General features: G+C 47.9%; 1 non-coding gene across 1 annotated transcript; it reads right to left on the reverse strand.

Annotated features, from left to right (window-relative positions):
* Positions 1 to 47,758: 47,758 nt before the first annotated feature.
* On the reverse strand, positions 47,759 to 47,830 carry trnac-gca (transfer RNA cysteine (anticodon GCA)). The gene has a single exon. It is a non-coding gene; the product is annotated as a tRNA-Cys (tRNA).
* Between the last annotated feature and the right edge of the window lie 24,259 nt (positions 47,831 to 72,089).

Raw genomic sequence — 72,089 nt, forward strand, 5'->3', positions numbered from 1 at the left:
AATCTCTCTCCACACCGTCCCATCACAAAAGCCCGGGGTCAGATAGAGATTGAAACTCCATCCAACCCGTCCCGTCACACGTTCCCGGGGTCTGACACAGACTGAATCTCCCTCCTCACCGTCCCATCACAAAAGCCCGGGGTCAGACACTGAGTGAATCTCCCTCTTCACCGTCCCATCACACACTTCCGGGGTCAGACTCTGAGTCAACATCCATACAAACCGTCCCATTACACGTGCCCGGGGTCAGACACAGAGTGAATCTCCCTCCTCACCGTCCCATCACAAAAGCCCGGGGACAGTCACAGAGTGAATCTCCATCCAAACCGTCCCATCACATACTCCCGGGGTCAGAAACAGAGTGAATCTCCCTCTTCAACGTCCCATCACACACTTCCGGGGTCAGACTCTGAGTCAACCTCCATCCAAACCGTCCCTTCACACGTTCCCGGGGTAAGACACAGAGTGAATCTCCATCCACACCGACCCATCATAAACTCCCGGGGTCAGACACTGAGTGAAACTCCATCCAAACCGTCCCATCACACATTGCCGGGGTCAGACACATATTGAAACTCCCTCCACACCGTCCCATCAAAAATTCCGGGGTCAGACATAGAGTGAATCTGCATCCACACATTTCCATCACAAACTCTCGGTGTCAGAAACAGAGTGAATCTCCCTCCTCACCGTCCCATCACATATTCCCGGGGTCAGACACAGAGTGAATCTCCATCCACACCGACCCATCACAAACTTCCGGGGTCAGACACAGAGTGAATCTCCCTCCACAAGTCCCATCTCAAAAGACCGGGGTCAGACACAAAGTGAATCTCCATACACAGCGGCCCATCACAGACTCACGGGGTCTGACACAGAGTGAATCTCCCTCCACACCGTCGCATCACAAAAGCCCGGGGTCAGATAGAGATTGAAACTCCATTCAACACGTCCCATCACACGTTCCCGGGGTCTGACACAGAGTGAATCTCCCTCCTCACCGTCCCAACACAAAAGCCCGGGGTCAGACACTGAGTGAATTTCCCTCTTCACCGTCCCATCACACACTTCCGGGGTCAGACTCTGAGTGAACCTCCATCCAAACCGTCCCATCACACGGTCCCGGGATCAGTCACAGAGTGAAAGTCCCTCCTCACCGTCCCAACACACACTCCCGGGGTCAGACACAGAGTGTATCCCCCTATGCACCGTCCCAACTCACACTTCCTGGGTCAGACACAGAGTGAATCTCCCTCCACACCGTCCCATCACAAAAGCCCGGGGTCAGACACAGAGTGAATCTCCCTCCACACTGTCCCATCACAAAAGCCCGGGGTCAGACACACAGTGAACCTCCATCCAAACCGTCCCGTATACTTTCCCGGGGTCAGACACAGAGTGAATCTCCATCCACACCGTCCCATCACAAAAGCCCGTGGTCAGACACAGAGTGAATCTCCATCCAAACCGTCCCATCTCACTTTCCCGGGGTCAGACACAGAGTGAATCTCCATCCAAACCGTCCCGTCACAAACTCCCGGGGTCAGACACAGAGTGAATCTCCCTCCACACCGTCCCATCACAAAAGCCCGGGGTCAGACACTGAGTGAACCACCATCCAAACCGTCCCATCACAAATTCCGGGGTCAGACATAGAGTGAATCTGCATCCACACATTTCCATCACAAACTCTCGGGGTCAGAAACAGAATGAATCTCCATCCACACCGACCCATCACAAACTTCCGGGGTCAGACACAGAGTGAATCTCTCTCCACACCGTCGCATCACAAAAGCCCGGGGTCAGATAGAGATTGAAACTCCATCCAACCCGTCCCATCACACGTTCCCGGGGTCTGACACAGAGTGAATCTCCCTCTTCACCGTCCCATCACAAAAGCCCGGGGTCAGACACTGAGTGAATCACCCTCTTCACCGTCCCATCACACACTTCCGGGGTCAGACACAGAGTGAATCTCCCTCCTCACCGTCCCATCACAAAAGCCCGGGGACAGTCACAGAGTGTATCTCCATCCAAACCGTCCCATCACATACTCCCGGGGTCAGACACAGAGTGAATCTCCATCCAAACCGTCCCATCACAAATTCCCGGGGTCAGACACAGAGTGAATCTCCCTCCACACCGTCCCATCACAAAAGCCCGGGGTCAGACACTGAGTGAACCACCATCCAAACCGTCCCATCACACATTCCCGGGGTCAGACACAGAGTGAATCTCCTTCAACACCATCCCATCACAAACTCCCGGGGTCAAGCAAAGAGTAAATCTCCCTCCTCACCGTCCCAACACAAAAGCCCGGTGTCAGACACTGAGTGAATCTCCCTCTTCACCGTCCCATCACACACTTCCGGGGTCAGACTCTGAGTGAACCTCCATCCAAACCGTCCCATCACACGTTCCCGGGGTAAGACACGGAGTGAATCTCCATCCACACCGACCCATCATAAACTCCCGGGGTCAGACACTGAGTGAAACTCCATCCTAACCGTCCCATCACACATTGCCGGGGTCAGACACAGAGTGAATCTCCCTCCTCACCGTCCCATCACAAAAAACCGGGGTCAGACACAGAGTGGATCTCCATCCAAACCGTCCCATCACACACTCCCGGGGTCAGACACAGAGTGAATCTGCATCCAACCGTCGCATCACACGTTCCCGGGGTGAGACACAGAGTGAATCTCCCTCCTCACCGTCCCATCACATACTCCCGGGGTCAGACACAGAGTGAATCTCCATCCACACCGACCCATCACAAACTTCCGGGGTCAGACACAGAGTGAATCTCCCTCCACACCGTCCCATCACAAAAGACCGGGGTCAGACACAAAGTGAATCTCCATACACATCGGCCCATCACAAACTCACGGGGTTTGACATAGAGTGAATCTCCCTCCACACCGTCCAATCACAAAAGCCCGGGGTCAGATAGAGATTGAAACTCCAACCAACCCGTCCCATCACACGTTCCCGGGGTCTGACACACAGTGAATCTCCCTCCTCACCGTCCCATCACAAAAGCCCGGGGTCAGACACAGAGTGAATCTCCCTCTTCACCGTCCTATCACACACTTCCGGGGTCAGACTCTGAGTGAACCTCCATCTAAACCGTCCCATCACACGTTCCCGGGGTAAGACACAGAGTGAATCTCCATCCACACCGACCCATCATAAACTCCCGGGGTCAGACACTGAGTGAAACTCCATCCAAACCGTCCCATCACACATTGCCGGGGTCAGACACAGATTGAAACTCCCTCCACACCGTCCCATCACAAATTCCGGGGTCAGACACAGAGTGAATCTCCATCCACACCGTCCCATCACAAAAGCCCATGGTCAGACACAGAGTGAATCTCCATCCAAACCGTCCCATCTCACTTTCCCGGGGTCAGACACAGAGTGAATCTCCATCCAAACCGTCCCATCACAAACTCCCGGGGTCAGACACAGAGTGAATCTCCCTCCACACCGTCCCATCACAAAAGCCCGGGGTCAGACACTGAGAGAACCACCATCCAAACCGTCCCATCACACATTCCCGGGGTCAGACACAGAGTGAATCTCCTTCAACACCATCCCATCACAAACTCCCGGGGTCAAGCAAAGAGTAAATCTCCCTCCTCACCGTCCCAACACAAAAGCCCGGGGTCAGACACTGAGTGAATCTCCCTCTTCACCGTCCCATCACACACTTCCGGGGTCAGACTCTGAGTGAACCTCCATCCAAACCGTCCCATCACACGTTCCCGGGGTAAGACACGGAGTGAATCTCCATCCACACTGACCCATCATAAACTCCCGGGGTCAGACACAGAGTGAATCTCCATCCACACCGACCCATCATAAACTCCCGGGGTCAGACACAGAGTGAAACTCCATCCAAACCGTCCCATCACACATTGCCGGGGTCAGACACAGAGTGAATCTCCCTCCTCACCGTCCCATCACAAAAAACCGGGGTCAGACACAGAGTGGATCTCCATCCAAACCGTCCCATCACACACTCCCGGGGTCAGACACAGAGTGAATCTGCATCCAACCGTCGCATCACACGTTCCCGGGGTGAGACCCAGAGTGAATCTCCCTCCTCACCGTCCCATCACAAAAGCCCGGGGTCAGACACAGAGTGAATCTCCATCCACACCGACCCATCACAAAAGACCGGGGTCAGACACAAAGTGAATCTCCATACACACCGGCCCATCACAAACTCACGGGGTTTGACATAGAGTGAATCTCCCTCCACACCGTCCAATCACAAAAGCCCGGGGTCAGATAGAGATTGAAACTCCATCCAACCCGTCCCATCACACGTTCCCGGTGTCTGACACAGAGTGAATCTCCCTCCTCACCGTCCCATCACAAAAGCCCGGGGTCAGACACAGAGTGAATCTCCCTCTTCACCGTCCCATCACACACTTCCGGGGTCAGACTCTGAGTGAACCTCCATCCAAACTGTCCCATCACACGTTCCCGGGGTAAGACACAGAGTGAATCTCCATCCACACCGACCCATCATAAACTCCCGGGGTCAGACACTGAGTGAAACTCCATCCAAACCGTCCCATCACACATTGCCGGGGTCAGACACAGAGTGAATCTCCCTCCTCACCGTCCCATCACAAAAACCCGGGGTCAGACACAGAGTGGATCTCCATCCAAACCGTCCCATCACACATTGCCGGGGTCAGACACAGATTGAAATTCCCTCCACACCGTCCCATCACAAATTCCGGGGTCAGACATAGAGTGAATCTGCATCCACACATTTCCATCACAAACTCTCGGGGTCAGAAACAGAATGAATCTCCATCCACACCGACCCATCACAAACTTCCGGGGTCAGACACAGAGTGAATCTCTCTCCACACCGTCGCATCACAAAAGCCCGGGGTCAGATAGAGATTGAAACTCCATCCAACCCGTCCCATCACACGTTCCCGGGGTCTGACACAGAGTGAATCTCCCTCTTCACCGTCCCATCACAAAAGCCCGGGGTCAGACACTGAGTGAATCACCCTCTTCACCGTCCCATCACACACTTCCGGGGTCAGACACAGAGTGAATCTCCCTCCTCACCGTCCCATCACAAAAGCCCGGGGACAGTCACAGAGTGAATCTCCATCCAAACCGTCCCATCACATACTCCCGGGGTCAGACACAGAGTGAATCTCCATCCAAACCGTCCCATCACAAATTCCCGGGGTCAGACACAGAGTGAATCTCCCTCCACACCGTCCCATCACAAAAGCCCGGGGTCTGACACTGAGTGAACCACCATCCAAACCGTCCCATCACACATTCCCGGGGTCAGACACAGAGTGAATCTCCTTCAACACCATCCCATCACAAACTCCCGGGGTCAAGCAAAGAGTAAATCTCCCTCCTCACCGTCCCAACACAAAAGCCCGGGGTCAGACACTGAATGAATCTCCCTCTTCACCGTCCCATCACACACTTCCGGGGTCAGACTCTGAGTGAACCTCCATCCAAACCGTCCCATCACACGTTCCCGGGGTAAGACACGGAGTGAATCTCCATCCACACTGACCCATCATAAACTCCCGGGGTCAGACACAGAGTGAATCTCCATCCACACCGACCCATCATAAACTCCCGGGGTCAGACACAGAGTGAAACTCCATCCAAACCGTCCCATCACACATTGCCGGGGTCAGACACAGAGTGAATCTCCCTCCTCACCGTCCCATCACAAAAAACCGGGGTCAGACACAGAGTGGATCTCCATCCAAACCGTCCCATCACACACTCCCGGGGTCAGACACAGAGTGAATCTGCATCCAACCGTCGCATCACACGTTCCCGGGGTGAGACCCAGAGTGAATCTCCCTCCTCACCGTCCCATCACAAAAGCCCGGGGTCAGACACAGAGTGAATCTCCATCCACACCGACCCATCACAAAAGACCGGGGTCAGACACAAAGTGAATCTCCATACACACCGGCCCATCACAAACTCACGGGGTTTGACATAGAGTGAATCTCCCTCCACACCGTCCAATCACAAAAGCCCGGGGTCAGATAGAGATTGAAACTCCATCCAACCCGTCCCATCACACGTTCCCGGTGTCTGACACAGAGTGAATCTCCCTCCTCACCGTCCCATCACAAAAGCCCGGGGTCAGACACAGAGTGAATCTCCCTCTTCACCGTCCCATCACACACTTCCGGGGTCAGACTCTGAGTGAACCTCCATCCAAACCGTCCCATCACACGTTCCCGGGGTAAGACACAGAGTGAATCTCCATCCAGACCGACCCATCATAAACTCCCGGGGTCAGACACTGAGTGAAACTCCATCCAAACCGTCCCATCACACATTGCCGGGGTCAGACACAGAGTGAATCTCCCTCCTCACCGTCCCATCACAAAAACCCGGGGTCAGACACAGAGTGGATCTCCATCCAAACCGTCCCATCACACATTGCCGGGGTCAGACACAGATTGAAATTCCCTCCACACCGTCCCATCACAAATTCCGGGGTCAGACATAGAGTGAATCTGCATCCACACATTTCCATCACAAACTCTCGGGGTCAGAAACAGAATGAATCTCCATCCACACCGACCCATCACAAACTTCCGGGGTCAGACACAGAGTGAATCTCTCTCCACACCGTCGCATCACAAAAGCCCGGGGTCAGATAGAGATTGAAACTCCATCCAACCCGTCCCATCACACGTTCCCGGGGTCTGACACAGAGTGAATCTCCCTCTTCACCGTCCCATCACAAAAGCCCGGGGTCAGACACTGAGTGAATCACCCTCTTCACCGTCCCATCACACACTTCCGGGGTCAGACACAGAGTGAATCTCCCTCCTCACCGTCCCATCACAAAAGCCCGGGGACAGTCACAGAGTGAATCTCCATCCAAACAGTCCCATCACATACTCCCGGGGTCAGACACAGAGTGAATCTCCATCCAAACCGTCCCATCACAAATTCCCGGGGTCAGACACAGAGTGAATCTCCCTCCACACCGTCCCATCACAAAAGCCCGGGGTCAGACACTGAGTGAACCACCATCCAAACCGTCCCATCACACCTTCCCGGGGTCAGACACAGAGTGAATCTCCTTCAACACCATCCCATCACAAACTCCCGGGGTCAAGCAAAGAGTAAATCTCCCTCCTCACCGTCCCAACACAAAAGCCCGGGGTCAGACACTGAATGAATCTCCCTCTTCACCGTCCCATCACACACTTCCGGGGTCAGACTCTGAGTGAACCTCCATCCAAACCGTCCCATCACACGTTCCCGGGATAAGACACGGAGTGAATCTCCATCCACACCGACCCATCATAAACTCCCGGGGTCAGACACTGAGTGAAACTCCATCCAAACCGTCCCATCACACATTGCCGGGGTCAGACACAGAGTGAATCTCCCTCCTCACCGTCCCATCACAAAAAACCGGGGTCAGACACAGAGTGGATCTCCATCCAAACCGTCCCATCACACACTCCCGGGGTCAGACACAGAGTGAATCTGCATCCAACCGTCGCATCACACGTTCCCGGGGTGAGACACAGAGTGAATCTCCCTCCTCACCGTCCCATCACATACTCCCGGGGTCAGACACAGAGTGAATCTCCATCCACACCGACCCATCACAAACTTCCGGGGTCAGACACAGAGTGAATCTCCCTCCACACCGTCCCATCACAAAAGACCGGGGTCAGACACAAAGTGAATCTCCATACACATCGGCCCATCACAAACTCACGGGGTTTGACATAGAGTGAATCTCCCTCCACACCGTCCAGTCACAAAAGCCCGGGGTCAGATAGAGATTGAAACTCCAACCAACCCGTCCCATCACACGTTCCCGGGGTCAGACACAGAGTGAATCTCCCTCTTCACCGTCCTATCACACACTTCCGGGGTCAGACTCTGAGTGAACCTCCATCTAAACCGTCCCATCACACGTTCCCGGGGTAAGACACAGAGTGAATCTCCATCCACACCGACCCATCATAAACTCCCGGGGTCAGACACTGAGTGAAACTCCATCCAAACCGTCCCATCACACATTGCCGGGGTCAGACACAGATTGAAACTCCCTCCACACCGTCCCATCACAAATTCCGGGGTCAGACATAGAGTGAATCTGCATCCACACATTTCCATCACAAACTCTCGGTGTCAGAAACAGAGTGAATCTCCCTCCTCACCGTCCCATCACATATTCCCGGGGTCAGACACAGAGTGAATCTCCATCCACACCGACCCATCACAAACTTCCGGGGTCAGACACAGAGTGAATCTCCCTCCACAAGTCCCATCACAAAAGACCGGGGTCAGACACAAAGTGAATCTCCATACACACCGGCCCATCACAGACTCACGGGGTCTGACACAGAGTGAATCTCCCTCCACACCGTCGCATCACAAAAGCCCGGGGTCAGATAGAGATTGAAACTCCATCCAACCCGTCCCATCACACGTTCCCGGGGTCTGACACAGAGTGAATCTCCCTCCTCACCGTCCCAACACAAAAGCCCGGGGTCAGACACTGAGTGAATCTCCCTCTTCACCGTCCCATCACACACTTCCGGGGTCAGACTCTGAGTGAACCTCCATCCAAACCGTCCCATCACACGTTCCCGGGGTAAGACACGGAGTGAATCTCCATCCACACTGACCCATCATAAACTCCCGGGGTCAGACACAGAGTGAATCTCCATCCACACCGACCCATCATAAACTCCCGGGGTCAGACACAGAGTGAAACTCCATCCAAACCGTCCCATCACACATTGCCGGGGTCAGACACAGAGTGAATCTCCCTCCTCACCGTCCCATCACAAAAAACCGGGGTCAGACACAGAGTGGATCTCCATCCAAACCGTCCCATCACACACTCCCGGGGTCAGACACAGAGTGAATCTGCATCCAACCGTCGCATCACACGTTCCCGGGGTGAGACCCAGAGTGAATCTCCCTCCTCACCGTCCCATCACAAAAGCCCGGGGTCAGACACAGAGTGACTCTCCATCCACACCGACCCATCACAAAAGACCGGGGTCAGACACAAAGTGAATCTCCATACACACCGGCCCATCACAAACTCACGGGGTTTGACATAGAGTGAATCTCCCTCCACACCGTCCAATCACAAAAGCCCGGGGTCAGATAGAGATTGAAACTCCATCCAACCCGTCCCATCACACGTTCCCGGGGTCTGACACAGAGTGAATCTCCCTCCTCACCGTCCCAACACAAAAGCCCGGGGTCAGACACTGAGTGAATCTCCCTCTTCACCGTCCCATCACACACTTCCGGGGTCAGACTCTGAGTGAACCTCCATCCAAACTGTCCCATCACACGTTCCCGGGGTAAGACACAGAGTGAATCTCCATCCACACCGACCCATCATAAACTCCCGGGGTCAGACACTGAGTGAAACTCCATCCAAACCGTCCCATCACACATTGCCGGGGTCAGACACAGAGTGAATCTCCCTCCTCACCGTCCCATCACAAAAACCCGGGGTCAGACACAGAGTGGATCTCCATCCAAACCGTCCCATCACACATTGCCGGGGTCAGACACAGATTGAAATTCCCTCCACACCGTCCCATCACAAATTCCGGGGTCAGACATAGAGTGAATCTGCATCCACACATTTCCATCACAAACTCTCGGGGTCAGAAACAGAATGAATCTCCATCCACACCGACCCATCACAAACTTCCGGGGTCAGACACAGAGTGAATCTCTCTCCACACCGTCGCATCACAAAAGCCCGGGGTCAGATAGAGATTGAAACTCCATCCAACCCGTCCCATCACACGTTCCCGGGGTCTGACACAGAGTGAATCTCCCTCTTCACCGTCCCATCACAAAAGCCCGGGGTCAGACACTGAGTGAATCACCCTCTTCACCGTCCCATCACACACTTCCGGGGTCAGACACAGAGTGAATCTCCCTCCTCACCGTCCCATCACAAAAGCCCGGGGACAGTCACAGAGTGAATCTCCATCCAAACCGTCCCATCACATACTCCCGGGGTCAGACACAGAGTGAATCTCCATCCAAACCGTCCCATCACAAATTCCCGGGGTCAGACACAGAGTGAATCTCCCTCCACACCGTCCCATCACAAAAGCCCGGGGTCTGACACTGAGTGAACCACCATCCAAACCGTCCCATCACACATTCCCGGGGTCAGACACAGAGTGAATCTCCTTCAACACCATCCCATCACAAACTCCCGGGGTCAAGCAAAGAGTAAATCTCCCTCCTCACCGTCCCAACACAAAAGCCCGGGGTCAGACACTGAATGAATCTCCCTCTTCACCGTCCCATCACACACTTCCGGGGTCAGACTCTGAGTGAACCTCCATCCAAACCGTCCCATCACACGTTCCCGGGGTAAGACACGGAGTGAATCTCCATCCACACTGACCCATCATAAACTCCCGGGGTCAGACACAGAGTGAATCTCCATCCACACCGACCCATCATAAACTCCCGGGGTCAGACACAGAGTGAAACTCCATCCAAACCGTCCCATCACACATTGCCGGGGTCAGACACAGAGTGAATCTCCCTCCTCACCGTCCCATCACAAAAAACCGGGGTCAGACACAGAGTGGATCTCCATCCAAACCGTCCCATCACACACTCCCGGGGTCAGACACAGAGTGAATCTGCATCCAACCGTCGCATCACACGTTCCCGGGGTGAGACCCAGAGTGAATCTCCCTCCTCACCGTCCCATCACAAAAGCCCGGGGTCAGACACAGAGTGAATCTCCATCCACACCGACCCATCACAAAAGACCGGGGTCAGACACAAAGTGAATCTCCATACACACCGGCCCATCACAAACTCACGGGGTTTGACATAGAGTGAATCTCCCTCCACACCGTCCAATCACAAAAGCCCGGGGTCAGATAGAGATTGAAACTCCATCCAACCCGTCCCATCACACGTTCCCGGTGTCTGACACAGAGTGAATCTCCCTCCTCACCGTCCCATCACAAAAGCCCGGGGTCAGACACAGAGTGAATCTCCCTCTTCACCGTCCCATCACACACTTCCGGGGTCAGACTCTGAGTGAACCTCCATCCAAACCGTCCCATCACACGTTCCCGGGGTAAGACACAGAGTGAATCTCCATCCAGACCGACCCATCATAAACTCCCGGGGTCAGACACTGAGTGAAACTCCATCCAAACCGTCCCATCACACATTGCCGGGGTCAGACACAGAGTGAATCTCCCTCCTCACCGTCCCATCACAAAAACCCGGGGTCAGACACAGAGTGGATCTCCATCCAAACCGTCCCATCACACATTGCCGGGGTCAGACACAGATTGAAATTCCCTCCACACCGTCCCATCACAAATTCCGGGGTCAGACATAGAGTGAATCTGCATCCACACATTTCCATCACAAACTCTCGGGGTCAGAAACAGAATGAATCTCCATCCACACCGACCCATCACAAACTTCCGGGGTCAGACACAGAGTGAATCTCTCTCCACACCGTCGCATCACAAAAGCCCGGGGTCAGATAGAGATTGAAACTCCATCCAACCCGTCCCATCACACGTTCCCGGGGTCTGACACAGAGTGAATCTCCCTCTTCACCGTCCCATCACAAAAGCCCGGGGTCAGACACTGAGTGAATCACCCTCTTCACCGTCCCATCACACACTTCCGGGGTCAGACACAGAGTGAATCTCCCTCCTCACCGTCCCATCACAAAAGCCCGGGGACAGTCACAGAGTGAATCTCCATCCAAACCGTCCCATCACATACTCCCGGGGTCAGACACAGAGTGAATCTCCATCCAAACCGTCCCATCACAAATTCCCGGGGTCAGACACAGAGTGAATCTCCCTCCACACCGTCCCATCACAAAAGCCCGGGGTCAGACACTGAGTGAACCACCATCCAAACCGTCCCATCACACATTCCCGGGGTCAGACACAGAGTGAATCTCCTTCAACACCATCCCATCACAAACTCCCGGGGTCAAGCAAAGAGTAAATCTCCCTCCTCACCGTCCCAACACAAAAGCCCGGGGTCAGACACTGAATGAATCTCCCTCTTCACCGTCCCATCACACACTTCCGGGGTCAGACTCTGAGTGAACCTCCATCCAAACCGTCCCATCACACGTTCCCGGGATAAGACACGGAGTGAATCTCCATCCACACCGACCCATCATAAACTCCCGGGGTCAGACACTGAGTGAAACTCCATCCAAACCGTCCCATCACACATTGCCGGGGTCAGACACAGAGTGAATCTCCCTCCTCACCGTCCCATCACAAAAAACCGGGGTCAGACACAGAGTGGATCTCCATCCAAACCGTCCCATCACACACTCCCGGGGTCAGACACAGAGTGAATCTGCATCCAACCGTCGCATCACACGTTCCCGGGGTGAGACACAGAGTGAATCTCCCTCCTCACCGTCCCATCACATACTCCCGGGGTCAGACACAGAGTGAATCTCCATCCACACCGACCCATCACAAACTTCCGGGGTCAGACACAGAGTGAATCTCCCTCCACACCGTCCCATCACAAAAGACCGGGGTCAGACACAAAGTGAATCTCCATACACATCGGCCCATCACAAACTCACGGGGTTTGACATAGAGTGAATCTCCCTCCACACCGTCCAGTCACAAAAGCCCGGGGTCAGATAGAGATTGAAACTCCAACCAACCCGTCCCATCACACGTTCCCGGGGTCAGACACAGAGTGAATCTCCCTCTTCACCGTCCTATCACACACTTCCGGGGTCAGACTCTGAGTGAACCTCCATCTAAACCGTCCCATCACACGTTCCCGGGGTAAGACACAGAGTGAATCTCCATCCACACCGACCCATCATAAACTCCCGGGGTCAGACACTGAGTGAAACTCCATCCAAACCGTCCCATCACACATTGCCGGGGTCAGACACAGATTGAAACTCCCTCCACACCGTCCCATCACAAATTCCGGGGTCAGACATAGAGTGAATCTGCATCCACACATTTCCATCACAAACTCTCGGTGTCAGAAACAGAGTGAATCTCCCTCCTCACCGTCCCATCACATATTCCCGGGGTCAGACACAGAGTGAATCTCCATCCACACCGACCCATCACAAACTTCCGGGGTCAGACACAGAGTGAATCTCCCTCCACAAGTCCCATCACAAAAGACCGGGGTCAGACACAAAGTGAATCTCCATACACACCGGCCCATCACAGACTCACGGGGTCTGACACAGAGTGAATCTCCCTCCACACCGTCGCATCACAAAAGCCCGGGGTCAGATAGAGATTGAAACTCCATCCAACCCGTCCCATCACACGTTCCCGGGGTCTGACACAGAGTGAATCTCCCTCCTCACCGTCCCAACACAAAAGCCCGGGGTCAGACACTGAGTGAATCTCCCTCTTCACCGTCCCATCACACACTTCCGGGGTCAGACTCTGAGTGAACCTCCATCCAAACCGTCCCATCACACGTTCCCGGGGTAAGACACGGAGTGAATCTCCATCCACACTGACCCATCATAAACTCCCGGGGTCAGACACAGAGTGAATCTCCATCCACACCGACCCATCATAAACTCCCGGGGTCAGACACAGAGTGAAACTCCATCCAAACCGTCCCATCACACATTGCCGGGGTCAGACACAGAGTGAATCTCCCTCCTCACCGTCCCATCACAAAAAACCGGGGTCAGACACAGAGTGGATCTCCATCCAAACCGTCCCATCACACACTCCCGGGGTCAGACACAGAGTGAATCTGCATCCAACCGTCGCATCACACGTTCCCGGGGTGAGACCCAGAGTGAATCTCCCTCCTCACCGTCCCATCACAAAAGCCCGGGGTCAGACACAGAGTGACTCTCCATCCACACCGACCCATCACAAAAGACCGGGGTCAGACACAAAGTGAATCTCCATACACACCGGCACATCACAAACTCACGGGGTTTGACATAGAGTGAATCTCCCTCCACACCGTCCAATCACAAAAGCCCGGGGTCAGATAGAGATTGAAACTCCATCCAACCCGTCCCATCACACGTTCCCGGTGTCTGACACAGAGTGAATCTCCCTCCTCACCGTCCCATCACAAAAGCCCGGGGTCAGACACAGAGTGAATCTCCCTCTTCACCGTCCCATCACACACTTCCGGGGTCAGACTCTGAGTGAACCTCCATCCAAACCGTCCCATCACACGTTCCCGGGGTAAGACACAAAGTGAATCTCCATCCAGACCGACCCATCATAAACTCCCGGGGTCAGACACTGAGTGAAACTCCATCCAAACCGTCCCATCACACATTGCCGGGGTCAGACACAGAGTGAATCTCCCTCCTCACCGTCCCATCACAAAAACCCGGGGTCAGACACAGAGTGGATCTCCATCCAAACCGTCCCATCACACATTGCCGGGGTCAGACACAGATTGAAATTCCCTCCACACCGTCCCATCACAAATTCCGGGGTCAGACATAGAGTGAATCTGCATCCACACATTTCCATCACAAACTCTCGGGGTCAGAAACAGAATGAATCTCCATCCACACCGACCCATCACAAACTTCCGGGGTCAGACACAGAGTGAATCTCTCTCCACACCGTCGCATCACAAAAGCCCGGGGTCAGATAGAGATTGAAACTCCATCCAACCCGTCCCATCACACGTTCCCGGGGTCTGACACAGAGTGAATCTCCCTCTTCACCGTCCCATCACAAAAGCCCGGGGTCAGACACTGAGTGAATCACCCTCTTCACCGTCCCATCACACACTTCCGGGGTCAGACACAGAGTGAATCTCCCTCCTCACCGTCCCATCACAAAAGCCCGGGGACAGTCACAGAGTGAATCTCCATCCAAACCGTCCCATCACATACTCCCGGGGTCAGACACAGAGTGAATCTCCATCCAAACCGTCCCATCACAAATTCCCGGGGTCAGACACAGAGTGAATCTCCCTCCACACCGTCCCATCACAAAAGCCCGGGGTCAGACACTGAGTGAACCACCATCCAAACCGTCCCATCACACATTCCCGGGGTCAGACACAGAGTGAATCTCCTTCAACACCATCCCATCACAAACTCCCGGGGTCAAGCAAAGAGTAAATCTCCCTCCTCACCGTCCCAACACAAAAGCCCGGGGTCAGACACTGAATGAATCTCCCTCTTCACCGTCCCATCACACACTTCCGGGGTCAGACTCTGAGTGAACCTCCATCCAAACCGTCCCATCACACGTTCCCGGGGTAAGACACGGAGTGAATCTCCATCCACACCGACCCATCATAAACTCCCGGGGTCAGACACTGAGTGAAACTCCATCCAAACCGTCCCATCACACATTGCCGGGGTCAGACACAGAGTGAATCTCCCTCCTCACCGTCCCATCACAAAAAACCGGGGTCAGACACAGAGTGGATCTCCATCCAAACCGTCCCATCACACACTCCCGGGGTCAGACACAGAGTGAATCTGCATCCAACCGTCGCATCACACGTTCCCGGGGTGAGACACAGAGTGAATCTCCCTCCTCACCGTCCCATCACATACTCCCGGGGTCAGACACAGAGTGAATCTCCATCCACACCGACCCATCACAAACTTCCGGGGTCAGACACAGAGTGAATCTCCCTCCACACCGTCCCATCACAAAAGACCGGGGTCAGACACAAAGTGAATCTCCATACACATCGGCCCATCACAAACTCACGGGGTTTGACATAGAGTGAATCTCCCTCCACACCGTCCAGTCACAAAAGCCCGGGGTCAGATAGAGATTGAAACTCCAACCAACCCGTCCCATCACACGTTCCCGGGGTCAGACACAGAGTGAATCTCCCTCTTCACCGTCCTATCACACACTTCCGGGGTCAGACTCTGAGTGAACCTCCATCTAAACCGTCCCATCACACGTTCCCGGGGTAAGACACAGAGTGAATCTCCATCCACACCGACCCATCATAAACTCCCGGGGTCAGACACTGAGTGAAACTCCATCCAAACCGTCCCATCACACATTGCCGGGGTCAGACACAGATTGAAACTCCCTCCACACCGTCCCATCACAAATTCCGGGGTCAGACATAGAGTGAATCTGCATCCACACATTTCCATCACAAACTCTCGGTGTCAGAAACAGAGTGAATCTCCCTCCTCACCGTCCCATCACATATTCCCGGGGTCAGACACAGAGTGAATCTCCATCCACACCGACCCATCACAAACTTCCGGGGTCAGACACAGAGTGAATCTCCCTCCACAAGTCCCATCACAAAAGACCGGGGTCAGACACAAAGTGAATCTCCATACACACCGGCCCATCACAGACTCACGGGGTCTGACACAGAGTGAATCTCCCTCCACACCGTCGCATCACAAAAGCCCGGGGTCAGATAGAGATTGAAACTCCATCCAACCCGTCCCATCACACGTTCCCGGGGTCTGACACAGAGTGAATCTCCCTCCTCACCGTCCCAACACAAAAGCCCGGGGTCAGACACTGAGTGAATCTCCCTCTTCACCGTCCCATCACACACTTCCGGGGTCAGACTCTGAGTGAACCTCCATCCAAACCGTCCCATCACACGGTCCCGGGATCAGACACAGAGTGAAAGTCCCTCCTCACCGTCCCAACACACACTCCCGGGGTCAGACACAGAGTGTATCCCCCTATGCACCGTCCCAACTCACACTTCCTGGGTCAGACACAGAGTGAATCTCCCTCCACACCGTCCCATCACAAAAGCCAGGGGTCAGACACAGAGAGAACCACCATCCAAACCGTCCCATCACACATTCCCGGGGTCAGACACAGAGTGAATCTCCTTCAACACCATCCCATCACAAACTCCCGGGGTCAAGCAAAGAGTAAATCTCCCTCCTCACCGTCCCAACACAAAAGCCCGGGGTCAGACACTGAGTGAATCTCCCTCCTCACCGTCCCATCACAAAAAACCGGCGTCAGACACAGAGTGGATCTCCATCCAAACCGTCCCATCACACATTGCCGGGGTCAGACACAGAGTGAATCTCCCTCCTCACCGTCCCATCACAAAAAACCGGCGTCAGACACAGAGTGGATCTCCATCCAAACCGTCCCATCACACACTCCCGGGGTCAGACACAGAGTGAATCTGCATCCAACCGTCGCATCACACGTTCCCGGGGTGAGACCCAGAGTGAATCTCCCTCCTCACCGTCCCATCACATACTCCCGGGGTCAGACACAGAGTTAATCTCCATACACACCGGCCCATCACAAACTCACGGGGTTTGACATAGAGTGAATCTCCCTCCACAACGTCCAATCACAAAAGCCCGGGGTCAGATAGAGATTGAAACTCCATCCAACCCGTCCCATCACACGTTCCCGGGGTCTGACACAGAGTGAATCTCCCTCCTCACCGTCCCATCACAAAAGCCCGGGGTCAGTCACAGAGTGAATCTCCCTCTTCACCGTCCCATCACACACTTCCGGGGTCAGACTCTGAGTGAACCTCCATCCAAACCGTCCCATCACACGTTCCCGGGGTAAGACACAGAGTGAATCTCCATCCACACCGACCCATCATAAACTCCCGGGTTCAGACACTGAGTGAAACTCCATCCAAACTGTCCCATCACACATTGCCAGGGTCAGACACAGAGTGAATCTCCCTCCTCACCGTCCCATCACAAAAACCCGGGGTCAGATACAGAGTGGATCTCCATCCAAACCGTCCCATCACACATTGCCGGGGTCAGACACAGATTGAAATTCCCTCCACACCGTCCCATCACAAATTCCGGGGTCAGACATAGAGTGAATCTGCATCCACACATTTCCATCACAAACTCTCGGGGTCAGAAACAGAATGAATCTCCATCCACACCGACCCATCACAAACTTCCGGGGTCAGACACAGAGTGAATCTCTCTCCACACCGTCGCATCACAAAAGCCCGGGGTCAGATAGAGATTGAATCTCCATCCAACCCGTCCCATCACACGTTCCCGGGGTCTGACACAGAGTGAATCTCCCTCCTCACCGTCCCATCACAAAAGCCCGGGGTCAGACACTGAGTGAATCACCCTCTTCACCGTCCCATCACAAAAGCCCGGGGACAGTCACAGAGTGAATCTCCATCCAAACCGTCCCATCACATACTCCCGGGGTCAGACACAGAGTGAATTTCCCTCTTCACCGTCCCATCACACACTTCCGGGGTCAGACTCTGAGTGAACCTCCATCCAAACCGTCCCATCACACGTTCCCGGGGTAAGACACAGAGTGAATCTCCATCCACACCGACCCATCATAAACTCCCGGGGTCAGACACTGAGTGAAACTCCATCCAAACCGTCCCATCACACATTGCCGGGGTCAGACACAGAGTGAATCTCCCTCCTCACCGTCCCATCACACACTCCCGGGGTCTGACACAGAGTGAATCTCCATAAAAAACGTCCCATCACACGGTCCCGGGATCAGACACAGAGTGAAAGTCCCTCCTCACCGTCCCAACACACACTCCCGGGGTCAGACACAGAGTGTATCCCCCTATGCACCGTCCCAACACACACTTCCTGGGTCAGACACAGAGTGAATCTCCCTCCACACCGACCCATCACAAAAGCCCGGGGTCAGACACAGAGTGAATCTCCATCCACACCGTCCCATCACAAAAGCCCGGGGTCAGACACAGAGTGGATCTCCATCCAAACCGTCCCATCACAAACTCCCGGGTTCAGACACAGAGTGAATCTCCCTCCACACCGTCCCATCACAAAAGCACGGGGTCAGACACTGAGTGAACCACCATCCAAACCGTCCCATCACACATTCCCGGGGTCAGACACAGAGTGAATCTCCTTCCACACCATCCCATCACAAACTCCCGGGGTCAGACTCTGAGTGAACCTCCATCCAAACCGTCCCATCACACGTTCCCGGGGTAAGACACGGAGTGAATCTCCATCCACACTGACCCATCATAAACTCCCGGGGTCAGACACAGAGTGAATCTCCATCCACACCGACCCATCATAAACTCCCGGGGTCAGACACAGAGTGAAACTCCATCCAAACCGTCCCATCACACATTGCCGGGGTCAGACACAGAGTGCATCTCCCTCCTCACCGTCCCATCACAAAAAACCGGCGTCAGACACAGAGTGGATCTCCATCCAAACCGTCCCATCACACACTCCCGGGGTCAGACACAGAGTGAATCTGCATCCAACCGTCGCATCACACGTTCCCGGGGTGAGACCCAGAGTGAATCTCCCTCCTCACCGTCCCATCACATACTCCCGGGGTCAGACACAGAGTGAATCTCCATACACACCGGCCCATCACAAACTCACGGGGTTTGACATAGAGTGAATCTCCCTCCACAACGTCCAATCACAAAAGCCCGGGGTCAGATAGAGATTGAAACTCCATCCAACCCGTCCCATCACACGTTCCCGGGGTCTGACACAGAGTGAATCTCCCTCCTCACCGTCCCATCACAAAAGCCCGGGGTCAGTCACAGAGTGAATCTCCCTCTTCACCGTCCCATCACACACTTCCGGGGTCAGACTCTGAGTGAACCTCCATCCAAACCGTCCCATCACACGTTCCCGGGGTAAGACACAGAGTGAATCTCCATCCACACCGACCCATCATAAACTCCCGGGTTCAGACACTGAGTGAAACTCCATCCAAACTGTCCCATCACACATTGCCGGGGTCAGACACAGAGTGAATCTCTCTCCTCTCCGTCCCATCACACACTCCCGGTTTCAGACACAGAGTGAGTCTCCATCCACACCGTCCCATCACAAATTCCCGGGGTCGGACATAGAGTGAATCTCCATCCAAACCGTCCCATCACAAACTCCCGGGGTCAGGCAAAGAGTAAATCTCCCTCCTCACCGTCGCATCACACACTCCCGGGGTCAGACACAGAGTGAATCTCCCTCCTCTCCGTCCCATCACACACTCCCGGTTTCAGACACAGAGTGAGTCTCCATCCACGCCTTTCCATCACAAACTCCCGGCGTCAGGAACAGAGTGAATCTGCATCCAAACCGCCCCATCACACGTTCCCGGGCTCATTGACGTGGATTTGCCACCAGCACAATACGTCATGATTAGTATTTCAAGGTGTTCCAGTGGTCTATCATGTTTTCAGAAATGTGTTGCTTACGTTCCTAGCACCGTCAAATGCAGCCGGCGTGAAAATGTACTTTCAGGAACTTTGTATTTCATAATGTTTGGATCCCAATCGGAAAATGCATTTTACGAACACAGAGGGGAGGAGGATAGCCATATCCCGAAGAGGGAACTCGTGATTACATTCGCAGAGACAATTCTTATTTTGTTTCAGCGGGAACTCTGGCACCATACGAAAGTAGGAAACTCGTTTACAAATGTACTAATTTTTGTATTCCGACCGATGTTTAGTTAAAATTATCAGGGAGAAATCGAGTATGTGTGCTTACAATAATGTTACTTTTTATATGGAAAGACTGCTCACGTACGTGGAAACTGAACAGGGGAACGCAAACATAGGCAGAAGAGGAAGGCTTAAGATAAATCTTCACAATAAGAGAATGTGGACATGTTATGATGGAGAGACAGTGAAGTGGAAACATGAAAAGTGAACGCCGGGCTCTGAGAAAATCAGAGGGAGATAGTTCCGTTAGGAACCGAAATGTGAATATTCCCTTTGATAATAAGGTGGACACGTCCGAAGGTCTTAAAATACCTGGTTAATGTTCCGCAACGCCCTGGGGTGTAGATGACAGTCAGCGATTAACTTCGGGAACACAGGGGGCTTGGAAATCAGTTTAATTGCAAGGGAATCTCAAGTGTGGAAGCAACTCGATTCACAACAGATATTCCCGAGTCCAGGATACATGGAAAGGGGAATCAGAGCGGATTATACATGTAATCTTCCATCGTTTCAGTGACTGACCGCTGTGTGCAGCAATTTTAGGGCGTTTACTCATGAGAACTTTTTCAATTGCATCTGAAATATTAGTGCGGCAACGTGACCAGAGCACATGCTGATGATAGTTGATGTATTTTCCACCCAACAGGGTTTTTCTTGCCTTCTCTATATAAACTTCGATGTCCCTGTGAATTACACTTCTATAAACCTCCGGTTAAAAACGCCAATTACTTGGCCTCAGCAACCGTTCTGTGGTTGAAATGAATTGTAAATTGAGGTTATGACGATATGGGAGGAGCTTAAAGTTAGGTCCGCAAAGAGCGACTGCACTTTAGGAAATGCTCCATAATTCAGAAACCTTGGGGATACGCCAAACTGAATTATTGACAAAGTTCTTAACACGAGGGGTGATTGCTAAATTCGTGGCCGAAGGTAGAAGGAGATTTTTTATACAACTCTCGTTACATGCACATGTAGTGCAGCTCATTGAGTGATTATGCAGAAAGTTTGAAGTTAAGAACTCATCAGTCATTAACTCATCGGTGTGTTTGATAAGTTCGTGGCCCAAGTTAGCAGGAAATGTTATTAACTTCAACCTTTCTGCATAATCACTCAAAGGTTGAGCTGCATGTGCATGTAAAGAGAGCTGTATAGCTGATCCCTATAAACCATAGGCCACGGACTTATCAATCACCCATGTGTGGGCACTTTCTGGAGGTCCAAGATTCGTATAATCAACGACCGCTGGACTAAGTGTGTAGATGTAGGAGTGGGCAATGTTGAAAAAATAAAAGTGCCAGGTTTTCTGAAATTGGCTCCTTCTAACCCATGCCACGAATTATCAGTCACCCCGCGATAAACTACTCAACATACGAAGTATGCGGTTTGTGTTTCAATTATGTACCAAGGATTAACAAAGTTAAATTTAGAGAACCACCATTTTCCATATTAGATATCAGGTGGACAGTGCAGGAAATAGATCGATACAACCACACATGTTGTCACATTCGGGAATTCACCTGAACAAACTCCTCCGTGTGTATTATAGAAATAGGTCGGGACCACTTAATGTTGGATCAGGACTTTATATTTTTTAACCATAGTAAAAACCGAATATGCCCACTGTATTTTGGGGAAGCGTCAAGAAGGAGCTTGGATTTCACTCGTCACTCACCCATTTATGCTTTCAAATGGCAATAATCTAACAAGGGGGCACATTCCGCTCCTTGTAGTCGAAAGAAAGAATCGTTCAGCCAACGGACGGTCCCCTATTTCAGCGTCTGGGGTTTGGAGAGGTATTCGGAGTCAGTATTCGTACAATAGGAACAATACAATTCTGGATTTTATTTGTTGCCCTGGGGTAAGCACAATTCCGGTTATCTTTATATAGAAACAATAAAGTAACACTTAAGGCAGACGTACTTCGAACCTGGATTAATACGTAACGTAGTGAGCCAGCTATTACAAAGATCTGGTTCAGAGCAGAAAATGGCTGTCCCGACAATTAAAGCTCTCACGCTCCCTGAAATCCTTTTGCAGAACGGCTTACACACCCAGATCGGGTTGCTACCCAAATTCGTGTGCACCTCCATATTTAAAATGCCCCCATAAAAACGCGCACATTAAATTATCCAGACGAAGATTCACTCCAAACACAGCATGGCTACCAGAACATTAAATTATCCGCACGCATCCGAAGGTCCGACACAGCCAGATCCGTCTGAACCATCATATACACCCACAAAAACTTTGCAACTCCCATATTCGTCGACACACCCCTAAATCTGCTCAATCCCCAAATAGATCCGCAGCCCCAATTCGGAGCACACACCCCTAAATCGGCGCACGTGTGCAAATGCGTATGCAAACCCATTTTCGAGAACTCACATAAATCCGTGCGCACCCCCGGATTCATGCCCTCCCCAAGAACGTGTGCTCTCCCGTTTTCGCCGAAATGAATTAAATGTGCGCAATCCGCATTCAGTGCGCACCCCAAAGCTGCTGAACCATCAGACTTTCCCAGAGAAAGAATCACTTCAAGCAGTTGAGAAAGTGGCATCCTCGTCATTACTAATCTGCACGCAGGCAAATATTCGTGTGCAAACCTTTATCGGCCAAACGCAGCCAATTCTATATGTTTTCCAAATACATGTGCACGCCCACCTTTGAAAACACACCCCGGAATATGCGCATATCAGCAAATCAGTGAGCTCTCCAAACACGCTGACACACCACATCACATTTTTCCAGAGCAAGAATCATTTCAAACCGTTCAGAAAATGGCTGTTTTGACATTAAAATTCCCAATTACCCCAAAATACGATTTGAACTGTAGATCGGCTGAGAGTCGCAACTCACAGTTTAACAATAAATACGTGTGCACCACCATATTCGACAAGGCACGTCTAAATTTGCGCACATCGTAACATACGTGTGGACCCTAAATTCGAGTACAGATCCCTAAATCTGCCACATCCCCGGATTCATGTGCATTCCCAAAACCGTGTGAACCCCATATTCACAAAGACACCCCTAAGTCTGCACAGTCCCCAAAACAGTGTGAACCACAAACCCACTGGCATCCTTACATGCACATTAGATCATCCCAAAGCAAAGATCATTTCAACCAGTTCACAAAATGGCAGCCTATGTTAAAAATCCACATGGAAACCATCATTTATTCGTCTGCAAATCCTGATCCGCCAACACAGCCAAAATACTTCCCCAAGTCTGTGCACATCACCTAATCAGTGCGTCCCCAAAGACACTGACACCCCACATACAAAATGGATTATTCCAGAGCAGGAATAATTTCAAACAGTTCAGAAAATATCTGTTTCGACAGTTAAAATTCCCACGCACACCGAAATGCAATTTCAACTGTAGATAGGGTAACAGACACAACTCCAATGCGCAGCCCCAAATCTGTGTGCACGCTCATATTGGACAAAGCACCTGTAAATATGCGCACACCGACAGATCTGTGCCCAACCTCATATTCAGGTACTCACTTTTAAATCTGCGCGACTCCCCAAATCCAGGTACACTCCATAATACTGTTTGCAGACTCGTATTTGCCGCCACATCCCTGAATCTGCGCATTTCCCGAGTCAGTGCGCACCCCAATGAAGCACCCCTGTATCCGTGCGCATCTCCAAATCCATGGGCACCCCAAAGCAGCGTGCACCTCCATATTCGCCGATGCTGCCCTAAATCTGCGCAATTCCTAATTGAGTGCGCACCCAAACCCGCTGACACATCCGCATTCACATGAGGTTATCATTTCAAACTGTTCAGAAAATGACCGCCTTTTTTTTCCATTAAGTGCGATCGTAAACATTAGCCAGATCAGAAATGTTGATCAAGTCAACTAGTTCCCAACGAGAACTCTGATAGGCCAATCAGATGGTTCACTGCTGCGAGGCGAGAAAACATAATTTAAAAAAATCACATGTACAATTAGGAAACATTAAAGAAAATAGTAGAAATACTGGAGTCATGATGATCATGATGAAGTAAGCTGGAGGGAGACATTTATACACATGCTGTCCTCCATAATTCAAAGAGATTGAAGCATCCGGTTGCAGGGTGACAAAACGTGACAGGAGCACTTGGCACTATAAACTGATCCCTACCGGGAGAAAACAGCATCTGTACTTTCCGCACTCTCTCCAGCAGCTTAAGTCCAGCCGGAACATAACTGGGTAAGGATATGGGCTTTAACATTAAAATTCCGCACGCAGCCCAGAATGTGTGTGCATCCGCAAATCCAGGCGTACCATACGTGGAGCGTATTATTTCAAACGGTTCACAAAATAGCAGGTTGCAGCATAAAATAACAAGATTACTGTTGAAAGTTCAAAGTTCATTTATTTTTAAAGTATTTATAAATGAAACAACCTTGAGATGCGTCGCAAATCCAAATCGATAAAAAATTACAAAACTGTGAGAAGCCCGAGATCGGTAAACAACCCCGTATTGACTTATACACCCCTAAATATATATGCATCCCCAAATAAGTGTGCACCCCTGTATTAGACGATGCACCGCTGAATCCAGACACATCACCAAATCCGTTGGCACCTCCAAATCTGCTTACGTCACTAACTAAGAGCGCAGCCCCAAATTCCATGTGCACTCAACCCGCTGACAACAGCATATGCACATTAGATTATCTCAGATTAAGAAACATTTTAAACAGTTAATCCCAAATCCGTGTGCTCCCCTATATCCGAAAAGGCAGCCTAAATCTACGCACAACACCTTTTCCGTGTGCGTCCCATACTCGAGAACACACCCCTAAATCTGCTCAATCGAAAGATAGATTTGCATCCACATATTCGAGTAGGCAACCTTAAATATGCGCAATGTCTAATTCAGTGTGCACCCCAAACCCGCCAACACCTTTCACATTCACACCAGATATTCCCAGAGCAGTAATCATTTCAAACAGTTCAGAACTGTTGGACTTTAAAATCGGCACGCAGCCAAAAATTCGTGATCAACTTCAAAACCTCTGTCACAACCGAATCTGTGAGTAACTCGACATCCATGTGCATCCCCATATTCGACAACGTACAACTAAATAGATAGATAGATAGATACTTTATTCATCCCCATGGGGAAATTCAACTTTTTTTCCAATGTCCCATACACTTGTTGTAGCAAAACTAATTACATACAATACTTAACTCAGTAAAAAATATGTAAAAATCTGTATGCATTCCCAAATTCGTGTGTACCCCAAAATATACGCGCATCGTCAAATAAGAGCGCACCCCAATCCACGTATGTGTGCGTGTGTGTGTGTGTGTATGTGTGCCTATAAATGGAAGAACTTTGGGATTCCCACACCTTCAAATCCGCAGATACGCCAAAACCGTGCTCACCTCGTAATCCATGTGTACCCTTATGACTATGTACAGTTTGAAAGCGGTGGACACATCGACTTGAAAACCAGATTAGCCCAAAACCATTTCACGAAATGACAAAATATGCATACACCCGCAGAATCTGCAAACTGCCCGCAAATCAAATTAGTACGCACCTCAAATCCAGCGTCATCCCCAGATCTGTGTGCACCCCAAAACTTATTGAAAATCATTCTAAGGAAAAGGATATATAAGTCAATTGTAATATGATAAAATGGATTTGCAGATGACACCTAGGTTCAGAGCGTGAGTGGACAGCAAAGTAGTTTATGAAAACTTTCAGCGTCAGTGAAACAGCAGGAAAAACGGGCCGAACAATTTGAAGTTGGAATCTAATGTGACATTCCATCCAGATGGGATCAAGAGCCGTTGCACTTTGGCCGGACCTACCTGGGTCGACTTATACAATAGACGGTGGGGAATTGAGGAATGCGGGAGAGCAGAGGGATCTAAGAAAACCGTTCCATAATTCCTATGTAAGCTCATAGGATAGACGGACACCACGAAATCCGTGTGCACCCCTAAACCAGCTGAGGCGCACAAATCTGTGCGCATCCCCGATCCACGTGCACCAAAATATTAAAGAAAAACATGAAATATGTGCACATTTGTTTGGCATACCTATCCTTAAATCTTTGTGCTTCTCCAAATTATGGTGCTACCCACGTTGGCGGACAAATTCCTAACTCTTTGTGCATCCCCCAATCAATGTGCACGAAGTTCAAGTCCTTTCCCCAAGTCTGTGCGCAGCAACACATCCGTAAGCAACCCCCACATGAGTTGCAAACAAAAATCCACAGACAGTTCAATTCGTGTGCTCCCCCTAATCCACATGCAATCACAAATTCGTTCTCCCCAAACTCTCTGACACATTCCAATGCAGATTGGATTATCCCTGAAAAAGGATCATTTCAGAGAGCGCACAATATTGCTGCTACAAGGCAACAGCCTCGAAATTGGTCATACCTCCAAATCCGTAGATCCACCAGTGTACAAGTGACAGAATCGTGATATTCGTCACATCCCCAAATACACCGCAAATGCGCACGCACACAAAAATGATGTGCTATCCTAAATCCGCCGAGACACCTGAATCCGTGCTCATCTACTAATCCGGGTACACCCCATGTTCCAGAGCACACCCCTAAATCTGACGCATGCCCAAATCCAGGCGCAGTGCCAAAACTGTGTGCACTACATATTTGACTATTTTGCCTTAACTCTGTCTAATCTTCAATTCAATGGGCATCGCAAACCCGCTGACACCCGTACATGCACCGTACAGTATCACAGGGCAAGAATAATTTCGAACAGTTCACAAAATGCCTGCCTCCAGCATAAAATTACAAAAATAATGCTGAAAGTTCAAGGTGCATTGATTCTGACATTATCTATGAATGAAACAACCTTCAGATATCTAATAATTCCGAATCACTAAATCTGTTCGCATCCTCAGATTAGTGTGTGAGGACATATTTGCTGAAATCTGTAAACATCCACATACTGGCCTGCACACTCCTAGATCAATGAGCGTTACGAATAAGTGTGCACCTCTATATTGTCGGACACATCACTAAATCTGTTCACATCCCCAGACTGGTGTGTGAGGGCATATTTGCCGACACCTCCCTAAATCTTCGTAATCCCAAAAATCAGTGCTCATTCCATACGCGCTGACTCCCCAGCATGCATAATAGATTATCTCAGAGCAGGAATAATTTCAAATCGATCAGAAAATGACTGTTTCGACATTAAAATCAGCACGCATCCCGAAATGCATCTGCAACTCCAGATCGTTTGACACACACAAATCTGGATGTAACCTGTGCAGCTCCATATTAGACAACAGACTCCTAAATCTGCGCACATTCCCAAATCAATATTCAACCATAAATCTGTGCGCATGACCTAATAAAAGCTCACCCTAAATCCATATGCACCCCAATCCTGACGACAAACCGACATGCACGCTGGATTATCCGAAATCACGAGTCAGGTCAAACAGTTCACAAAACAGCTGCACGTTCAAAAATCTAGAACAAAGTTCCAAGTTCTATTATTAAAGTATCTATAAGTGAAACAACCTTGTGATTCGTCACGCCCCCCAATCCACCGCCACCCAAATCCGTGTGTACCCAAACTCGCCGCGCACTTGTTAAAATCTCTCAGAACCCTCAAATCCGAGTCCGCCCCTACATGTGCAATGATTTATCCTAGAGCAAGAATCATTACAAACACTTCACAAGAGAGCTTAATTCACATTAAAAGCAGCAAGAACAAAACTCAACGTTAAAGTCCAATGTGTATCCGCGTATCTGTAAAAGAAACAATTTGAATTTTGGCATTATACCCAATTCCTGCGACATCCAAAAATCCACGTGCACTCCCAAATCCGTATGCCCACCAAAATGGGTGTGCACTCCGAACCCGTCAACACTTCCCACTTTCAGATTAGGTTATCAGAGAGGAGAAATAATTTTAAATAGTTCACAAAGTAACAACCTCGAACTTAAAAGTCACAGCAAGAGCAGAGTAGAAAACTGAAAGTGTATTTATTAATAAAGAACCTATCAATGAAACAACCGCGAGATTTGTCAGGACCCTAAATCCAAAGACACTCCCAAATCCGGGAGCATCTAAGATCGTGTACACCACCAAACCTGCTGACACCCACGTATACACATTTGTTTTTCCCAAAGGAAGAGTCACTTTAGAGTGACAGCATTCACCTTAAAAAAATCGCGAGAACATAGTGTAGCTATTATTAAAGAAACTATAAATGAAATGACTTTGAGATTCACCACAACCCCAAATCGACCGACACCAACAAATTCATGTGCACCTATATGCGCCGACACACATTTAAACCAGATCTCATCCCCAATCGTCAGGCACCCCAAATCCATACTGACGTCCTGTGCACCCATATTGGTTGATACATTCCTAAGCTTGTGCAACCTCCCAATCAGAAAGCACCATCAAATACGTATGTGGTTCCGAATCCACCCATCACTGTGCACACGTACTCGCCGAAACTCTCCTAAAGAGACCAAATCTGTATGTACCCCCAAATCCGCTGTTTTCAGTAAATCTGTTCGCATCGCAAATCAGTTGCCACCCATATTTGCCGAAGCAGCCCTAAATCTGCGCAAACCCAAAATCGATGCGCACCCCAAACCCGCTGACACCCGAGATGCATAATGGATTATCCCAGACAAGCAACATTTCAATCAATTCAGAAAATGACCGTCTCGAGGTTAGAAAGCCATATGTGCGCCAAAATCCTTTTGCAGATCGGCGACACACCCAAATCTGCGTGTCAATCCAAATCCGTGTGCAGCCCCATATTCAAGACTACACACCAAACTGGACACTGATCACTAAAATCCGTCCGCACCCCCAAATCTGCTCACATCCTCAAATACGAGAGCACCCCACAGGCATTTTAGAAGACCCAGACGGACATTGCAAACAAAAAACGGCTGTCTTAACAGTAAAATCCCAGAGTCCCTACGGAAGTCACCAAATCGATATGCACTCACAAAAACGTGGAGACTCACATATTCGCTAACTACCCTAAATTTGCTATCTCTAAAAAGGTGCGCACCCTTGTATCGAAGCACTCCCCTAAATCAGTTTGCAACCCTTTATTAGAGAACTCTCCTAAATCCATGCACAACCCCAGATAAGCACGAACCACAAGACCGTGTGCAACCCATATTCGATGACAAAAAATAAAATTGTGCAATCGCCAATTCAGTGCGCACCCGAAACCCGCGGACTCCGCCACTTGTACATCAGATTTTCACGGAGTAACAATCATTAAAAACAATTGAGAAAATGGCAGCCTCAACATTCATAATCCGCACGCAATTCTTGATCCGCTAACTCACCCAAATCTATGAGTCATGATCGAAAAGGCAACCCAAATCAGTGAACATCACCAAATCCATGTGCATCGTCAAATTGGTGCGTATCACCAAATCCACGCGAAGCCCAAACACGCTTAAACCCCCACATTCATTTGTGGGGCTCGTTGTCCACAGATTTTGTCAAATTGTGAATGTCTGAAATTATTCTTTTGAGATAATCTAATTAGCTGGTGTGTGTCCACGGTTTTGATGTTGTGGGGATTCTTTTGCATCTGGAAGTGCACACGGATTTCTTACATATTTGGGATGTCTGCCGTTTGGAGGTGTGCCGAATCTCGAAGTTGTTTCATTTAGATCACGTGATACTTCCTCTGGGATAACCTAATGTGCAAGTGTGTTTCTCCGCCGGTATGATATTCGCATGAATTTTAGAGTGCGCTCCTGGTTGATGTAGTGCACATATTTGAGGTGTACATGGATATGGGATTGTGTACATATTAACACAAATTTGGGGTGAGATAAAGATTTGGGCGTGTTGGCGGATCTGAAGTTGCACATGAATTTCGGGCTGTGTGAGGAGTTTAATGTCGAGGCATCCATTTTATGAATTCTTGAAAGGATTCTAAACTACATGTCAGGTTGTTAGCGGTTTTGGGGTGCGCACTGAATTGGGTCGTGCAGATATTGGGCAGTGTCGGAGAATAAGGGGTGCACACTGCTACGGTGTGAACATGGATTTGGGAATGCGCACGGATTTAAAGTTGAGTCCTCAAATATATAGGGTGAGCACTGATTTTGGGTGTGCGTAGATTTAGGGTTTGGCTGCAAATATGCACAAGGATTTGGGGATACGCGCCAATTTAGGGGTCTGTACTTAATTACGGGGACGTAATTAGATGTTGTGATGTTCGTATATTCCGGGGGCTGTTTGTTTACCATTCAACAGTTGCAATCATATTTTCTGGTGGTGCGAATTTTAAATGTTGAAACAGCCATTTTCTGAAATGTTGGACATGAATTCTGCTTTGGAATTATCTATTATGTATTTGGGGAGTCAGTGTGTTTGGAGTGCGCACTGATTTGGTGATATGCACATGTTTTGTGGATTCATGGCGGGCAGTTTTGATTTATCGATGCAAAGCCTCTGCTAAAGTAAGTTCCGATAATCCGCAGCGCTGGGCAACTTTACAGACTATTGGTCTAATTCTTAAACAATGCTGTAACATATTTTAAATTTACATTTAAAGGTAATACGCTGTGCTTTTAGAAATTGCTGCAAGTTTGAAGGGAATGCGAAAAAAGAACCGCCGGTGAGATTTAAGGAAGAAACTTAGACATCACTCGAAATTTAGTCTCAAACATGGCCGTGCACACGTATTTGGAGATACACATAGATTTGGGTGTGTTGGCCGATCAGGATTTGCACACGAATGTGTTGATTGCGGATTGTTAACGTCGAGGCTGCCAATTTCTCAACTGTTTCGAATGTATCTTGCTCGGAAAAATCTCATGGGCATGTGAGGGTGTCAGCGGGTTTAGGGCGCGCGCTGCATTGGGTATTGGATATTGCGTGTCAGCGAAAATAGGTTGCACAGGGTCTCGGGGTGCACATGGATAAACACGGATTTTGGGGTTTGTTCTTGAATATGGGGATGCGCTCGTATTTGGGGATGGTATATGGAATATGGAGCTGCCACGTTTTTGTGGGTGTATCTGGGAGTTCATAAGGATTTGAGTTGATTTGTGTGTTGGCGGATTTGGTGATGTGCTCACGGCCTTGACGATGCGTGGGGCTTTTAGTGTCAAGGCAGCCATTTTGTGTTTGAAATTATTCTTCGTCTGGGTCATCGAATGTGAGTCCTTACTTGGGGAAGTGCGCAGATTTTGGGACTCACACTCATTTTCGAGATACGTGCATACTGCTGCTGAGTATGAGGGTGCACATGTATTTGACCATCGTTGACCATGATGATAATGTTGTTGTCTCTGGAGCCTTAACACTGACCAGTGTGATAATGGAACAGCGTGTCCCGGTCATTCACAGGAATGCATTCCTAAGACACCCATGTTGTAACTTCCTCCCCTGTGCATAGAATTCAACTGGAGATTTACCCAACTCCTTGAGTCGGCTGAGTGAGATTAGCTGGACGAAAGGTATATGCAGTCTTGTATGCTGTGCATTACTGCCCCATATAACTGAATACCTAACAAAACGGGGGGGGGGGGTGTGATTAGTCCAAATGCTGGAAAAACTTATCAGGCCAGGCAGCATCTATGGAAAAAAACGCAGTCGACGTTTCGGGGCGAAGCCCTTCAGCAGGACTGGAGGGGAAAAAAAGCAGAGGAGTAGATTTGAAAGTTGATGTGAGGGGAAAGAGAAACGCCAGACGACAGGTGAAACTTGGAGGTGGATGGATGAAGCAAAGTGCTAGGAAGTTGATTACAGAAAGAGACAGAAGGCAATGGAAGAAAGAAAAAATAGGGTAAGGGGTGCAGGACCATAGGGAGGCTATGGCGGGCAAGGAGATATTAAGTGAGAGGGACAAAGGGATGGAAAATGGTGAAGGAGAGGTTTGAGAAGGCAATGTTCATGACATCAGTTTGAAAGCTAACCAAACGGATTATAAGCTGTTGTTCCCATCAAAAATATGTATACCGTTTTGGATACAGTTTGTGGGGATGACCTACCAGGAACAAGCTGCAATGGTCCTGTCTCTGGCACTGAAGTTGGAACCTTGACTAGGAAGGGGAGGAGGGAAGAGAAGAGAGCGGTATTGATAGGGGATTCTATTGTCAGGGGGGCGGATAGGAGATTTTGTGGGGAATATCGGGAGTCTCGGATGGTATGTTGCTTCCATCGTGCCGGGGTCCGGGACATCTCAGATCGGGTGCAGGTTATTCTCGGGAGGGAGGGCAAGAATCCAGATGTTGTGGTTCATGTAGGGACCACTGACGTCGGTAGGATGAGTGAGAGGGTCCTCCGTAAGGGAGTTCAGGGAGTTAGGTGCGAAGCAGAAGAGCGGGACTTCCAGGGTAACAATCTCAGGATTGCTACCTGTGCCACGTGCGAGTGAGGCAAGCAACAGAAGGATTATAAAGATTAATATGTGGCTGAGAGGATGGTGCAGGAGGGAGGGCTTCTGGTTTGTAGATAATTGGGCTTTGTTCCAGGGAAGGTGGGATCAGTTACGAAGGGACGGTTTACACCTGAACTGGAGCGGTACTAACATTCTTGCAGGGAAGTTTGCTAGTGCTTCTTGGGGGGGTTTAAACTAAATTTGCAGGGGGCGGGGATCCAGAATGTGAGAGAAGATAGCGAGAGGAAGAATAAGGGACAGGTGAGGACTACACAGTTCCGGAATATTAAGTGTGTAGTTGAGGAAGGAGGGGCGGAACAAGTGATAAGGAGGACTCATGTACAGAGAGATGGTCTGACGAAACATGGAGTTAAATGTGTTGAAATAATAAGTAAATTTAGGAAGGACAACAAAATTTTAGGGGCGTATAGCCCGATGGGAGTTCGGGGAGCTGGGTTAAGCACAATAGGCAGCGATTCAAACAGAGAGAGGAGAAATGGGTTAGAAATTCTATATCTGAATGCACGAAGTGTCAGAAATAAGGCGGATGAGCTTGAAGCCCAGGTGCGAATTGGTAACTATGATGTTGTTGGGATAACGGAGACATGGCTGCAGGGAGATCAGACCTGGGAAATGAATGTACAAGGGTATAAGTGCTATCGTAGGGACAGAAATGTGGGCAGAGGGGGTGGGGTGGCCCTGTTGGTGAGGAATGAGATTCAGCCCTTTGCAAGGGGGGGGGGGGACATAGGGTTAGGAGAAGTAGAGTCTGTGTGGATAGAACTGAGGAACAATGAGGGCAAAAGGACCCAAATGGGTGTTGTCTACAGGCCACCAAACAGTAGCATGGATATTGGGTGCAAGTTGAATAGGGAGTTAACATTGGCATGTGGCAAAGGTAATGTCGCAATAGTCATGGGGGATATCAACATGCAGGTGAACTGGGAGAATCTGGTTGGTGCTGGACCACAGGATAGGGAGTTTGTAGAGTGCCTACGGGATGAATTCTTGGAACAGCTTGTACGAGAGCCGACCAGGGACAAGACTATACCGGATTTAGTGTTATATAATGAACAGGATTTGATAAGCGATCTTGCAGTAAAGGAGCCATTAGGAGGTAGTGATCATAATATGATAAGCTTTTATCTGCAATTTGAGAAGGATAAGGGCAGGTCGGAGGTGTCAGTGTTGCAGATGAACAGGGGAAACTATGGAGCCATGACGAGGAGCTGGCCAAAGTTGACTGGACGGATAGCCTAGCAGAAAAGATAGTGGAATAGCAATGGCAGGCATTCTTGGGAATAATGCACAAGGTGCAAAATCAGTTCATCCCCCAGAGAAGGAAGGATTCAAAGGGGGGAAAGGGGCCACAGTGGCTAACAAATGAAGTCGGAGATTGCATAGCATTAAAAAAAAGTAAATATGACAGAGCGAAGCTGAGTGGGAGTACAGATGATTGGGAAGTTTTTAAGGAACAACAGAACTTAACTAAAAAGACAATACGGGGAGAAAAAATGGAGTACGAACGCAAGCTAGCCAGGAATATAAAGGAAGATAGCAAAAACTTTTTTAGGTATGTGAAGAGAAAGAAGATAGTTATGAACAATGTTGGGCCCTTGAAGAATGAATTGGGTGAAATTGTTATGGGAAACAGAGAAATGGCAGAAGAATTTAATGAGTACTTTAGATCTGTTTTCACTAAGGAAGACACAAGCAATCTCCCAGATGTCTGGTTGGGCCAAGGACATAGGGTAACAGAGGAAATGAAACAGATTGACATTCGGAAGGAAATGGTGATGAGAAGACTGATGGGACTGAAGGCTGACAAATCCCCAGGTCCAGATGGTCTGCACCCTAGGGTACTAAAGGAGGTGGCCCTGGAAATTGCGGATGCATTGGTAATCATTTTCCTATGTTCCTTAGATTCAGGATTAGTGCCTGAGGATTGGAGGATGGCTAATGTTATCCCACTTTTTAAGAAAGGAGGGAGGGAGAAAGCAGAGAACTATCGATCTTTCAGCCTGACATCGGTGGTGGGAAAGATGCTAGAGTCCATTATTAAGGATGAAATAGTGGCATATCTAGATAGCAGTGATAGGATTGGGCCGAGCCAGCAAGGATTTACCAAGGGTAAATCATGCTTGACTAATCTGTTGGAGTTTATCGAGGATGTAACCAGGAAGTTAGACGCGGGAGATCCAGTGGATGTAGTGTAACTGGATTTTCAGAAGGCATTTGATAAGGTCCCACATAGAAGATTGGTGGGTAAAATCAAAGCTCAGGGCATCGGGGGCGAAGGCATTGACATGGATAGAAAACTGGTTGGCAGATAGAAAGCAAAGGGTAGCGGTGAATGGGTGTTTCTCGGAATGGCAGGTGGTGACTAGTGGGGTGCCACAGGGCTCGGTATTGGGACCACAGCTGTTTACCATTTACGTTAACGATTTGGATGAAGGCAGAGAAAATAACATCAGCAAATTTGCTGATGATACTAAGCTGGGTGGCAGTGTGACATGTGATGAGGATGTTAGGAGAATTCAGGGTGACTTGGATAGGCTGGATGAGTGGGTAGATACTTGGCAGATGGCGGTTAATGTGAATAAGTGTGAGGTTATCCACTTTGGGAGTAAGAACAGAAAGGCAGATTATTATCTGAACGGTGTAGAGTTGGGTAAGGGAGAAATACAAAGAGATCTCGGAGTCGTTGTTCATCAGTCACTGAAGGTGAATGAGCAAGTGCAGCAGGCAGCGAAGAAGGCTAATGGAATGTTGGCCTTTATTACAAAGGGAATTGAGTACAAGAGCAAGGAAATCCTCTTGCATTTGTACAGAGCCCTGGTGAGACCACACCTGGAGTATTGTGTACAGTTTTGGTCTCCAGGGTTAAGGAAGGACATCCTGGCTGTAGAGGAAGTGCAGCGTAGATTCACGAGGTTAATTCCTGCGATGTCTAGACTGTCTTACGCAGAGAGGTTAGAGAGACTGGGCTTGTACACGCTGGAATTAAGGAGATTGAGAGGGTATCTGATTGAAACATATAAGATTATTAAGGGATTGGACAAGATAGAGGCAGGGAATATGTTCCAGATGCTGGGAGAGTCCAGTAACAGATGGCATGGTTTGAGAATAAGGGGTAGGTCATTTAGGACTGACTGAAGGAAAAACTTCTTCTCCCAGAGAGTTGTGGGGGTCTGGAATGCACAGCCTCGGAAGGTAGTGGAGGCCAATTCTCTGGATGCTTTCAAGAAGGAGTTAGATAGGTATTTTATGGATAGGGGAATCAAGGGATATGGGGACAAGGCAGGAACCGGGTATTGATAGTAATTGATCAGCCATGATCTCAAAATGGTGCTGCAGGCTCGAAGGGCCGAAGGGTCTACTTCTGCACCTATTGTCTATTGTCTATTTTCTAAGTGTGATCTTATCGTGACAGTGGTGGACCTCATAAATGGACATATCGCAATGGGAATGGGAAGTGGAATTAAAATGTGTGACTACTTGGAGATACCGTCTGTTCGGCGGATGGAGTGTAGATGCACAAACCCCCAATCGGTTTGCATCTCTTTATCGGAGAAGAACCCCTTAAGTCTGAGCAACATCCAATTAAGTTCGCATCTCAAACCCATGTGCACCCCAAATACACACACATCCTCAAGAAAGAGCACACCTAAAATCCACGTGTGCATCAAACCCGCCGGGAACCTCAAATGCGTTTTACATAATCCCAGAAAATAATCATTTCGTGTAGTTCACATGATGGCTTCGCAAATTATTGTGCTTCGCAAATTTGCAAGTCTTCGCAAGTCTGCTCTATTCCCAAATCGGCGCGCACCCTAATCACTCTGACACGCCCCAATGCGTAATCTCAGAGTAGGAATCATTTTAAAGAATTCAGAAACTGCTTGCCTCGACATTAAAAATTCACATATACCTCAAAATTCATTTGGAGATCAACCACTACACAAAAGTATGGTTGTACAGCAAATCTGCGTGGAGCCACATATTCAACCCTGCACCCCTGTACCGGCGCAATCCCAATTTCAGTCTGACCACAAGCCCGTTGATATGCGTACATGCACATTCGATTTTCACTGAGCAAGGATCACTTCAAACAGATCACCAAATTGCTGCTGCCACAAGAAAGTAACAAGAATACTGTTGAACATTAAATGTATATCTATTATGAAAGTATCTGTAAATGATGCAAAATTTAGACAAGTCAGAACTCCAAATCCGCAGACACCAAAACTCTGTGAGATCTCAGAATTCCGAAAACATCCCCATAAATCGGCGCAATCCCTAAATCAGTGCGCACCTCAAACACTCTGACACTTCCAAACGCATAATGGATTGTTTCAGAGCAGGAATCATTTCAACCAGTTCAGAAAATGTCTGAGTCGACATTAAAAAATCCTGACAAATGCCCAAAATTGTTTACAGATCGGCAGACACACTGAAATTTGCTTCTCACCACAAAGCCCTGTTTACCCTCATACTGAACAGTACACACCTAAATATGCACAGATCACGAAAATCCGCGTGAGGCGCAAAATCTTCGCAGATCTCTAAATAAGAGCGCACCCCAAAATGCATGTACACCTCAACCCACACATTGGATGATCCAGGCACAGGATGGTTTCAAACACGAGATGGCTGCCTTGACAGTAAAAAAAAAAACCCAAGCATCTCAAAATCCATGAGGACAGCACCACATCCGTAGAAATACCAAGATCTCAACCAACCCGCCTGAACACCCAGATACACCCACAAAAACGTGGATATGGGGTGCTCACGGACTTGGGGATAACATGTTTGGGGTGTGTGCATGGGTGCATTGATTAATATAATTGTCGAAAATGTAAATTGAAGAAAAGATGAAGATAATCACAAATGATGATTCAGTGCCAGATTTATGGACGAAATTTGTAAAAGTGTATGAACCTTACGTTCTCACCCTGTAGCAGAGACAGACAGGTAGAGGATGAATTATTTAACCAGACTGCCCATTACTTGGCAGCCTGAAATATTTCTTCGCAACTTTCGTCTGACCTCAGGCAGCTTTGACATGCTCACAAAATTATTTTACATCAGCAACATCACGCACACAATTCTCAGCAGAGATGCTCCTGTTCTCACTTAGTGTTGCTTTGGACCTCCCATTTCTGCAGATTTTCTTCAGTTTGTGCAACAGTAACATCGTCATTTGACCGTTGTCACCTGACCTTGTTTTCTCTTTCCTTTCTCTGCTTGCTTGTGTGTGTGTGTGTGTGTGTGTGTGTGTGTGTGTGTGTGTGTGTGTGTGTGTGTGTGTGTGTGTGTGTGTGTGTATGTTTTTCTGAGAAGAGACAATTTAAATGTTTTTCCACATATTCTGTTCTGGCTGGAACATTTCTCGCCATTGTTCCGCACGCCGGCTGTTCTGCCGCTGACAGGGGGCGCCATGGGAGTGTATGAATCCCGCCATCAGCGTCCGGATTTACTAATTTCATCCAACGTGACCCGAAGGCAGCGGTAAAAAAAAGACTCTAAGGAAGGTGATAACCGGGCTTTAGTTTTCCTCTGCCACATCAGATTTCGGAATTAGTATAGGCATCATTTTGACTTCATGTTACAGTGCAAAATCCTCTTCAGTCTCTGGATGACATGCGCCCTCTCTTGACTCTTTCACTAAATGCGACAATGAACTGGAAATATTGCAGGATCCCCTCAAACTGCTGAATTAGTTTCTGCTCTGTATTTTCTGTTCTCGCTTTTCTCTGCCTCTGTTCCAGCGAACTTAATGACGATTGCAAGCCTGTATCGGGGAAGGTGCGGTCTCTCCAAATGTGTCACTCGCTACCTGATGGAAATGGCAGTGGCCGATATCCTGGTCGTTATCTCGGATCCGTTGCTGAGGTAGACGGCATCGTTTTATTTTCCCCAATCATTCCTGATCATAACTCCTGTGTGTAACCTCCGTTTCGGGTTGATTTTTGCGAGCACTGCGACCTCGGTCTGGCTGACTGTCGCTTTCACCATCGATCGATTTGTGGCTATTTGCTGTGAGAAGCTGAAAACAAAATATTGCACCGAGAGAACGGCGGCTGTGGTCATCGGGACAGTGAGTGTGCTGGCCTGTTTGTAGAATGTCGCCTGGGGCTTTGCATCAGAGCATAAGGGAATAATTAATAGTGTTCCCTGGAATTGTTTTCTTACACCGAGCTACAAAAACCCTCTCTCATGGGCTGCATTTGCGATATTTCATCGCATGCTTACACCGTATGTCCCATTCTTTCTGATTTAGTTGTTCAACATTTTGACTGTCAGACGAATTCTAGTGGCCAGTCGAGCCCGTAGGGGGCTCCGGGGACAAAAGAGTGCAGAGAATGAGAAGGACCGGGAGATGGAGAACGGACGAAATTCCGTCGTTTTGCTCTTCAGCATTACCGGTAGCTTCATATTGTTGTGGGTAACACAAGTGATATGTTATATCTATCAAACGATTTCAAAGAGTTTTGCTTATTCTGTTACTGATCCGTCTTACATCACAGAAACGACATCCAGAATGCTGCAGATTCTCAGTTCCTGTTCTAATACATGCATTTACGTCCTGACCCAGAGCAAATTCCAGGAGGAACTAAGGAATGCGGAGAGGTACCCGTGGAATCCTGTGTTGAAGTTCATGAAACGTCAGAAATGAATTACATAAAGATTTACAATTCGGCTGTCTTCTTGCTCCCTATTCTGCAATTAGGTGAGCTAATTATCAGGTGTGTTTCTATTTTTCTTCATAATTCTTCATTCCTCGTCCATGTAAGCACAATAGTGCGGAGAGAATGTCTCCGGTGGCAGTGTTTTGTTCGGTGCGTTAGATGTGGTCTCCCAGATAACCACATTACCATCAAAAGCAACCAGCTGTAGCTTCCCTGAAAACACATTAAACAACTTGCGCTGTAGCTCGATGAATTTTGGCTCACAAGAGAATGGTGATAGGTAGGAGCTACAGGGATGTAGGCGTCTCTAGATTGTAGGAAGGAGGTAGCTGGGTTATTGTCAGTAGAATGAAAGGGAATGGGAGCTACAGCAGAGTAATCTGTGCCCATTCCCCTCTGTGATAATACACTGTGGATACCGTTGATGACTGCCTACAAGGGAGGAACGTGGGTGGCAGAGGCCGGGTTTCTGGCACTGAATCTAGAGCTGCCGCTCAGGCACGAAGAGTGTTGTAGGGGACTACAGGGTTGAGAGGAAATTAAAACGTCCGGGGAGCAGATTGGAGATTCTGCAGGCGCAATAGAGACTTCCGGATGGTCTGTTGGTTCTCAGGTGCCAGGATCAGAGATGTCTCAGATCGGGTCCATGACGTTCAGAAGTGGAAGCGTCGGCAGCCAGATGTCTTCGCACCTATCAGTACGAATGACATCGATTTAAAAGATAAAGAGGTACTGAGGAGAGATTTTAGGTTGCTGGATGAATTTGGGTTGCTCGAGACATTGATCGTCTGGATAGTCAGAGGCTTGCTTTTGTTTTTTTTCTCCCCAGGGCTGGAGGTTGCCAGAAGAGGACAAAGATTTAAAGTCCTGTGGAGTAGGTACAGAGGAGATGTCAGAGTTAAGTTGTTTTTTTCTATGCAGAGTGTGTGAGTGCCTGGAATGGGCTGCCGCCAACGGTGGTGGAGGCGGATATAATAGGGTCTTTTAAGAGACTTTTGGATAGGTACATAGAGTTTAGGAATAATAGAGGGCTATGTTTAAGCCTAGTAATTTCTAAGGTAGGAGCATGTTCGGCAGCACTTTGTGGGTCGAAGGGTCTGGATTGTGCTGTAGGTCTATGTTTCTATGTTTTATATATGTGTTTGTATGAAAGCGGTAAAACAGGACATCCATGGTAGTCATCTTTGGAGTTCTTCCTGTGCCACACGGCAGACAGCATAAGAAAAGGATAATTTGGCAGATGAATGTGTGGCTGAGGTACTACTGCAGGAGACAGGGTTTCAGATTTATAGGGCAGTGAGATCTCTTCTTGGGAGGATACAGCCGCAGAATAGAGGGATGGAGAGGAGAAGAATTTTATTTTAGCCAGAACTTGGTGTAATTGTGGAGTTCATTGTCATAATCAACAATGGAGGCCAGTTAATTGAGTATATTTAAGTCTGATTTTGATAGATTGTAGGACGTGAAGGGAAACGGGGGAAGACATGAGACTGCGGCTGAGAGGGAACATGAATTAGCCATGATGAAAAGGCGAAACAGACACGCTGGGTCAATTGGCTTAGTTCTGCTTCTCTATTTTATGGTCTTATCTGTGGAATCTTCTAAACCCTGAGCTAGTGGCTGTGGTGGTAATCGGAACGGTCTATGGGGAAGAGGTAAAGTGGAGACAGCTGAATATTTAACTGATGGGGAACTGATGCCAATGGGGTCCCGGAATACAGAAGGAGCGTTGATTAGGTTTGATTATCCAGGGCAGTGTTCAGGGATCGAGTGGTGTCCTCTGCTGTGATCTACTGCAATCTTTGGGAGAACCGTGCAGGGACTCAGTATTAGGGTACTGGGAATCACAAGCTGCCGGTCTCCTCCTCGTCCCTCACTGCATTAATGGGCAGGATGAGCAATGAATCTCCCAAAACCGCAAAAACCCTCCCTGCACATTGAAGGATCACACCGCCGAATTTCCATCACTTCCTCGGGGAAGACATAACAACTGCAGAAATCTCAGCCAACTCCATAACGGCCACCAGCATCTCCAGCACAGAAGGCATCTGCCAAACGCGATGATCAGAAAGGCGGCATCCACCATGAAGGATTTTCTACTTTGGTTGCTACAGTCAAGGAGGAGTAAACGGAGCCTGGAGACCCACATTCCAAGTTTCGGGCTCAGTTTATTTCCCTCCAGCATCAATCTTCTGAGTGGACAATGAACACATATATGCTACCTCACTATTTATCATCTTTATAAGAATTAAATATTTAATAGAAATACTTATTTTATATTCAGACCTGACTATGTATTTTACTAACTTGCTGTCGTAAAACAACAGATTGTCCAACATGAGCCGGCGATATTAAACCTGGTTCTGATTCTGATCTTCCCACCGTCATCCACACTTCACTCCCTCCCTTGAACCTCTCTGACCGATCTCTACGAACCACACCAACCCGCATAATCACCTTCATAATCCCCACCACACCCCCTACCCAACGTCAGCCACACGCACGCCCCCCACCACCAGCGATCACCACCACCGTCAGCTCCAAGGCCTCCTTCCACCGGAAACCACACGCCGTCTCTTCCCTGGACCCCCACAGATCGGGCTTTTCAAACGCCTGTGACCCCAATCACCACCATAGTCAACTCCAAACTCCCACCTCTCATGGACCGAACAAGTTTCCGAGCTTTCACGCTTACTTGACTCGTTCTCTCCGTGAACACTCATTTACCTCATTTACTTTTAGGAAGAGTGGTGAAGAGGACTGCGGTGTGGAAAGGAGATTAAAACGCCAGAGCAGCAGAGTCGAGATTCCGTGAGAGCATAGAAACACCCGGATGGTGTGTTCCCTCCCAGGTGCAAAGGTCAAGTTTACTCCCGAGGGTCTATGGCATTGGCGTGGAAGTGCAGGCAGTCAGATATCTTGCTTCATGTCAACAACTATCATCAATGTAAGGAGGCCCTGAAGAGAGATTGTAGGGTGCTAAATGAAAAATAAAGACAGAACAAGGCATCAACGGTAGTTACCTCTGGAAAACTCCCTGTACCGTACAGAGGATGAGAAGAGGATAATTTGCCATGTAAATACGTGGCTGAGGGACTTCTGCAGGACGCACGGATTCAGATTACCGGTCAGTGGGACCACTTCTTGGGAGACGACAGCCTCAAAATAGAGGGAAGGAGACGAAAAGGAATTTATTTTGCCAGAGCATGATGAAACTGTGGATTTTATTGCCGGCAGCTATTTGGATATATTTAAAGCAGAGGTTAATAGATCGTTCATTAGTCAAGGCTTGAAGGGATACGGTTCGGGAAAAGGCAGGAGACAGGGGCTGAGAGGGAAAACAATTCAGCCATGACTAAAAACTGGAGCAGATTGTCTGGGTTAATTGTCTTAATTCTGTTCTTATATATTATTGTCTTATCCGGAGAATATTCTGACGCCTGAACTAGTGGACGTGGTGGGTGGGGGACGGTCCAGAGGGTATAATTAAGTTACAGACGGATGAATATTTGAAAACAAAACGGGGAACTGATGCCATCGGGGCCCTGCAGACGAGGAGCTTTGAAGAGGTTTGAATACCCATTGTCGCAGACAATGCTGGGGCTGCTTGGAGCGGCATCCTCTGCTGAGATCTACTGTGAGCTCTGAGAGAACAGGCCGGGCCGGGATATCGGTATACTGAGGGTCACAGTCTATGTCTGACTTCCGTGCTCCTCACTGTGCTAACGGGCGGTCTATCTCCCAAATCCGCAACTCCGCCCTGAAACTTTAATGATCACCCGGCCGAACTTCCATCACTTCCACAGAAAATAATTTTTTAAAAAGCTGCAGACATCTCAGCCGAGTGCATCACGGGAAACAGCCTCTCCGGCATCGAAGGCATCTTCGAAAATAGATGATTAGAAACGGGGCATCCATCATTAAGGATATTCAATCCTGAACATACCCTCTTCTCATTGCCACGGTCAATGATTCTGATTCAAAGTTCTGATTCTGATCTCCCCACCTTCAGCCACATGTCACCGTCCGCAATATTCACCTCTAGCTCCCCTCCCCTACCCATCGTCAACCCCACGCCGTTCTCCCCGGACGCTTCGCTATCGGTCTCTCCGAACGCCATCACCTCCATCCCCCCCACGTCCCACCGACAACCACATGCCACTTCCTCCCTAGACGCTCGCTAACCGTCTCTCAAAACGCCCCCCATACTCCGCAATCACTCCATGGTCACCTTTATCACCCCTTCATCACACAATCTTTACTAATCACATTTCCGAGCATTCACCCTTACTTTGGTCCCAACCCTTTTCTCTCCCCGAGCAGTCATTTCTCTCCGCCTCCCGCCCTCACTCTCAGCCTTCCTCTCCTTGTCCCGCACTGAATGCTCCTCTCTCCACAGTGACTATTAATGTCCCTGAGTCCCACACACCCACCGGCCCCGTCCTCCATCCCTAGTGAGACGGGTTCGGTGACTGACCCCGTGGTGATTTATAGCCCTGGGACTGGAGAAGGAGGAGCCTGGGAAATCCATCTGTCCCGGAATGGGCGAGACCCTGTCTGTCAACCGGCTAATATTCACCTAAACTCTGCCCAGCTCAGCCATCGCTTCAGACCAGAGTACTTCCACGGCAGGTGATATCATCATGAGGGGAGTTTATTTAGCCCATCGGGCCCTTGAGAGAAATCCCACTGGTGACATTATCTGCGTCGATGTGTCTATGCATTCCCACACTCCCACTCCGCAAGCGGCTTCACCAGCAGCTGGCAGCTGCCTCAGAGTGACTAGGCGTTGGGACGGAAACGGGATGGGCTGTTTCAGGCCACTGCATTGTCTACGCTGAGAGCAGGCTGCTCTATGCGCCCGGTGGGGCTTCACGAACAGTCCCAAACGCTCGCCGGTACCGAATACAGCGAGGTTTTGTCAAGAGACGGAGACCAGTTTAATGCAAACAGCGTCAGCTTTATTGAGTCATGCAGCTGGATGGAGTAACGGTTGTACTACGGCGGGACGGCTATCAGCGGGATAGTGTACAGTCAGTACCGATACCAGAGAATGTGAACACCGGAAAACTGTAACACTTTCCCATAAACAGAGCGCAGGAGAATTATTGTAGTTACATCGAGACAGCGGCAGATCACATCGCACACCCGCTGCCCGTTCTGCCCAGTGTGTGCACCGCTCCAGCGCCGACAACCCGGGCGGTGAGACAGAAGTGACCAGTGGGCTTCATCTTCCCCAGTTGAGATCCCCGAGGAGACACAAACATCCCTCAAAACCCTACGCGTCAACCTGCATGGCCCGGGGTTTATAATGTGTTCCGGTTCTCACACTTGCACCAGGGATGCAAAAGACCCCGGGGCAGGACACATCTGTCTGTTCCCGACACGGGCACAGTTTTCTCAGGGCTGCTTCCCTTATCAACGCGGGCCGATGTCCCTGGGTCAGTGGAGGAACACGGTGGACGGAAGTCCGAGAACTGGGCTCCTAATCTCGCCACATTGTGGTTACTGTGAGAGTGGGTTATGATCCGTCACGTGTTGGTTACCGGATGCCGAGGTCAGGCTGGGTGAACAGGCCAGTGCCGTGATTACTGAATAGCGGAATGGGAACACGTTGTTTGTGGAGAGCGTGCCGAAAGCGGTGATTGATACGAAGCAAGGCGGGCGATCCAGGGCTCGTCCTCATATGAGTGGGCAATCCATTTCGCCAGTGGCAACGAACCAGACCTCTTTACTGAAAGGTGAAACAGAGAGAGGTGAGGAGAACGTTCCTCAGTGCAACCGCTGTCCCTTTATTGACGGGATTGTTTTGGTCAGCAGAGAACCGATCTCAGAAAGCGGCAGTGCTTGGCCGGGTGAGTGTGGAGAGCCGGTGGCACAAATGTGCTGGGCGACGCGTTCCTACAGTTAGAGGGCAAGGAATCTACGATTAGAAAGGGTTAAAATATCGCTAGGAAGGTGATTAAATACTCAAGGCGTTTTCCACGTATGTGGGAACTGAAGGATTAGCCGTGTCACGACAGGACCGATCAGGAATAACAGAGGAAATATGGGCCTGGTATCGGAGAGGTAGGAAAAGTCCTTAATGAATACCTTCTCTCAGTATTCACGATTCAGAAAGACCTTGACAAATGTGGGCACAACTAGAACAGGCTGATATGCCTGAACAGGTCGATGTTAAGTAGGATGAGTGCACGCAGCATAAGGAATAAAATGGACGATCTGAAAATTCAGCTGCAGTTTGGCAAATATGACGTTGTGGCTATCTCTGAAACTTGGCTAAGGGATGGTTGCCATCGGGAGCTGAACGTCCAAGGATATACGATTGAATGGGAAGGTGTAGAGTCTCCACGGGTTGAGTTAAGAAATGGCAAGGGTAAAAGGACCCTAATGGCAGTTATATACAGGCGTCCAAACAGCCTGTTGGTTTACCAATTACAGCAGGAGATAGAAGATGCGCGTCAGAAAGGCAATGTCATGATAATCATCGGAAATATTAACATGAAAGCGGATTGGGAAAAGCACGTCACTACTGGACCACAAGAGAGAGAATTTGCAGAATGTTTAAGGGATGGCTTTTTACAACAGCTTGTTGTTCAGCCCACTATCGGATCGGCTGTGCTGGTTTGGGTGTTGTGCAATGATCGGAGCTGGTCAGAGAGCTGAAGGTTAAAGGACCCTGAGGGAACAGAGATCACATTATTATCAAGTTCATATTGATATTTGAGAGGGAAAAATAAAATCCAATGTGTCGGTATGTCAGTGGAATAAAGGAAATTACAACGGCATGGGAGGGAAACTGGCCGAAGTTGACTGGAAAGGGACATTTGCAGGAAAGAAAAATAATGATACATTTTCAAAGGTAGGAAGGACACTACGGTGGCTGACAAGTGAAGTCAGAGCCGAAGTAAAAGCAAAAGAGGGGGCGGAAAAGGAAACCACAGCTAGTGGGAAAATAAAACAATGGGGAGCTTTTAAGAACCTGCAGAATTAAACAAAGAAGGTCATTTGGAAGGAAACGATGAATTACAAGAGGAAGCTGGTGACTAATATCAATGAAGATACTAATCTGTTTTAAGTACGTTAAGGGTAAAAGAGATTCGAGGGTCGATATTGGATTAATAGAAAATGACGCGGGAGATATTGCAATGAGGGATGCAGAGATGACAGAGGAATTGGATGCGTATTTTGCATCAGTGTTTATAGTGGAAGACGTCTGCACCATACCGGACATTCAGGAGCGCCAGGGAAGTGAAGTTTGTGCAGGAAAAATTACGACTGAGAAGGTGTTCAGGAAGCTAACTGCTCTGAGGGTCGAAATATCTCCTGGACCTGATGGAATGCACCCTCAGGTTCTGACGAAAGTAGCGGGAGAGAATAACCATATAACAATTACAAGAGAGTGCCGAACGGGTACTCTCACCTCATCCCACCGAGCTGCACTCAGCCAATAACCCTCCACTCCTTTCCTGTCCATATACCTATCCATGTTTTAAAGGACAATATCGAACCTGCCTCTACCACTTCTACTGGAAGCACGATCTACACAGTTGCCACTCTTTGAGTAAAGAAGATCCCCCTCGTGTTACCCCTAAACTTTTGCCGCTTAACTCTCCTCATGTCCTCTTGGTTGAATCTCCCCTACTCTCAATGGAAAAAGCCCATCCACGTCAACTCTATCTATCCCCCTCATAATTTTAAATACCTCTATCAAGGCCTCCTTCAACCTTCTACGCTCCAACAAATAAAGACCTAACTTGTTCAACCTTTCTCGGTAACTTAGGCGCTGAAACCCAGCTAACATTCTAGTAAATCCCCTTTGTACTCTCTCTATTTTGTTGACATCTTTCCTATAATTCGGTGACCAGAACTGTACACAATACTCCACATTTGACCTCACCAATGTCTTGTACAATTTTAACATTACATCACAATTCTCGATATGCTCAATTCTCTAATTTATACAGGCTAGCATGGAAAAAGCTTTCTTCACCAACCTATCCACATGAGATTCCACCTTCAGGGAACTATGCATCATTATTCCTAGATCACTTTGTTCTACTGCATTCCTCAGTGCCGGACCACTTACCATGTGTGGCCTATTTTGATCAGTCCAAGCAAAATTTAGCACCTCACATTAGCGCAATTAATCTTCAATAAATGAAATTACATTCTATATCATCGCTGTGGTCACTTTTGTTTATTTTTGAAGGGGACACCTGGATTTGAACCAGGGACCTCTTGATCTGCAGTCAGTTGCTTTACCACTGAGCTATACCCCCACATTTTTAATGCTACAGATTGTGGAGGCATTAACAATAATCTTTCAAGAATCCATAGATTCTGGCGTACCGGATGACAGAAAAATTGCAAACGTTATTTCACTATTTAAGAAGGCCTGTTAGCCAGTTATCAGTGGTTGGGAAGTTGTCGGAATCGATGTTAGGGATGATATTACGGAGTACCTGCAGGCACATGACAAGACAGGACAAAGCCTGTATATTTTTCTGAAAGGAAACTCCTGCGCAACTGGTCTGGGTGCCGGTTACCAGTGGTGATTCACTGGTGCAGCATTAGTGTGGAGCGGGTAGTGTCGAGGAAACAGAGCTTGCAGAGCGACTTAGGTAGTTTAGGGGAATAGGGAAAGAAGTGGAAAATGAAATACAATGTTGGAAATTGTACGGCCATGCATTTTGAAGGAAAAGACTAAACATGCATACAATTATTTGGATGGAGTGGGAATTCAAAGTACAGAGATCAGAGGGACTTGGGGGTTCTTGGGCAAGATACCCTGAAGGTTTCCCTCCAAGTTGAAACGTTTCTGAGGAAGTCGAATGCACCGTTGGCATTACTTTCTCGATGTATAGTATATAAGAGCAGGGATGTGATGTTGAGGCTCTATAAGGCACTCGTGAGACCACATTAGAGTATTGTGTGCAATTTGAGACTCTTATTTTAGAAATGTGTACTGCTGTTTGAGATGGCTCAGTGAAGATTCACCTTAATGATTCGAGAAATGAAAGGGTTACCGTATGAGGAACATTTGGCAGCTCTGGGGTTGTATTCCATGGAGTTCAGGAGAATGAGCCGGATATCATATAAACATTTCAAAGGTTAAAATGTCTGAACAGATCAGATATGGCGAAGTTATTTCCCATTGTAGGGGATTCTAGGACAAGAGGGTACGACTTCAGGATTGAAGGACGTCTATTTAGAACTGAGATGAGGAGAAATTTGTTTAGTCAGAGGGTGGTAAATCTGTGGAATTTGTTGCCACGGGCGGCTGAGAGACCAGGCCACTCGGTGTATTTATGTCAGAGATAGATGGGTTCTTGATTAGACAGGGCCTCAAAGGATAAGGGGTGAAGAGACAGGGTCGTGGGAATGATGGATGTTTGGGATCAGCCCATGATTGACTGGCGAAGCAGACTGAATAGGCCATATGGCCTACTTCTTTCGTATATCCTAAGGTCTTAATACGAGATTTCAAAACCAACATAAAAAGCAAAAGAGCAATTGAGTAATAAAAAGTACAATTGAGCAATATTAGTTGGAAGTTGGAGTACTGGGAAAGCATTATGAAGGTAAAGATAGAGTACGAAAGTAAGCTGACTAATAATATTATCAAAGTTACCAAAATTTTCTTCTGATACATAAAGTAAGAAAAGTAGCGAGATTGAACATCGGATCGCTGACAGCGATGCTGGAGATGTAGCACTTTAGGACCTTGAAATACCGGACGAACTAAATAATATTTTGCATCAGTCTTCAGTCTGGAAAACACCAGCCGCGTGATGGAAGTTCCTGGTGTCAGGGGTATGAAGTGTGTGAAGTTACCATAACGGGACAGAAGGTAAGTGACTAACTCAAGAGTCTGAAGGTAGACTGGAGGGACCAGATGCTGTACACCCCAGAGTTTAAAAAGCGCTGGCTGAAGACATGGTGGGGTATTAGTGATGATCTTGCAACAACCACTCGGTTCTAGAATTTTTTCGGAGGACTGGAAAATTGCCAATATCACTTCACACTTCAAGCATGGAGAGTCCGAAGACAGGGAAAATCTAAGCTGCTCAGTCTGACCACAGCGGATGAGAAGATGTTGGAGTCAATCATTAAGGCTGAAGTCTCAGGGGACTTGAAGACACATGATAATGTAGACCAGAGACAGCATGGTTCCGTCAAGGGAAAACTTGGCCTCAAAAATCTGTTGGAATTATTTGAAGAAATAACAATCCGGCCGGATTAGGCTCATTTAGTGTCCTCTACACCACAAACTCTCCCCCAGAGGTCTACGTGTCTTTAGTGAAAACAGGAGTCAAATCACAGTGAGGGACCTCGTCCGTCTCCGCCGGCATCGGGACCGAGGTGCCAAAAATCATTACTCTTGAAAACCAAGGTTATTCACTCTAGTTGTCTTTATCTTTATCTTTGACAGGCACATACGAACTTTCTACGCTCCGATTTTCATTTCTGAACGCGTCCCACTTAACAGAAAACATCCTGCCCCAATCGACAATCGATAAATGTGTTTCATTGCCGTCTAAATTGACCTTCCCCAAAGAAAAATCTCAACGCACGGACTAGAACGATCTTTTTTCTATATTTATATTGAAACCGAAGGCATTGTGATCACGAGTTACAAAGTGTTCGTTAAATCAATCTTTTATCGCTTGTCCTGTCTTATTTATTTCATCATAGCAGATCAAATATCGCGCACGCTCTCGTTGGTTCGTCAACGCACAAAAGAAAAAAAAAGTATCCTGAACGATCACCTACCCATCTTGTCCTTTACAAGTGTGGAATTAACATTCAACGTGCGGAATGTTAAAAACACCGACTCTCACAACCGTAATGCTCCTGCAATACACAGCGATATCTCCACAAAGCTTGCCGTCTAAATACTCTTGACCATTGGGTGGTTAGAATCTTTCCCCATTAACGTGATCATACCTTTCCTTGTTTACGGTTTCACCCATTGCGCGTCTGTCCGTGCCTTTGAGCGCGTTAAACGACCCCGCGGAGGAGAGGGACATGGATTAGTCGAATTCAGGATCTGCACTGACGGAAGACAGCCGAGAATTTTCCCTGACCATTAACTCTACTCTCCTACTTCAGTCCATCCCGCTCTATCACTTCTGCAGCAAAGGAACTCTGAAATACTGAACTGCCAGACCAGACTCTCCTGCAACCCAGTCTAATTATCGGCTCAGATACCATGATTCCAGGTTTTGATCCAAGCAGTGAGTTCACCGGCTTATTCTCAGATACTTCTACCACTGAAATATACGCACCTCAGGTCACCAGTCAGACCTTGCTCAATGATTGCATTCCTGACGTTGTGTGAGATCTTATCAACATGTCTGCACAATTTCCGCATTAGCTGTTCTGGCACCCTGGTTCCAATTCCCCTGTAAGTGTAGTTCAAGCTTCATCATGCAGCTCTAGCTAACTTTCCGACACGATATTACTACACTTCCAGTTCACACACAAACCGTCTTTATCCACAGGTCTCAGCTTCCCTGGAAAAGAGATCAGTACTCGAAAAATCGTATGGCCTGTCTCCTTTAACAAACCCTTAGCCACGTGTTAATCTGTATCATATTTCCATTTCTCGCCTCATTAGGACGCGCCACGTGCCGCTGTCACAACCCCGAAGATCCTGCCCTCCTCCTCAGCACCTAACTCTCTGAATCTCCATTGCATAAAGTCGTCACTCCGATGTCATTGGTACCTAAACGGACCACAACCGCTGCCTGCTCACGCTCCTGCTGAAAAATATTCAGGATTTGATCCACGTTGTCCAGGACCCTGGCACCCGGGAGGTAACATACCATCCAGGAATCTGTCCTCCCCTTCCCTTTTGAGTCAGAAAACCAGACTCAGTGCCAGAGGTCCGACCGCTGTGGTTTTTCCCTACAAGGGCATCCAACCACAAACCGCATCCAGATGTTTCAGATGGTGATGGCCATAGGGATAGTCTGCACTGCCTCTTTAAATCCTTTCCTCTTCCTGACTGTCCCACAGTTCCCTATGTCCTGCACCGTGGGTGTATCTACCACTCTATGTGACCTAGTCCATCACGCCATAGGGTGGATTGTTACAAGATGCAGCTGTGTGCACTTCTCTCAGGTGTCGTCATCAGGAACTCCGGAAGTATCCCCGCCTTCCACATCCCGCGAGGAGCCTTCAACTCAGGCGGTGGCCGCCCGCCTGTCCCTGTCTTACTTTAATGTGTTATGTGCCTTTAACACTGGATCTGAGAACCTGAGCGAATTACGTTCTGTTAAGCGTCTCATCTCTCAGAAAGGCCGCTGCTCTAACGTCCAAAAGACCCTGTTTCCGTCTCCATTCTCAGATTAAACATTGACCTACAAACCTGAAAAACATTCTGACTGTCATTGAACCTTCGCTTTATTCCAAATTCATCAGATTATTGGGCCCTATAGTCTACTTTCCAACATCCATCTGTAAAGCAGCTTTGCCGGGTATAATTGAACCTCCTGCGTTCAGTTTCTGTTGACATTGTTGCGATCAATTCCCACACAGTTTTTAGATTCAGTCCTGTCTATAAACGTTTATTTCTCCGCTCCCCTAAATGTGAAAGCGATGAGTCTTCCAAGCGTTCTCATCCATCTCAACAAACGTCCTTTCCAAATTCTTGCCGAGACGCGTCTCACGAGTCTTCGAATTGTAATATTTTACAGCTTCACTCTCCACAGAAGCTGCCTAACCTGAACAAACTGTAACACTCTCGCTTTCATTTCCGATTGACAGGACGACATGTGTGGTTGAGTGGATATGACGTTTCTTACAAATCAGGCATTTATTCCGTTCTCAAACACACATCAAAAGTTGTCAGGATGGCCGAGTGATCTAAGGCGCCAGACTCAAGGAATGAAAGTCTTCCGACGTCTGGGGTCGTCGGTTCGAATCCCACTCCTGACAAAATTTGTCTTGAAGCGTTCAATCGAGGCGACGTTGTTTCTGTAAACAAACCCTGGGTTGTTGAGGTGGATTAGAAAAACTGTTGGAGGATAAGATTATGTTTTTGACACTGTTCATCGTATTGCAACAGGTCACCGTACACCGAATTCTGGGTGAGTGATTTATTCAGGAAAAAAAAAACACGGTGAAGGATCTCGACCCGAAACGTCGACTGCTTACGCTTTTCCACAGATGCTGCCTGGTCTGCTGAGCTCTTCCTGGCATACTCAGCTAATCAATATATAAAAGTTTCTGAAGTCAAATCATTGGTTGTCAGATTATTTAATGGATGGGCATGTGAGCGTATATTATCTCCTGTTGATGAAAGGTCTGATTGCTGATGGGTAGTAACTGTTCTTGAACGTGGCGGTGCGAGTCCTGAGGCTCCTGTACCATCTACCCGATGACAGCAGCACAAAAAGAGCATGGCAGGATGGTGACGACCTCTGACGGTGGATGCTGTTTTCCGATGACATCGTTTTATGTGGATCTGCTTAATGTTTGCGAGTGATTTCCGGTGATGGACTGGGCCGAATTCACTAACTTTTTGTGATTTCCCTTCAAAGATACGGTATTTCCGTACCACGTCTTGATGCAGACAGACAAAATACTCTCTACGACACAACTATAGAAGCACATTAAGGTTTTTGATGTCATGCTGAATCACCGCAGTCTCCTAAGAAAGCAGAGGAAATAGTCATACCAACAGTTTAAAGTTAAATACGCGCCCCGCCTCTGATCCTCCAAGGAGAACTAGCTCAAGAACCTCTGGTTTTCCCTCTGCTGAAGACAACAATCAGTCCTTGGTCTTGCCGACATAGAGTGGTAGGGTGTTGGCATATCTTGTTTAAAACGATCCCCTCTTAGTTGAAATGTATGCCCTAAGAGGGGATCGTTTTAAGACATGTAAACCCTGGAGCGGAGATAATTTCTGCTGCTCTACCAATATCTATGCCTGAAAATCTAAGAAACGTCTGTCAGATCCCCCTTCATCTCCGATGCTTCAGAGAAAAAGAACAAGTTTGACTAAACTCTCGTTATTGCACAAACCGCCTATTTCAGGTAGCATCTTCGTGATGGTCTTCTGCACACTCTCCGAATCCGCGTCATCCTTTCTCTGGAGGATGGCCTGAACGGAGTGCAGCACAATTCCAGTGCTGTGATGCTGTACGCTCTGATTCCGCACATGCTCGGCAATCTGAGAAAATGCATCCCGTCCATATTCAGTTAAAATCCCAGGATATAGAGTGTGTTTATATGTATACCCGCTCAACAAAACAGTCAGTCAGACTATTCCGAAATACAGCTGTTTATCTGGCATGTGGAGAGAGTACTGCAGGGGCTGTCAGGGTGGTCGAGTGGTCTAATGCGCCTGACTTAATGCGAGCAAGTCGCTTCCTAGTAAACGCGAGTGTTCTGGTCTCCACCTGGAGGGGTGGGTTCGAGCCCCACTCCTGACAAATACTCTGTTTTTCACGTGCTGTTTTTATAATGCAATCACTGTAATTTTACTGAGCGACCAAAGCGTGGACTGTTTGGGAGTAGGAGAAAGAAGCAATTAAGATAATATGTTAGGGAAAGAATGTTGTACCTACATCCCTGATATTTCAGAAAATATAACTGACTTGAACCAGCACGTAATGGAAAAGGTTGTGGAGATGAAGAAGATGGGAGAACAATTTGAAAACATTTAATGGCGGAGGATACCGGTGGGAAGGGCTATGGGAATGCTTTCCCGGATCGGGAAAATAGATCATGCATGGAATTATAATAGTGACTGTGGTATGTATTTTGGGGTGTTGTGTATGTGGGTCCTTGAGGATGGGCTGTAGTCAGTTGATAAAAGGGACTTCGACCGGCCTTAAGGTACATGTAATGTCCCAGTGTCCCAGTCCAAGTACACTGATGGGGCGAAAAGTTCTACCCTGCAAAGTAAAGACCCTTCCCCTATGTATATGAACCCGCTTATGAGGAAGTGGAGGAATTACCATGTGAGGATTGTTGATCTAGAAAATATCAACAAGGAGAACTGTGGAAGAAATGTTGTTGTTAGCCAGATACTAAGGGGTTAAAGAGGTTTTTTCTTTACACAGCAGCCTTCAACTCCTCCTGGACTGAGTGATGTTCTGTTTCTTCTATACTTGAACTGTGTAACTGTTCTCGCTTCAATGCTGCAGGCAGAAGTAGCTTCCAATAGATAAGGAAAATAGTAACCTGATTATATAATTTTGTACTGTGCTGAGACATGATTATTGAGTAAAGGAATTATCTGCTTGCATTCTGTATTTCACAAACATGCTTGGAAGCTTTTGATAGCATACACTATGTCTGCATAATGAGAAAAGTCTGTGTACTTGGGGAGAGTCTCAAGAACTCTGCTTTAAGAGGTTAAGCTCTCCATAATACGTATCAAGTTATAATAAAGACTTTCAAAAGCAATCTCCCTTCGTGTACGAGTAATACCTTTTCCGCAACATTGAAAAAGTGACGTAAGGTTTGAGTGCCCATTTAGGAATCGCATGGTAGAGGGTAAGAAGCTGTTCCTGAATCGCCGAGTGTTTGCCTTCAGGCTTCTGTACCTACTACCTGATGGGAACAGTTTTAGAATTTCACAACAGATGCCGGTGATATTAAACCCGATTCTGATTCTTGTGAAAGGGATTCTTGATCAGCGTGGTGAGTAGGCTCAGTAATTGTAAATGAAGTTGAGTCCAGATGAGAGAGGTGTGGCAATTTCTGAAGTCATAGTAGAGAAGGACTTAGTGATCATAGTACAGTCTGCCACAGAAACTTTCCTCCCTCCATTGACTCCGGCTGCATTTCCTGCTGCCCTCGGAAAGCAGTTAAGATAATCAAAAGACCTTTCCCGCTCCTATCATTCCGTCTTCTCACACCTTCCATTGGGCAGCAAACATAAAGGAGTGAGAACACACATTCAGCAGGATCAAGGACAACATCAGTCCTACTGTAACGGCACCTACAGAAAGTATTCAAACCCAACTTCAAAGTTTTCATGCTTTTTTTTTACACCATTAATCCACGCTGGTTTAATTTATTTTTGCACTGAATAACAGAAAGACTATTTCGTGTCAAAATGAGAATGAAATCTACAAAGTGATAAAAAAAAATCCATTCTATGTGTATTCACCCCCTTTAGTATGACACACCAAATCATCACTGGTACAGCCAATTGGTTTTAGAATTCCTATAATTAGTTAAATGGAGATCACTGTGTGCAGTCAGGATGTTTCAATTACACCGGGACCATTCCCTGTTGCGTCAATGTCCTGGCAAAAGCTGCACCAAGAAGACAAAAGAACACTCCAAGCAACTCGGTGAAAAGGTTATTGAAAAGAAAAAAAAAAGCTGAAGCACCCAGTCAACAGTTGTTGTGTGTGCAGTCTCTCCCATCTCGCCACTGAAGCTTGTAACTGGCGCGGCCCGGCAGCAGCAGCCTTTCCGACCTGGTGTTAATTTAATTTAATTTTCAAATTTAAGTTTAATACTCAATTTTCGATTAGGGCACATGGATAACAGAGTGGCTATCTACCATCGCCAGCTACCACTACAATACAGAGATCGCCCAAAAACAAACCTCCACAAAGATCTGCTGGCTGAATTACGCGACGTCGGCTTGCTGAGGGGAACGGGCCTAAATTCCGCGGACTCCCCAGATGCTGATAACCGGAGATGGAGACATCGTAACCGATGTGCGAGATAGCGGAAGCGAGGCAAGCAGGCAGGGGTCCGAGCCAGGCAAAAAGCGAATCCGAGCCGGCCGGCTCTCCCGTCCATTCTGTTTCTAATGTCAGCTCCCCTGGACAATAAAGTGGACTACATCCGACTTCAACGAAATACTCTGCGGGAGTACAGAGTCTGCTCTGCGTATGTTTGCACAGAGACATGGCTCACTCATGGAATTTCGGACCCTGCCATTCAGCTACACGGGCTCTCCTTATTTCGAGCGGACACGGATGCAGCTCTCTCCGGTAAGACTCGCGGTGGTGGTGTGTGTATTTACATCAACACGGAATGGTGTAAGAACTCTGTGCTCGATTCCAGACACTGCTCATCGAAAGTGGGGTTTGTGGCTGTTAGATGCAGACCATTTTATTTACCACGGGAATTCACCTTTGGTATACATTCCTAATGCTAAGGAGGCGCTCTGTGAACTGTACGGGGCTATTAGTGAACTGCAGAGCGCACACCCCGATGGACTGTTTATTGTCGCCGGTGGCTTTTACCACATGAACCTTAAGTCAGTGCTCCCCAAATTCCATCAGTATGTGGACTTTGTAACGGGGGGAGTGGACCTTGCTTATACAAACATCACCGACGCGTACCGGGTAGAGCCCCGCCCCCAGCTCGGTTACTCAAACCTCATTTATATTATGCTAATCCCAGCAATACAGACCGCTCGTCAGACGCTCCAGACCAGTTCAGAAGCAGGTGTAAACCTGGCCAGCAGGAGCCATCTCTGCTCTTCAAAACTGATTTGAGCACACTGACTGGAACATCTTTAGGGAGGCTGCAACTGATGGGGACTCTACCACCTTAGAGGAGTACACAGCATCAGAGACCAGCTACATCAGCAAGTGTATTGATGATGTTATTCTGTCCAAGACCATCACTATACGTGCCAACCAGAAGCCATGGATGGCCGAGGAGGTGCGTGCGCTGCTCAGGACCCGCGACTCTACCTTAAGAGTAGGCGAGAAGGCAGCTCTATCAACAGCAAGGGCCAAACTATTCCGAGCTATCAGAGGGTCAAAGTGTGCACACGCCCGGCTTATCTACAGCCACTTCCAGGACAGTGGCGACACGCGGCGCATGTGGAAGGGCATCCAGAACATCAGCAATTCCAGGACACCATCAACTGACTGTGCAGGTGATACCTCCCTCCCAAATGCGCTGAATAACCTCTACGCCCGTTCTGAGGCGGAAAATGACGTGACGGCGAGGAAGTCCACCCCTCCTACAAATGACCAGGTGCTGTGTCTCACTGTGGCCGACGTGAGAAGAACCCTGTGCAGGGTCAACCCACGGAAGGCTGCTGGACCAGACAACATCCCTGGTAGAGTGTCAGAGGATGTGCAGACCAGCTAGCAGATGTTCTCACTGACATCTTCAACATCTCCCTGAGCAGCGCCACCATTCCAATGTGCTTCAAAACCGCCACCATCGTCCCTGTGGTGAAGAAGTCTTCAGCGTCCTGCCTAAATGACTACCGTCCCGTTGCACACACATCCATCATCATGAAGTGTTTCGAAAGGCTCGTCATGAGGCATATCAAGACCCTTCTGCCCCCCTCACTGGGCCCCCTACAGTTTGCGTACCGTCCCAGCCGCTCAACAGATGACGCCTTTGCCAACACCCTTCACCTGGCACTAACCCACCTGGACAAAAAAGACACATACGCTCGGAAGCTGCTCATAGACTTCAGTTCAGCATTCAACACCATCATCCCTCAGAAACTGATTGGAAAGCTGAGCCTACTGGGCCTGAACACATCCCTCTGCAACTGGACCCTAGACTTCCTGACTGGGATTCCTCAGTCAGTCCGGATCGGGAGCAGCATCTCCAACACCATCACACTGAGCCCAGGGGCCCCCCAGGGCTGCGTGCTCAGTCCACTGCTGTTCACTCTGTTGACCCACGACTGTGCTGCAACACACAGCTCGAACCACATCATCAAGTTCGCCGATGACAAGACCATGGTGGGTCTCATCAACAGGAACGACGAGCCAGCTGACGAGTCAGGAGGTGCAACGGCTAACGGACTGGTGCAGAGCCAACAACCTGTCTCTTAATGTGAACAAAACAAAAGAGATGGCTGTTGACTTCAGGAGGACACGGAGCGACCACTCCCCGCTGAAGATCGACAACTCCTCGGTAAAGATCGTTAAAAGCTCCAAATTTCTTGTTGTTCACCTGCGGAGAATCTCACCTTGCCCGTCCACACCAACTGCAGAGCACTCCCTTTACACTCTTTCACCAGACCCTAAAACACAGAAAGTTCTGAAGCCACCCCTGCCCTTGTGACAGTCGAGTGTCTGTGATAGTTTGGAACATACTTCAACCAAAGTAACAATCACGTCAGCAGCACTGAACGTTCCCATTGTTACCGACCTGAACTGCATGAAGTCAGCAATCTTCCGCCAATTCTGCATTTTCCCGACGACCGGGCATATGACTGTTTGAATTCAAGACGTATTTACCAATCCTGTTCATTGTAAAACTGCTTTATTTGAAAACTCCGCGGTATTATCATTAGACGCGTGCGTTATCTACACAGATGGCCATTTAATGTAAACACATACGTCATTCCATTCCTCAGCTCTTCCCTGAATTTCCTCTGTGTCAGTGTATCGATACAAGTATTGGTGCACACGCTGAGAAATTGTAACATGAACCCAAACTGTTGTAGGATGTATACCGGGGAACTCAAATATCTGTCCTGGTAAAAATAGTTTTGCACTTGCCATTTCAGGGTATGGACTACATAGGGCATCCAAAATAATACGAAGTTAGCTGATATAGAAAACAGCAAAATCATCGATCTTCTGCGTTTTTCCATCTCGGTATCTTTTTGATTGTCGCTGCTGTGCCGAAGCCTTCTGCGGACTCTATTTGCCACAAAGATATGTCTTACAGTTAAACCGTTAATCACCAGGATTAAGCCGATTGGAAGCAATGGTGTTAAAATACTCTCCAGTAATTCGTATCCTTTCCACGTGGATGAAGTAGCGTATTCATATGAGCCGGTGCATCGCCACGGCGTGTTGTCAATGATGACGTAAGGTTCAATGGCAAAGTATAACGGGACACATCTCCCGCAGCTCACTATAACCACGGTCATGATAACTGCTGTTGCTGTTCTCTCAGTGCAGTATCGTTCCCGCAGCTTTCGACAACATATTGCAATGAAACGATCGAAGGTAAAACTGACCGTAAACCAAACAGAACAGTGCGTCGCTGCCCTCCCAAAAACAAGTGTCAGTGCGCATACAGGAGTGATGAGTAGGGATCTGGAATAAATGTAGAAATTGTTTGTCTGTTCCACTAAAACAACAACCATAACCACCATCAGATCCGCTGTTGTCATTCCAACCAGGTAGCGGGTGATGCATTTGGAGAGTCCGCATTTTCCACGAAATAGGATCACAATCGCCGTTAAATTTACTGCAATGAATTGGAAATAAAGAAATATAATTAAAATAAATGTAGATATTGTTGGTCTGTTCACTAAAGCAACAACGACAACCACCATCAGATCCGCTGATGGCATTCCAACCAGGTAACGGGTGATGCATTTGCAGACTCCGCATTTTCGCCGAGATAGGATCACAATCGCCGGTAAATTAACCTCAAGAAATTGGAAAGCAAAATAGAAATATTGTCAGCGGCAACTCTCTGAATGCCCCCACGGATATGGTCTGTTTGGAAGTGGATAGCGGGTGTCCAGAGTGTGCGGTCTCCGTCACTGCACTCCGGCTGCAGGACAATGACGCTTGTGAATATCAGTGCATTGGCGACCTTCCCACTGTTCAGAACAAAGAATCTGTTCCAGACTCACGTACCGGTGAACGGGAGATCGTCCCGGTAAACACCATTTCGATTATTAAAGGTGAAATACTGATGGGATTGTTTGCAGCGGTGAAAAGTGGAATCAAAAACACATTTTATCCTGACTTATGTAAGAACAGACCTACGTGTCGAAAATAGACCGGACCGTCATTCAATAAACTGCCCTTGCTGTTATAAGGTCGAAGAGTCCACACTGATAGAAACTCGGACCTAGAAAAGCAGAGACCAGCATCAGTTCAGAAAGCCTAACCAGGTGAAATTATGAAACAATTTCAATATCGGCACGAACGTAATTGACAAATAAAAAATCACTTCGATCAAACTAAGAAAATGGAAATAAAACAATCAGATGCTTGAATCCTCGATTCCGGAAACACGTTTCAGCCGACGGTAGCATCTGTGTTTTGTAACAGTGCGGATACCGCAGCGTAGTAACGACAACACCATACATAAAGTCCGGCAACTTACCGGGGACACCGACCGCTACAAGTGTGGGTTAGAAAATGCCCGCGATGTAGTAAATCGCCGGATAACCCATATTCCGTCAGAAGCAGCGTTCAGTTGTACGGAACGTTTCAGCTGTTCAGATGGACCGGGGATCGGTTTCGTAGACTTTTATTGAGGAGAGAGCAATTCCACTGAGGCAATCAGCGTGGCTATCACGCCAGGGACATTAGTGACAACCTACTACACAGACACTTACGTTAAACTATTTATATTCACTCTCTCGCCGTATCATGAATTTGGCTCCTCAAGTCATATTGCAATCTATTTACTTTAGGACAATTTGCAATGTGCGTTTTTTCATGTTATTTTCAATGATACCTGGCTTCAGCTATTTAAATGGGACATTTTTATATCTGTGTTGCATTTAAAGTAGGCATTTATCATGAAGTCGGTTTATTTTGTAAGATTTGACAGAGCACATTCGCTTCTGAAATTGAAGGAAGGAGTTTGTCCTGGCTAGGGAATAGACAACACTTCTTTATTAAAGGGGAACATTCGTTCATCTCTTCTTTCGTTCCTTCCAGCCATTCCGGGCGTTTTGAATGATAGAAGTCACAGTGACAGCTGACATACATTACAATAAAATACACTGCACTTATGTTCCTCCAAATATATTAAAAGATCCACAGCGATATTCCAGAGACTTGCGAGAAAAAAAACCGGAGCGTGTATTCGGAAAATTAGCGAGGGCTGTTGACAATTTAAAGAACAATATTGGCTGTTTGACACGAACCTGACCCCTGCCAGAGAAAGACTTGACCACCCCATACCCTTGACATGCGATGCAGTCTGTTTAACTTTCAAGATATTCTCAAACCTGTCACAATTCTACCACTCTTTCTCTAGCCATTCCCTGTTTGAACAGATGTAGCAAGTGAAATCTGTGAACTATCCGCAGGTTCCCAAGCTGTTCTATTATTTGCCACAAAGTTGCATTTTTTTCTCCTGACTTACTGTTAGTTATATTGCCTTTCGAGCGTCACTATGAGTCTGTGCAGAACAGCGGAAGTGTTCAAGCTCACCTGTCAATCACACTTCTTCCTGCTTCTGCAGTGAACCACTCCGTGACTATTGTGATACTCGCACCGACGACCTTGCCTCGGCTGATTGGAGAAAGTCTCACCACTCTGTTTCCATTGTAAAACTCTTACTAATGTGCGGCCCACGTTTGACTCGAGAAAGTATCACCTCTGCCTTCAAATTCATCCTTCCAGTGAATCACTCCGTAACGTTCCGGGTCGATCTCCATCTGTATCTTTTCAGAGCTGCTCTCCGTCCAGTCATTGTACTGTTGTAATCTATGATAACCTTCCGCACTGTCCATGTTTCCACCAACTTCCAACTCATTGCAAATTCAATCACTCACCCTTCCTTTTCCTTACTCACATTATTTTTAAAGCTCAGATATCCGGGGGTCTCAGAACAGATCTCTGCGGGACATTACCGGCACCAACATCCGGGAGAAAACTCTCCATCCACAACTACCCTTTGGCTTCTTGGGCGTCAGTCCTGAATCCACAAGACGACTTTCCCAGGATACCAAGCCTTCTGAAAGGCCCTACCATGGTTAACCGAAAGTATAACCGTCACACCCTCACAGATTTGAACCAGGTTCGTGAGACATGGTCTGCCCCTCACAAAGCCATACTGATCCTCCAAAACCAGGTAATGGTTCTCCGGATTCTCGAAAATCTTGTTTCTAAGAATATTCTCCGATAATTTGCCCGTCACTGAAGTAGGAATCACAGTTTCCCGCAGTCACCCAGGGTTTCTCCCGAACACTCAAGAGGACTTATCTGTTCTAATGTTTTTTTTTTTTTTTTCAGGAGTTCCAGCACATCCTCTCTTTTAACCTCGATATGTTGTCGCACATCGGGCCGTTTACGGCTGTCCTCACAAATGTCCCTCTCACTGGTGAGTACTGAACTGAAGTCTTCATTCAGGACCTGCCCTTCTTCCCCGGACTTCAGAGGCTTGTTTCATCTTCTATCCCCGACCGGTCCTACACTCACTCTGGTCATCTTTTTCTTCACATACATCTAGAATGGCTTGGGGTTTCCTTTAAAACTACTGCAGACCTTCTGTAGATGTTTCTATTTATCCAAATTCCATTCTTCAGTTTGTCCCCGGCTACTTTGTAAATTTACAGTCATGTCTGATCGTTGCCTTCCCATCCTGAGGTCAGCTTCCTAAAGCTTATTTCTTCCTCTTGACCAGATGTCAAACGAAATAACCCAAAAACTAAACAAGTTATCGAGTCATTATGGAAACGCCACAAACTGCTTCACTTCTAAGTAAGTAACGGGAGATTTTCTTTACAAGGCATATCTATCTAAACTATTCGGCTTAAAAGGCGGAGTTTATTTTGAAATAAATGTGGCATTAGGGCAGAGTCTGGACTACCAAGTTCTCTGTTATCGTTATTATAAAATTAATTATTAAAGAGGCAATTTGTTTTCAACTGCTGGCGTTAATGTTACCAGGATGGAAAATCACCTTATACAGAACACATTCCTCGTTATTAATGTCATTAAGTGTTTAAGCTATCAATCTCCCACTACAGATATGCACTTACCTTTTCAATTTTCTTAGAGTGCTTTTCCTCAAAACTGCGAATTCTCTCAATCTGCATTCCTGGGTATTTGAAATACTAAAATAAAGAAGCCTTTGAAATTTCATTTGCAACTGCAATCAAGTTCGACTCGGATATTATTACTGTTAATTACATAACAACCAATTTATTGTCAACGCGTATCTCATCCCATTTTTCAGCTCATCTCTGAACTTCCTCTGCGTCAGGCCGTAGATGCAAGTGTTGGTGCAGGTACTGAGATACCTTAACATAACACCACATTGATGCAAGTGTTGGTGCAGGTACTGAGATACCTCAACATAACATAACATAACTTAACAAGATGTATATCGAAGTTCTCAAATATTTGTCTGCAAAGGAAAAAAAAAATCACCGCTTGCCATTTCATAGAGTGTATTAAATAGGACATCCAGAGTAAAATGAAATTACCCGACAGAGCGAACGACATTTTAATAGACTTTCTCTGGTTCTCCACCACGTTTTTTTTTATTTTCAGTATTACTGCAGGGTCCCTTGCCGCTATAATGTGTCTCGCTGTAAAACCGTTACAAAGAAAGATTAAACATTTTCTTTAATTGCGGTGTGGTGATGCTGTCAACAAACTCGTAGATCTTCCATACTGATCAAGTGAAGTTTTCAGATATGTGGACGCAACGCCAAGGTACATTGTTAATTATTACATCATGCTCCACTATAAATTAAAACAGGATACACCTCACAACTCCCACAATCGCAACTATTACTACAGTCGCTACTCTTTCTGTACAGTGTCGCTTCCGAAGTTTCCGCCAGAAAATCGCAATGTAACAATCAAATGTGAAAACAACTGTGAGCCGAACCGAGAAGTCCAGGCTTGGAAATTTAAACAGGAAGTTCAGAGCGCAAACCGGCGTAAGGTGCAAGAAGCTGGCGTACAAGTAGAGATTACTGATGTCCTGCACAGTAACTGTAAGGGCAACCACAATGAGATCTACCGCAGCCATTCCCATAAGGTAGCGAGTGATACATTTGGAGAGTCCACATTTAAACAGAAAGGTCAGAGCGCAAACCGGCGTAAAGTGCAAGAAGCTGGCATACAAGTAGAGATTACTGATGTCCTGCACAGTAACTGTAAGGACAACTACAATGAGATCTACCGCAGCCATTCCCATAAGGTAACGAGTGATACATTTGGAGAGCCCACATTTTCCACGAGACAAGATCACAATCGCCGTTAAATTCCCTGAAATATACAGCGAAACCAGAGGTTAGCTGTAGAGAAGTTCAGTCAAATCATTCCCCGCCGATTGACAAATGGGGAAAATGTTGACTGCACTGAGCACCCGCTCGTACCAGTATCAGCACCTGCTCTACCGGCGTACTGGCACTTACGACCTCGGGATATAAACAACAGACTTGACTAATGCTACCTAATGTGGAGATGTAATGCACGGGGAATAATATGCAGTGGCCGGTCAGACTCCCGAATTATTACATACGTCCGAACGGAAGTAAAGAAAAATGACTCAGAAAGTTCAATTGGTCATCCGAAAGATGTGGAAACAAATGGTTAATGTTTCAAGTCAATATAACCTTCAGCAAAATTAGAATTTTTGTAGTCTACGTGAAGCCTACCATGCAGGAGCAATAAACAATTTTGTCTGGTTGATTCAATAGAACTGGCAATTGGTCCTTAGAAGAGGTTCCTTTGCTCTCAAAGCGTTAAAATGCTGTGAAAACACCATTTAAAAAAACGGAGTGTTTCCGGTCACAGAGCTGCCAACTCATCTGATTTTGTGTCTCTGCTGACAGGGAAAGAAAAGAAAAACTGGTCAAATATTACAGGTGACCGGACTGCAGTAGAACGTGATGGTGCTGAAGAGGCGGGAGTCCAAGATAACTGGAATTGGGGAATCTTTATTCTTTCCCGAAGGCTGTAGTGTTCCCTGTGCGGAGGACACGCCGTGGTTGTTCCTGGTGCGCAGGGGCTCCTGTTGAACCTCTTTCAACCGAGGCATGGCGCACAGACAGATATTTTCAGAAATGAAATGAGACAGAATATAACACTGAGGGTTTACGACGCTGCAACGAGTTGCCTCAATCTGCATCTGATCGTAATGAGCATTTATCGATCTGTGACACTGTCTCAGTTATCCCTTCTCCACTGGCACTGTCTGACAAAGGCACAGTCTGCAGCTCAGCATTTGCAATCGTTACAGTCGTCTGACGCGGTTCTCACTCTCTAACTGTGCTAAGGGCTTAACATAATGCAGTAACATCAACGTCACCCTCTTTATCCAAAACACGTTGAGCAAAATCATCAGATAGCCTCATTTAGAGTCGCCCTGTTGTTTCGTAATGCAAATATATAATTTGATTTACCTATGTCTTTCTCCTGTTGTTGTCCTTTGATATATTCACCTGTATTTGTAATTTTCAATGTGTGTCTGCATTGATTTTGTAGCAGTCACTCCTCTGGTATCCCAGCAATACCTGACTGGTGCCTTCTTAAATGAGATCATCGCCTTCTCCTAAATCACGAACTGCTGACCACCTTGTTTTCCAATTTTCAAGGGATTTTTTTTGAAAGGTACACAGCAATAATCATTCAGAAAGCTGACAATTGCTTGATGTTTCCCAGACAATTACGACAACAGAAAAACACAACAGATGTGTGGATTGGCACGAAAACGAATGAAGGGGGACCGGGACAACCCAAAGAATTGAATTGGTTTTTCAACAGCTTTAATGAGGAGACTTCTGTTCCCCTCTCAAATCTATCCAAATCCCCAGCCCATCCCTCGCCCTCCATCTCTCTCCAAGGACACCGTAGAGCCAATGACCATAGACAGATGGACTGTTACAGCTAAGCAGGTGAGGCGAGAGAACAGCAGGCTTGAGCCAATCAAGGCTGCTGCCGTGGATTATGTCCACGGGCACGCAATGTGTGTGCTGCTCAGCTGGGTGAAGTCTTTCAATACATCTTTGATCTGAGCCTCAGTCTGGAGAGGGTTCCATGCTGTCGAAAATACCCTGTCAAGTTCCAGTACCCAAGAAGACATGTCCCACCACGTCCAGTAAATGCAGACCAGAGGCAGTAACCTCTCATTTTATCATTAGAAAGACTGCTCCGGTCACCCATCCGGACCATCGTAACTGGACTCCCTGAAGTTTGCTTTACTGCATCTTAGGGTGAAATACTCCAGTTTCTTCCTGCTTCAACAGACTTAAGCCCATATGGACTACCATCCAGGCAGCACTGTGAGAATCGTGTTCTTTGATTTCTGCCAAGTTTATAACACCATGCGCCCTGCTTCCTTGGGGTGTAATCTCACCGAGATACAGGTGGATATGCCACTAGTTTCCTGCAATACCGAATACTTGTCCAGATGGCCACTGTTTGTGAGTTTGCAGAGCTGCGTGTCAAGTACCGTGGTTGCAGGCACACAGGCACCTCAGCGGACTGCCCCGTCCCTCTTCGACCAATCGGTGATTAAGGTTAATTAATAAGAACAAATTAAAAGAAGACAGCAGCAAGCGAAGCGGGCATCTGAGTGGAGATAGTCAGAGTGGCGGCCTTAAGGCTTTAGGTCTTCGAAAATTAAACGAAGAGATGCCAGACTCAGAGAAAACCATGGAAAGAAAAGCGCGTTTTCATTTTCCTACTCTTCTTTATATCTTCTCAGCTCGGTAAAGATGACAGGCGAGGTTAAGGAGCCAGCGCAGAGCACCCCGGCAGCCATTTCCCTCAACAACATGAAATTTCACTTTGGATACTGTCGGATTGTATGACCTAACAGAGGAAAGTCACAGTGGTCTGGTCCATGGAGCTGAGTCTGCCTTTATGACCCAGAGGAGAAGGGGGAAGAAGAGTCATACTAGAGTGATAGGGGATTCGTTAGGAAGGGATATAGAGCGGAGGGTTTGTGGACAGGAACGCCATTCCTGGATGGTACGTTGCCTACTGGCTGCCAGGGTCAGGGATGTTTTCAATCGAGTCCTCAGCATTCTGAAATGGGCGAGTGAATAGCCTGAAGTCGTGGTCTGTGTGGGTGCCAATGACATGGGTATGGTGAGTGACGAGGCATTGCATAGTGAGTTCAGAGAGTAGCTGCTAAATTAAAGGACAGAAAATCCAGAAGTGTAATATCAAGATTACTACCCGCCTCACTTGCTAGAGTATCTAGTGAAGACTATACATTTTAATACGTGGCTATGGAGTTGGTGTAAGACCAGGTGCAGAAGATTTCTGAATAACTAGTCTCTCTTCCAGGGAAGGTGGGATCAGTGCTGAGAGGAGTGTTTTCACCCGAACTAGGGAAGGTTTGCTAGTGCTGCACGATGGATTACTAGAGTTGCAGAGCAATGGGAGCCAGAGTGCCAAAACAGAGTGTCATAGGGTTAGAAGGTGTTGAACTATTCTGGATAAGGCTAAGGAACTGCAAGGGTAAAATTAAAATGACTGAAAACATGGAATGGATGTGGACTACACGGTGATAGAAAATGCATGTCAGAAGGCCAATGTTAAAATTGTCATGAAGGACTTCAATAACAGGTATAATGGCCAAACATGGCTGGTGCTTAATTACAGGAGCCGGGATTTCTAGAGTGTTTACAAGATGGCTTTTGAGAGTATGTCCTGGCTGAGCCCACTAGAATATTGGTTATTATGGACTGGGCAATGCGCAATGAACCAGGCCTGATAAGATATTCCAATCCCCCATGAACCTTGAGGAGAATCTAAAGCCAGATATATAAGTGTTACAGTGATATATCAGTGTTAAAGTGAATTACAGAGGCATGAGTGAGGTGTTGGCCAGAATTGTTTGGAAAAGAAAACTGTCAGGAATGACAGCTGATCTGCAGTGGCTGTAATATCTGGAGATAATTCGGAAGGCACAGGATGTATACATGTCAAAGAAGAAGAGGTATTCTAAAGAAAAGATGACGCAACCATGGGTAATAAGCCCTGAACCTGTACCGCTCCATAACCTCCCTGTCTCACTGGAACGTACCACTGCAGAACTCCACACAAATATGCCCTGAACCAGTACCCTCCATAACCTCCCTGTCTGACTGGAACGTACCAATGCAGAACACCACACAAATATGCCCTGAACCTGTACCCCTCCATAACCTCCCTGTCTCTCTGAAACGTACCAATGCAGAACCCCACACAAATATGCCCTGAACCTGTACCCTCCATAACCTCCCTGTCTCACTTGATAGTACCAATGCAGAACTCCACACAAAAATGCACTGAACCTGTACCGCTCCATAACCTCCCTGTCTGAATGGAACGTACCAATGCAGAACTCCACACAAATATGCCCTGAACCTGTACCCTCCATAACCTCCCTGTCTCACTGGAACGTACCAATGCAGAACTCCACACAAATGTGCCCTGAACCTGTACCCCTCCCCCTCCATAACCTCCATGTCTCACTGGAAAGTACCAATGCAGAACTCCACACAAATATGCCCTGAACCTGTACCACTCCATAACCTCACTGTCTCACTGGAACGTACCAATGCAGAACTCCACACAAATATGCCCTGAACCTGTACCCCTGCATAACCTCCCTGTTTCACTGGAACGCACCAATGCCAACTCCACTAAAATATGCCCTGAACCTGTACCCTTCCATAAACTCCCTGTCTCACTGGAACGTACCAATGCAGAACTCCACACAAATATGACATGAACCTGTACCCTCTATAACCTCCCTGTCTCACTGGAAAGCACCAATGCAGAACACCACACAAATATGCCCTGAACCTGTACCCGTCCATAACCTCCCTGTCTCACTGGAACGTACCAATGCAGAACTCCACACAAATATGCCCTGAACCAGTACCCTCCATAAACTCCCAGTCTCACTGGGAAGTACCAATGCAGAACTCCACACAAATTTGCCCTGAACCTGTACCCCTCCATAACCTCCCTGTCTCACTGGAACGTACCAATGCAGAACTCCGCACAAATATGCCATGAACCTGTACCCTCCATAACCTCCCTGTCTCAATTGAAAGTACCAATGCAGAACTCCACACAAATATGCCCTGAACCTGTACACTCCATAAAGTCATTATCTCACTGGAAAGTACCAATGCAGAACTCCCCACAAATATGCCCTGAACCTGTACCCCTCCATAACCTTCCTGTCTCACTGGAACGTACCAATGCAGAACTCCAAACAAATATGCCCTGAACCTGTACCCCTCCATAACCTCCCTGTCTCACTGGAACGCACCAATGCAGAACTCCACACAAATATACCCTGAACATGTACCCTCCATAACCTTCCTGTCTCACTGGAACGTACCAATGCAGAACTCCACACAAGTATGTCCTGAACATGTTCCCTCCATAACGTCCCTGTCTCACTGGAACGTACCAATGCAGAACTCCATACAAATATGCCCTGAACCGGTACCCTCCATTACCTCCCTGACTCACTGGAACGTACGAATACAGAATTCCACACAAATATGCACTGAACCTGTACCCGCCCATAACCTCCTTGTCTCACTGGAACGTACCAATGCAGAACTCCACACAAATTTCCCCTGAACCTGTACCCCTCCATAACCTCCCTGTCTCACTGGATGGTACCAATGCAGAACTCCACACAAATATGCCCTGAACCTGTACTCCTCCATAACCTCACTGTCTCACCGGAACATACCAATGCAGAACTCCACACAAATATGCCCTGAACCTGTACCCATTGCATAAGCTCCCTGTTTCACTGGAACGCACCAATGCCGAACTCCACTCAAATATGCCCTGAAACAGTACCCTACAAAACCTCCCTGTCTCACTGGAACGTACCATTGCAGAACACCAGACAAATATGCCCTGAACCTGTACCACTCCATAACCTCCCTGTCTCACTGGAACGTACCAATGCAGAACTCCACACAAATATGCCCTAAACCCTTAACCGTCCATTACCTCCCTGTCTCACTGGAACGTCTCACTGCAGAACTCCACACAAATATGCCATGAACCTGTACCATCTATAACCACCCTGACTCACTGAAACGTCCCACTGCAGAACTCCACACAAATATGCCATGAACCTGTACCCTCTATAACCACCCTGTCTCACTGGAACGTACCACTGCAGAACTCCACACAAATATGCCCTGAACCTGTACCATCCATAACCACCGTGTCTCACTGGAACGTACCAATGCAGAACTTCACACAAATATGCCCTGATCCTGTACCCTCCATAACCTCCCTGTCTCACTGGAACGTACCATTGCAGAACACCACACAAATATGCCCTGAACCTGTACCCCTCCATAACCTCCCTGTCTCACTGGAACGTACCAATGCAGAACTCCACACAAATATGCCTGAACCTTTACCCGTCCATAACCTCCCTGTCTCACTGGAACGTCCCACGGCAGAACTCCACACAAATATGCCATGAACCTGTACCCTCCATAAGCTCCCTGTCTCACTTGAGAGTACCAATGCAGTACTCCACACAAATATGCCCTGAACCTGTACACTCCATAACGTCATTGTCTCACTGGAACGTACCAATGCAGAACTCCCCACAAATATGCCCTGAACCTGCACCCCTCCATAACCTCCCTGTCTCACTGGAACGTACCAATGCAGAACTCCAAACAAATATGCCCTGAACCTGTACCCCTCCATAAACTCCCAGTGACACAGGAAAGTACCAACGCAGAACTCCACACAAATATACCCTGAACATTTACCCTCCATAACCTCCCTGTCTCACTGGAACGTACCAATGCAGAACTCCACACAAATATGACCTGAATCTGTACCCCTCCATAACCTCCCTGTCTCACAGGAACGTACCAATGCAGAACTCCACACAAATATGCCCTGAACCTCTACCCTCCATATGCTCCCTGTCTCACAGGAACGTACCAATACAGAATTCCACACAAATATGCCCTGAACCTGTACCCGCCCATAACCTCCTTGTCTCACTGGAACGAACCAATGCAGAACTCAACACAAATATGCCCTGAACCTGTACCCCTGCATAACCTCCCTGTTTCACTGGAACACACCAATGCCAAACTCCACTCAAATATGCACTGAACCTGTACCCTGCAAAACCTCCCTGCCTCACTGGAACGTACCATTGCAGAACACCAGACAAATATGCCCTGAACCTGTACCACTCCATAACCTCCCTGTCTCACTGGAACGTACCAATGCAGAACTCCACACAAATATGCCCTGAACCTGTAACCGTCCGTAAACTCCCTGTCTCACTGGAACGTCCCACTGCAGAACTCCACACAAATATGACATGAACCTGTACCCCCTATAACCTCCCTGTCTCACTGGAAAGTACCAATGCAGAACTCCACACAAATATGCCCTGAACCTGTACCCATCCATAACCACCCTGTCTCACTGGAACGTACCATTGCAGAACGCCACACAAATATGCCCTGAACCTGTACCATCCATAACCTCCCTGTCTCACTGGAATGTACCAAGGCAGAACTCCAGACAAATATGCCCTGAACCTGTACACTCCATATCCTCCCTGTCTCACTGGAAAGTTCCATTGCAGAACACAACACAAATATGCCCTGAACCTGTACCCGTCCATAAACTCCCTGTCTCACTGGAACGTCCCACTGCAGAACTCCACACAAATATGCCCTGAACCTGTACACTCAATAAAGTCATTGTCTGACTGGAAAGTACCAATGCAGAGCTCCCCACAAATATGCCCTGAACCTGTACCATCCATAACCACCGTGTCTCACTGGAACGTACCAATGCAGAACTTCACACAAATATGCCCTGATCCTGTACCCTCCATAACCTCCCTGTCTCACTGGAACGTACCATTGCAGAACACCACACAAATATGCCA

This window comes from Hemitrygon akajei, unplaced genomic scaffold, assembly GCF_048418815.1.
Source record: "Hemitrygon akajei unplaced genomic scaffold, sHemAka1.3 Scf000062, whole genome shotgun sequence".
Lineage (NCBI taxonomy): Eukaryota > Metazoa > Chordata > Chondrichthyes > Myliobatiformes > Dasyatidae > Hemitrygon > Hemitrygon akajei.